This window comes from Tenrec ecaudatus, chromosome 16 (genome assembly GCF_050624435.1).
Source record: "Tenrec ecaudatus isolate mTenEca1 chromosome 16, mTenEca1.hap1, whole genome shotgun sequence".
Lineage (NCBI taxonomy): Eukaryota > Metazoa > Chordata > Mammalia > Afrosoricida > Tenrecidae > Tenrec > Tenrec ecaudatus.
In genome coordinates, this window is record NC_134545.1 from 59,611,145 (window position 1) to 59,683,233 (window position 72,089).

At 42.7% G+C, this 72,089-nt stretch overlaps 1 non-coding gene and 1 pseudogene across 1 annotated transcript; one reads left to right on the forward strand and one right to left on the reverse strand.

Moving 5' to 3' along the window:
• Positions 1 to 4,258: 4,258 nt before the first annotated feature.
• Positions 4,259 to 35,979, reverse strand: LOC142428611 (nuclear distribution protein nudE homolog 1 pseudogene; annotated as a pseudogene).
• On the forward strand, positions 35,914 to 36,077 carry LOC142430169 (U1 spliceosomal RNA). Its single transcript, XR_012780627.1, has one exon. It is a non-coding gene; the product is annotated as a U1 spliceosomal RNA (small nuclear RNA).
• Positions 36,078 to 72,089: the final 36,012 nt, after the last annotated feature.

Sequence of the window (72,089 nt, forward strand, 5' to 3'; positions counted from 1 at the left end):
TTTGTTTTATCCCTGGTGTATAGGTGTGGATCTCTTTTTACTTATCCTGCTGTGAACTCATTCTCAATACGGTCCCCTTCTCTTCACAGCTTCATCTGAAACACTTCACACAAGGCCGCCCTCCTTATGCCGCCCACACCACCTTTGTGCTCACAGTGGATTAAGTTCGCTCTCCTTCCCCCACTGAACTATGAGCCACTCACAGGAGGGACTAAATCTTACTTCACTTCGCATTCTTCACCACACCCATATAATCTCTGCAGCGGAATATAGGCTCAATATAAAAGGCTAGAGTTTTTGCTTGGGAAGGAGTTGTGGGTTAACAATTGAGCCACTAGCCATGGGGTTGGTGGTTCAAACCCAGCAGCCAGTTCGTGGGACAAAGGTAACAGTGTTGAAAATCTGAAGGAGCAGTTCTACTCTGTGCTATCAGGTTGCTATGAGGCAGAATCAACTCCTTACCAAGCGACCTAGTAACAAAGGAATGAAACCCAAAATCGGGAGTCAGTTGAACTTGAAGCGGCGACTACCTTCAGCTTTCAGTAATGTTGCCATAACTTCAAATACCGGCAAGGCAGTATGGGGACCATGAAGCAGTGCACGATGTTTCTGAAAATCCAGATAGCACTGATGATTTTTAGAAGACTGCTTCAATTACGGAAACAATCCCGTTTAAGCTCTTAGCAAAATCCCACGTTTAGTTTTGCTTCCTTACACATCCAAGAGCAGCATATCTTGCTTCCAGAATAGGACTCTGAGGAAACAATGGAACCTACATGACTTTTAGAAACATAATTGGGAAGCCACTGCAGAACTTTTGAATAGCTCTCGTTAAACCAAAACCAAACCTATTGCCAGTGAGTTGGAGTGATAGGGTTTTTATGGAAGCCAACAACCTCATTTTTCTTTCAAGGGATGCCTGGTTGGTTTGAACTTCAGACTTCCTGGTTAGCAGTCCAACACCTAACCCTCAGCACCACCACAGAGATGATTAAACCTGTTGCCTTTGGGATCATCCTGATTCATACTGACCATCGGGACAAAGAAGAGCTGCATCACAGAGTTTCCAAGTTTGGCAAGCAGACTGCCAAGCAGACTGTCGCATCTTTCTCCTAATTGACTCAAACCATCAGCTGCTCAATTAGAAGCCAAGGTCTCCTTTTTATAAATCATCTTCATTTAATTTAATTTTTAGCAGATTTATTAGCACTTCATCCACATTTCTCACAATTCAACCAGATCCAGTAGAGTTGTACAATTATCACCACATTCAATGCTAGACTAGTTTCTCCTTCCTTGTACTCATTGTTATTCACAACAAAATATACACAACCAAACATGCTCCAATTCCACAACTTCTACATGTATAATTAAGTGCATTGATTATGCTGTTCATGTTTTACAGCCATTATCAATATCCTTTTCAAAATTATCCTACTACCATTAACAGAAACTCAATGTCCCCTAAGCAACAAGTCTTTCTCCTCCACTCAGGGTAACCATTGGTCAAGTTTGGTTTCTTTTCATTTTTTAGTAGTTTTATTGATACAGTATTCACATATCATAGACTTCCATGGTTAAATCACTTTTAAGATGCGTTGTATATACTTCATCATAAGCATTTCTAATGCTCCCTCGCCCTCCCACACTCACTATTTGCTCCCCAAGTCCTCTCACCCTTTCACATCCCGATAGACCACTGCATCCATTATTGTCTGAATGCATCTCCCCATCTGTGCTCCACAAACTGGGAAACCCAACAGAAACAATGCAAACAAAACAAAATTGCCAGAGGAAAATAATAATGATAATATAAAAATACAAAGAGTAAGAAACAAAGGCAACCATAAATATTTTAAAAGTCAGAGGAGAAATTTCTGGCCTGGAATAAATGGGAAATACTTGAGGCTAGAGCAAATTCAGATCGAATCAACTGGCCAAGTATCCTATTAAACCATGATTCAATCCACCATATACAAGTTTACAGTAATCTCTGTCTGATCTGAAAGGTGTTCTATTCCCTCACCTTGATCAAAGCAGACCTGCCAGAGGCTTAATCTGACGAGATCCTCTGCAGATGGATTTGGGGTTCCCACTGTTCTCCATAACCTTCAACAAGTTGGGCTTTCACAATTTAAGCTCTGATACGTTTCCCTTCAACATAGTTGGATATTTTTATTGTCCACTATGTCACCAAGGTACCTTAGTGCCTGGAAATGTTGTTAGGTGCCATGAAGTCAGTTCAGGATTGTTAGCTCATGTACAGTGAAACGAAACACTGCCTGGTCCTGGACCAGCCTCACAGTGGTTATTATTTTTGAGCCCATTGTTGCAACTGCTGTGTCAATCCAACTCATTAAAAAAACTTCCTCTTTTACTCTGCCCTCTACCTTACTTTATATGCTGGCTTTTTCTGGGCCTGGTCTGTCCTGATTTAAGGAGTATTCTATTTTAAGGTGTATTCTGACTATACTTCTTCCAAGACATATTTGCTTATTCTCCTGGCAGTCCTTGTATTTTCTATATTCTTTACCAATGCCATACTTCAAATACATCAGATTTTCTACATTCTTCCTTATTCATCGTCCAGCTTTCGCATGTATGTGGGGCAATCGAAAATATTGTGGTGGGTTTCTGGCACTCGATGGAATGCATCATTTGATTTCTCTCTCTCTCTCTCTCGTTTCTCTTGATTTTATTGTTCTTTCAAAAAATAAAAGCCTATCTTTGATGGATGCAGGTTGTGGAAGCTTCTTAGGGTAACAAACCTGGCACTGAGGAGGAGTAACTTGTGTTGGCTTTCAGTCATGCTTAGCAGGTTCTATTTACAACATACAGACACTGTGGCTGGTCCTTAAAGAGCCAAAGGGAGGTCATTAAGTGATGAGCATGCTCCTGATCAGAGTAGGGTTTTTCTGACTTGAATCTGAAAGTTAGAGAGAGAACAGTCAAGTCCAGTGGCAGATGCTGAGAGTGGCCACACCCTTCAGGCGCCGGGAGGCCTGTGCATTCCTTCTTTGAAAAGGCAACTTCCAAAAACTTTCCTTGTCTTCATGCCTCTCTCGATAACTGATCATGGCTTTGAATGAAGCCCTGTCCTCGGACGGCAGTATAAACAGGCAGTCTTCCCTGTGGGTCCTCAGGGTCTAGAATGGGGGCAACTCAGGAGTCCCCCAGGCTGAGACTCGCCTCAAGAGGACACAGAGTCACTGACCCTGAGTTAACAAGACGTTGACTGTCAGGGGAGCCAGCCCCTAATAAATCATCACAGGCTTGGCAGGCGCAATTGTACAGCAATAATAAGTAAAGATTATAGTAAAGTCATAGAAAATAAGAGAGAGTGAAATAAAGGAGTCAGACACATTTCATAGCAGCATGCTCACCTCAGTCCCAGTTGGTGGTCCACGTGAGGATGCAGAAGGTGGAAATTGCAGGAGAAAGTGAGAGGGTGGGGAAGGAGGACAGGGGAAAGGGGGACAGGGGAGGGAGGTTGAGGGGGGGAGATTTTATAGGTAGACATTAGTCATGCATATTCAGGAATTACATACTTACATCACAAGATGGGTGAGAATCACAGTAAAGTTCCTGAGTTTACAGGTGAGGAAATCTAATACCTGCATTGGGGGAAGACATGAGAGGGGATGGGTGCCTCGGTGGGAGGAGGTAGTCAAAGAATGTCTGCCTCTGTCTACAGGGGGACAGAATCAACCATGTGCTCACTTTAAGGCAGCATAGCTGTTGGGGGAGAATCTGTGGGAATGACATCTGTTAGTTTCTCACAGTTGACGCTTATCCCTCACCCTCAACTCTACAATGCGAGGCAGGTGATAGGGTCTCCGATGAGCATGGCCACTGATTAAGAAGGGCGTGCCTTGTCCATTCTTCAGTCTGAGACCTGACTTAAGTCCATCAGTCCATGATGTGCTTTCATTCTGCCTGGGAGAGTTTGTTCTGGAAAACCCCAGCTGGTGTGTGGGTCAGGGGTGAGAGACAGCTACATTTAAGGAGTCCCCTCTCAAGACCACTCAGAAGTCGGGGTTAGTGTAAACCCTGGTCTCATCACCCCCATTTTAGACCTTTTCCCACAGGGGCTCCATCCTGTCCCACTGCATGGCAACCCTCAACAAGGTTGGGGTCAGACCACCTTTCACGGGAGCACTAGCGACAGCATCCGGTGCACAATGCAACTATGGTGACCGTGACCTTTTTTTTTTTCACACTTACATTAAAATACAGTTAACATTTAAAAAGAACGAGTTTAGAAAAGTGGAAGAGTGGTAACAACACCAGAGTGCCCGCCGAACAACATCTTGACTGTGCCCTGGGCTGACTGCAGTGATGGCGAGGGAGCTTATGAAGGTGACTCCCCAGATTCCAGGCGTTTCCCTACCCCTATGTCCCCTAAAGGCACACTGGTGCTGCCGGCCTGTTTGTCGCTGCCATCTCTGTTCTTGCTCCCCAGTGCTGAGGCTGGACCACCGGTTCCGTTTGGGGACTGATCATAGATGCAAATTTGGGTGCCAATGCCCCAACTTTCCGCAGGAGCTCTCCCACGATGTTGAGGGCTGATAAGGGCTGCAGGTGTGTGGGGTTTCCCGCCAGCTGAGACATCCAAACCCAGTCTGAAGGTCCCTGGTGTGTTCCGGCAGGAACTGGGTCCCCGATGAGCAGCGGGCATGGAGGGCAGGGAGCTGGTGGCCTGGACCGCAGTGCCCATCCTTTGAGCACCGAGTGCACCGGGCAGGGCGTCCAGGGCTTCTGCTTCTGCTGCTCAGCCAGCTCCAGCCGCAGATCTCTGGCTTCATCCTTCAGCCTCGGGACGGATTCCAGGAGGCTCTCCTTCTCGTCCTGCTCGCTCTCCAAAAGGGCATTTCTTCCGATGGCTTGATTTCATCGCTGCTCAAAGCCCACCCGTGACAAAAGAGTGGCTGGCTCGGCTCGCTCTAAGCCGTCCTTGGCTTCTGCCAGCTCCCTGGTGTATTTCTGCAATGGGACCTTAATGGCATTTGTCTGTGCGAGGTCATCCTCCAAGGCCAAGATCTGCCGGTAGCTCTCACAATGCTGCACTTCAATCTTCTCCTTGGTTTCTAGCTCCTTGCAGAGAGCTTGTTTCCTGACTGGAGGTCCCTGTGCCTGGTGTCAATCTGCTGCAGCTGTGTCTCCAATTCGGCTTCAGTCTCGGCTCTGCTTGGGTATCCTCTGTGCCCTCTGCTTGTAGGACATGGCCAGGTCTTCCCAGGAGTTCGCTGCTTCTTCCTCAGAGCTGAAAGTCTTCTTTCCCGAGACTTGCACTGCAAGCCAGGCAGAGGTCTACTCCCCTTGGGGCATGGGGTCCCCAAAGGGGAGGTAGAGAAAGGTGTCTTCAAACAGCAGCCCAGGCTCCAACAGCTTCCACACCATGCTGAAGGAAGGCCTTCCGTTTTTGCAGACGTGACATCTATGGGGCAAATTCAGGCAAGAGTCTGTTGCAAGTCTGGCTTCTGTCTCCGTGCTTTCCAAGGTTTCTACGATCTGCCTCCATGACGGCATCAATCACAGCCTGGGGGTCAGCGGCAGCTGCGACTTCCATTTGGTTTCTTAACCACCGCTTCCATGAGCCTGAATTGTGGCTTCTTGTGAATGAAGCCCTTGACAACTTTAGTCTTTGTCTCTGTTATTAGGATATTGCTAATAGTTCCAGTGGTGAGGATTTGGGTCTTTTCTCTGGCTTTTTTAAGTTGGTAATTTTTAATAGTTTTATTGTCATACAATTCACTTATCATACAACTCGACAATTCAGTTATATGAAGAAGAGTTGCGCAATCATAAGGACAATGTACTTTTGAACGTTTTTTTGTTTTAACGGCACTTTATTCATATATCATACAACTAAATAGTTTAATCTTATCAAAAAGAGCTGTAAAATCTTTATAACAATCAATTGTAAAACGCTTTCCTCCTCCTTGTACTCATTGTGTTTTGCTCACTTTTGCTTTTCAATTTTGGCAAAAATATACACAAAAAAACATTTTCCAATTCAACTTCTGCATATGTAACTCAGCACCACGGATTATGTCCTCTGTGTTATACAACCGTTTTTGACATCCTGTTCAAATTGGTCTACCACCATTAAAACAAACTCAATGCCCTCTACGCAAAATCTTCCTCCTTCATCCATGGTAACCATAGGTCAAGTTTGGTTCCCTGCCCTTTTTAAAAAATAGTTTTCTTGATATAATACTCACATAGCATACATGTCCATAGTTACATCGCTTTTTAAAAAAGTTGTATATCCATCATCACAATCAGTCTAATGCTCGCTCCCTCCCCCGGCATTCTTCGATTACTCCCTAATTCCCCTCCCCCCTCCCACCCCCACCCTCTTCCTGATAAACCATTGCATCAGTTATTGTCTCTATGCATCTCTTCTTTCTGCTCTGCTTAACCTGGGAGACCTAGCAGAGACCATCAAAAACAAAATCAAGAAAGAAGAAAAGGACAATAACAAGATAAAGATAAAAATAAATAGTGAGAAAGAAAAGACCACCAAAAATATTTTAAAAGGCAGGGAAGAAATTTCTGTCACAGAACAAGCAAGAAATAATTGAACATGAGCATTTCAAGCTGGGTCAAGAAAGAGGTCAACTGACCAAGTGTCGAATTATACCATGGTTCTATCCACCATAATCAAGTCTCCAATCACCTTTGTCTAATTATAAAACAATTGAGGCCCTCACCTATGACTAGAGGGGATCTGTCAGAGGCTTACTCTGGTTACTTGTTCTGTTGTGATTTGAAAGATTTTCTTTACACTGAGTTGCAATCCATTCTAAAGGCTGAAGGCTGATTTTGATCGACAAGTGCTTCAAGTTCTTCAGAGTTTTGGCAAGTAAAGTTGTTGCATTTGCGTGGTGGACGGAAGTTTTTTAGTATGGCTCTTCTATGTACATCTCCATGGATCAGAATCCACTTGCTTGCATTGAATTTGGTTTTAGTCTCTATGTCTCCACCACTTGTCTGTCAGTTTGCCATACCGTGGTGATGTGTGTGGCTGTGATGGTGGAAGCTATGTCGTTGGCATTTCAAGTGCGAGCAGAGTTACCAAGTGAATAGGTTTGGCCAAAGCTTGCAGACTAAGAACAGACCGGGAATAGGCTGTCCACTTCTGAGTAATGAGCCACTGAAAATCTAATAGGACATGATCAAAACATTGTCAGAGACTGAAAACCTCATGAAAAGAAGCGGAAGATTGTCAAAGATAGTGCCACAAGATGAGCCCCTCCGGCTGGAAGGCACTCAGATTCTGACTCAGGAAGAGCAGCTTTCTCAAAGCCGAATCTCCCAGAATGACAAGAATGGAGTCAAGCCTGTGGGGAGTAGGGCGTTCGTGACCTTCATTTGGTGATGGGGGCACAGCAGAAAATGAGAAGGGAGAGCGAGCTATTTGGCTTCTGTCTGAGGAGATGTGTTGCTGTGGACCCATACCCTTACTGTTTACCAGTCCTGGCTCTCAGTAACTTGCTAACTCCTCTAATAAAGCCCCGGAAGTGTGAGTATGGTTCTGCGAGTTCGGTGTGCCCATTGCAATGGATTATCAAACCAAGCATAGAAGTAGAGTGCTGGGGGAGGAACGGTTAGTGTTAGAACAGGGTAAGAAGGATGGAAGGTGGAGGTATGTCTAGGAAAGCCAGAAGAGTCCCACACATGCGCATTTTCCCATCTGCATATCACAGGTAGTTAATGAGCTTTCCTTCAATCTTGATATCACATCCTCCTTCATATAGTCCAGTTTCTCTGATTATTTGCTCAGCATATGGATCGAACAAATATTGTTAAAGGATACACCCTGATACACACTTCTGATTATAAATCATGCAATACACCCCTGTTCTCATCAAATGACTACCTCTTGTTTCATGTACGTTCTCCTGGATGCTATCCATAATTTGTTAGGATCCACATAGTTGAATACACTTGCATAGTCAATAAAATATGAGTAAACATCTTTCTGGTTTTCTCTGCTGTCAGCCAAGATGCATCTGAAATCAGCAATGATATCCCTCATACCACATCCTCTTCTGAATCTGGTTTGAATATCTGGCAACTCCCAATGGATGAACTGCTACAGCTGCTTTTTTATTTATCTGCAGCAAAAGTTAACTCACGTGTATTATTAACATTATTGCTTGATAATTCTGAATAAATAGCTACATAAAGATAACTAAAATGCACCGTTAGTCAATGACACTTCAAAGTTGAGAATTTGGAGTTCCCACCTCGAAAGAGGAGGCCTCACATTGGCTAGTGTCACTCCTTCAAGGAGGAAAAGGGAGAAGCCCATCCACCTGATGCTGTACAACACTGAGATAAGACTGAGAAAAGCCGACGGCCCTCCACAGGAAGAGAGGAGAACCATACTGGAAAATCAGGTTCAGACCAGGGGAAAGGAGCATCTACATTTCGGAGGAGGCACTGAGATCTATTTTGGTGGGTATGGCGAGAAAATGGGAAGGAGCAATCTCACAGCTAGAAGGGATGCAAAACAATGATTGTAGGGAACCTAAGGGTAGAATAAACCCGGTTCTATGATCCTCCGTCAACACTTCAAATACTAGGGAGTACCCCCCCCCAAAGGAATTTTTTCTAAACTATGTATTTAATTTTTTTTTTTTTTACAAAATAAGCTTATCACCTTCTAAGTACTCTCCATTACACTTAATACATTTGTCAAATCTGAAATTCCTTTCTTGGAAACATTTTTCAAACTCATCTGTTTGGATGGCTCAGAGCACCTCCCTCATTTTTTTTCTTCACCTCTTCTACTTTGTCAAATCACTGTCCTTTCATGTTCCTACGCATTTGTGGGAACAAAAGAAGTCGAATGGAGTGAGGTCAGGTGAGGAAGGTATGCGGGCAAGAGAGGCACGTGGATGTTTGCCCCAAACTGGTGCACTGAGATGACTGCGGAGGCAGGTGCTTTGTCCTGGTGGAAAATCCAGTCCCCCATCTGCCACAGGTCAGGCCTTTTTAGTCACACACTGCTATGCTATCTTCTCAGAACCTCTAAATAAATAGCTTGATGAACAATCTGGCCTTGTGGAACTGAACCCCAAATGTACTATGCGCCCACATTTTCCTCCGTTTGGAAAGTTGACAGACATCCAGAATGAGATTTGTCATCAATCAACATTTCACCTTTTTCACAATGAGAAAACCACTCATACACTTGAGTTTTCCCCATAACTCTGTCCTTATAAGCTGTGTTCAACATCAGAAGTTTCTCTGGCATTTTTCCCGAGCAGGAATCAAAATTTCACAGTTGCATGCTCTTCTCTTAAATTGGCTGTCATGAAAAATGAGGTTTGAGTGAAACTGCTTTGCCAAAAAAAATTCACTGTGACCAGAGAGAAGCTTCTCAGGTGATGCCACTGGGTGCACTAACTCAGAGCAAGTTGCTCAATGCTCGTCTAGTGGGAAATATGCGTACTATAAAACCTCTGCTCCACTCTGTGCCATTCCGAATTCTTAGGGTACCCCTCATGCTTCTAGCCAATCCTCAGTGAACTATGGACTAAGCACTATGATGACCTTAGACACTGGCCTTACAGGGAACATGGCATCCCCAAAGGACCACACCAGAAGGACTCAACGTGGAAGCTTGATGGAATGTTTACAGATGGGTTGGGGCCCCATTGTTTACAGATGTCCCATTGTTTACAGATGGGTTTGGGTCTCTGCTATGACCCCTTCATTCTCAACAGTATGTTTTTGAGGCCAGACCTCAAAAGTACCTGTGCTCTTAGCCTTCAGACTGAACTCATCTAATGGGAGAGGAAGCAAACGATGGCCACCCAACACTGTGGAAATAGCAGTCAACAGGCCTTGGGTGGTACCCTTGGCTTAATAAGTGTCAATGAAAGGAGACCCAGAACCACCATATAGTTAGTTCCTCAATGATCCCTTTGCATCAACGTGGCAAAGAAATCAATCTGTACAAAGCAATAACTCAAGGATTGACACTCACAGTTGAATTATACTTGCACAAACTCTTCATATTAACAGTACCTTAAGTTCCAGGCCATTGGATAAATTATTGATATTATAAATGCAATTGCCTTATACCCCAGGGGGATGGTTGACAATGTTTTTCCTGTTTCTTTTGATTTTTGTTTCTTGGGATGCTTGTTTATTTTTTTCTTGTGTTCATTACTTTATTTGTATGTTTTTTTATTGTTAAAAGATCATTTTGTGGCTCTTATAACAATCCATACATCAATGGTATCAAGCATATGTATATACATATTGCCATCATTATTTTCTAAACATTCACTTTCTATGTGAGCCCTTGGTATCAACTCCTCCTCTGTCCCTCCATCCCCCCAGCCTCGTGACCCCTTGATAAATTATAAATTATTATTTTCATATCTTATACCGACTGTAGTCTCCCTTCCCCATAGTATCTGATGTTCACCCCCCAGGGGGGAAGGGGTGGTATGTGTTGATCATTACAATTGGTTCCCTCTTTCTCCCCTCCTCTCCCAACCTTTCCCCTACCCTCCTGGTATCACTACTCCCATTCCTGTTCCTGGATTCCATGTGTCATGAGCTCTTATCTCTTATCTGTACCTGTGTACATGCTCCAGTCCAGCCTCCAGTGACAGACAGGACTGGGGTCAGGATAGTGGGGGATGAGGAAGCCTCAAGGAACTAGAGGAATATTGTGTGTGTGTGTGTGTGTGTGTGTGTGTGTTTCATCGGTGCTATTCTGCACCCTGGTAAACTCATCCATTCCTGTGACCCATCTGTGTCCCACTGTTTACAGATGGGTTTGGGTCTCTGCTCTGACCCCCTCATTCTCAACAATGTTTTTGTTTATTTGTTTGCTTGTCTTGGGTCTTCTGATGCCTGTTACCTGATCCTGTTGATACCTCATGATTGCACAGGCTGGTGTGCTTCTTCCATGTGGGCTTGTTGCTTCTCTGTTAGATGGCCACTGGTTTAACTTCAAGCGCTTAAGACTCCAGATGCTCTATATTTTGATAGCTGGGCACCATCCACTTTCTTCAACACATTTTCTTATGCACCCATTTTATCTTCAGTGATCGTGCTGGGAGGGTGAGCATCACAGAATGTCAGGTTGTTAGAACAACATGCTCTTGCATTGAGGCAGCGCTTGAGGGGAGCCCAAATTCTGTCCACTACCTCAGTGTATTGGCATATAAATATATGTACATAGGTCAATACCTCTATTTTTATTAATTAATGTATTTACATGTGTACCCGCCTATGTTTATATCTCTATCCATCGTTTTGCTTCCTAAATCTTTCCTCTGTTTCCTTTTACCTTCCTCCTGCCCCACTATCACAATTGCCCTTCCTTTTTTTTTCCTTTTTTAATGCTTTCCCCTCCCCCCGCCCTTCCTTTATTGCTATTGCTCTAACCCTAACCCAGGATCCTATGTCCTCCTCACTGTTGATTTTAATTACCTAGTTTCCCACATCTATGGTGTTGTTTGTTCACTGGTCCCTGGGAAAGGGGCCAGCATGCCATGCCCACATAGTAGACATCCAAGAAGGAAAAGAGAGAGTGAGGGTCTAGACCCCATATTAGCACACCAAGCCAGAGGATGATGTCCTTGGACAGAGCTCTGCAGACAGCACTGTAGGGCTCACAACAGCTCAACACACGATGTCCACTCACCCAAGCATACTGCCACAGAGGACGATATTGGGGACACACATGGGGAGTGAGGCCAGTCTGAACCCCCACAGAGGGACAAACTAAGAAGGAGACATAACAGATCAGCAACAAGAGCTAAACAAAGCCACAAAGCACCTGAGGAGCCCCTAAAAATAGACTTCTGGATAGTCAGGGCAGTTCCCAGAATTCCCCCAGGACCAGTGCGGAGGTCAGCATAAAGGACAGTGGACAAACTTGGAATTATGTATGCTTTTTTGTTTTTTGTCTTGTTATTTTTACTTCCGCTTATTATTAGGTTTATTTTCATTTTTGTTGTTGCTGTTGTTCTCGTTGGTTTTTATTTTTGTTTTTGTCATGATATGACAGCCAAAGTAACTGATAGTCCTTCATAACCCGTGACAATCAGATGGATTCTGGCCTCCCATGCAATTCTAGCCCCAATCGAACAATAGTTAGTTCTTACAACAAGACTCTGCTTGATTCTAGTTTTATGAAGAGGTCGCTTAAGATAAGGGTGGTACAGCAAAGTGTGATGAAGAAAGCAGAAGTTCCCAACCATCAATCGGATTACTGCCTGGGGTCTTAAAGACTTGTATTCAAACAAGCACCCATCTAAGTGACACATGGACTAAGTACACAGAGAAGAATTACACCATCCTGTGAGAGCCAAAGATGACAATAACAAAATCCATATAGGATGAAGTGAAAAGCGTCAGAGCTTAAATTGTAAACACCCAATTTGTAGAAAGCTATGGAGGACAGTGGGAACCCCAAATCCACTTACAGAGTAGTCAGATGAAGCCTCTGACAGATCTCCAGCCAGACAAGGGACTCAAACAGCTTTCCTATCAAAAGAAATCATTATAAACTTGATTATGATGGATCAAGCCATAGTGTAATATACTTGGTCATTGACCACCTTCTTGACCCAACCTATATTTGCTCGAGGCTCAAATATTTCTCACTTGTTCCACACAGAAATTTCTTCTCTGGCTTTTTAAATTACTTTTATCTTTATATTATTTTTAGTTTCTTGTTTCTGTTTTGTTTAAATTTTTTGATCGTTTCTGTTGGGTTTCCCAGTTTATGAACCACAGGACTGGCTAACTGGAGACAATAACTAATGTAATGGTTTATGGGGGACGGGCAGGAGGGTGAGGGGACTAGAGAGCAAGCCGTGAATTTAGGAGAGAGCATTAGGAGGGATTGTGATGATGTATACACATTTCTTTTTTAAAATGCTATAACTGTGGGAATGTATGATATGCGAATATTACATCAAGAAAACTAGTGGGGGAACAAAAAAAAAGAAACCAAACTTGTCCAATGGTTAGCATAGGAAAGAAGCAAGAGTTTTGTTATGTTAATGATAGTGGACTAATTCAGGAAAGAATATCAGTAATTATTACACAACACAAAGAGTATGATCAAGGGCACTGAATTATACATATAGACGTTGTTGAATTTGGAAGGTTTTGTTGTGTATGTTTTTGCCACAATTAAAAATAATAATTACATGAATAACATTGAGTACAAAAGAGAAAATATTCTAAAATTGGCTGTGGTAATGATTGTACAACTCTTCTTGATATGATTGAATATTGTGTTGTATGATACATGGATGAAGTGCAGAAGGTCAATGAGATAATTAAGGTTTCTTGTGACAACCTGGCTGATCAACACCTGTGGGATTAATTGAAGGAGGAAAACTAAATGGCTCAGTGATCCTCGTCTTTCTAGTTCTCAGGTCTCTTGCTCTCTGATGGTTGGACCAGGGTTCAGTTGCCTTAGCCAGTTCCCTGCTTCAGCTGGCAAGGCTCACTGCCAGCAAGACCTCCCTGAGGAGAAGCCACGTGGGCTTACCCTGATGCAGCCCTGGGTGGTGTGGAGACCCCTGTCAGTGCTGAGATACTTACACCCCACTAGATTCAAAGACTTTCTACCCACTGGCCTGTGATCCTCCTGCATTCTGCATCATTGTGTGTGTTTTGTGAGTTTGAGGAGGACTTTGTAGATCGGTGTTGGACACATGGGCTAATGTTGGACTTATGGGCTTGGACAGCACTGGGTTGGGATGTTTCCTTAATGTACACTTCCCCTTTATATTAAACTCTCTCTTATTCTCCCCAGACAAACACAGTTACTGTTCTGACTGGACTTCTTTGGGAAACTCAGAGAGCACTTGTCTACATTTAGCCACTCATCACAGAGACGTGCTTAAACAGTCTCAATGTTCAGTTGACTGGTTTTCTTTTTTTTTTTTAATTTATTAACTTTTTTTTGAGAACTCTTCCAGATATTATAACAATCTGTATTTCAATTAGATCAAGCATAATTTTACAAATGCTAACACCATCAGTTTCCATACATTTTCTTTCTCTCTCTTTGATATCAGCTCCCTTTTATCCCTTCCTTCTCCCACCATGCTCCCTGGGAACCCTTATTGTTATATTATATATTACTTTTATTAGCCGTGTCTTTTTTTTTCATGATTTCTTTTTTTTTAATTTATTTATTTATTTTTTTTTACATTTTATTAGGGGCTCATACAACTCTTGTCACAATCCATACATATACATATACATACATCAATTGTATAAAGCACATCCGTACATTCTTTGCCCTAATCATTTTCTTTCTTTTTTTTTAAATCTTTTTATTGGGGCTCATAAGGCTCTTATCACAATCTGTGCATACATCAAATGAGCAAAGCACCCTTATACATTCATTGCACTCGTCAGTCTCATAATTCACCTTCCACTTGGGTTCCTGGAATCAGCTCGGTTTCCCTTTTTTTTCCCCCATCCCCCTCCCTCCCTGATCCCACCCCTGGTCCCTTGATAGTTTATAAATAATTATTATATCTTATCTTACACTCCCCGGCGTCTCCCCTCACCCGCCTCCGCCTTGACAATCTCCCAGAGAGGAGGTTACACATAGATCTCCGAGATCGGTTCTCCCTTTCTACATGCCCTTCCCTCCTGGTGTCGCCTCTCCCACCGCTGGTGTTGAAGGGTTCGTCTGTCCTAGATTCCCTGTGCCTCCAGATCCCCACTGCACCGCTGTACATCCTCTGGTATAACCAGGTCCGCAAGGCAAGGTAGGATTGGGGTCATGATGATTGGGAGGGGAGGAAGCGTTCAGGAACTAGAGGAAGGTTTGGAGTTTCATTGTTGTTACACTGAACCCTGTGTGGCCCATCTCCTCCTCACTACCCCTCTGGAAGGGGTGTTCAGCTCTCTACAGGTGGGCATTGGGTCCCCATCATGCACTCCCCCTCTTTCACGGTGATGTGATTCTCACCACCACCCCACCTTTGATGTTGGAGACCTAGTCTCCTCTGTCCTTCATGGTCACCTATGTTGGTGTGCTGCTTCCGTATGGGCTCGGTTGCTTCTGGGCTAGATGGCCACTTGTTTGCTTTCAAGCCTTTAAGTCCCCAGACGCTATATCTCTCAGTAGCCGGGCACCATCCGCCTTCTTCACCACACTTGCTTATGCACACTTTCGTCTTCAGCCATTATGTGAGGAAGGTGATCACACAATGATTGTTTTTGTTCCTTTGTATCTGCTACATGGTCCATTCAACACCTTGTATTCGCTTAGGCCGTGTGCTTCTTCTCTGTGGGCTTTGTTGCTTCTGAGCTAGATGGCCGCTTATTTGCCTTCAAGCCTTTAAGACCCCAGACGCTATATCTTTTTTTGATAGCCGGGCACCATCAGCTTTCTTCACCACATTTGCTTACATACACGGCTGTCTTCAGTGATCATGTCGGGAAGATGGGTATCCTGCAATGGCTGCTTAGCAGGGCGAGGTGCTATTGTATTGGGGGATTATGCATGAGGAGGCCCAATGTCCATCTGCTACCCTACTACTGAACCTATAAATATATGCATATAAATCTATTGCCCCCATAAACATAAATATATTTACATATGTACATGTCTGTATTTAGGCTTCCCGGTATGCACTTTGCCTCCTACTCCTTTCCTCTATTTCCTTTCGCTTTCCTCCTGACCCATTACCATGTTTGGCCTTCATTCTGGATTCAGTAGTTCCTCTCAGTTACCTTGCTCTTGGTCACTCCCTTCCAGTCCTCCCCGCCCCTCCCTCCTCTGGTTTAGAACCATTCGCTGTTCCCTTGTTTCTGTGTTGGGCGACACCTCCTCCCTTACCCTACCTCCCACGCTCTCATGTCCCTCCAGGACCGTTGGTCCTGTTGTTTTCTTCTCTCATTATTTGTCCAGCCTATCTTGTCTAGGTGGACCTGCTGACATAGTAATATGTGCATACAAATGGATATGACTTTGACTGTACCCAAGTGGCCCATAAGAACATGGCTTTGACAGAAGCAACATCGACATGCTGATAAGCAGAACAGCCACTAACATACAAAATTTACAAGGTAAAAAACAAAACAAATTAAAAAAGACTAAGCAAAAAGATAGCAAATATTAAAAGAAAAATTGCTAGTAGTTCAAGGTCCTTTCGTTGGCCTGTAGACCATCCTTTATACTCCCTCGGGCTCCCTCTGCTCTGCTTCCTCCGCTGCTCCATTGCACGCCCCCAGTGTTTGCCTCAGTGTGGCGGGGTCAGCTCAGTCACCCATCCCCCATTGTGTCTCAGGTGCTGTCCCATGTAGGGCCATGTGTTGGTGCAGGATGTCGTATCTCGTAGTGTGGTCAGCTGAATGGTCCTCTCTGTATGACGGGCCCTTCTAGCTGGTCTATCGACTTTGGGCTTGGTGGACCCAGGTGTACTCCACTACGTCCTTTCTCCTTCTTTTGTTTCAGCTTCCTTCTGGATGTGGTGTGGTGGGTCAGTTCCTTTCCCACTCCAGACGATCTATTTTTGTTTTCTGTGGTATTCCCTTCGAGTGTGGGGGTCGGCCTAATTCTGGTTTGGGCCGGCTTGTCGTCCAGCCTCTTTGTGTAGACCTCTGTACTTTGCGTTGCCCTCCTTGTTTGGTGTGTCGTGTTGGGGTCCGTATGCATGTTCCAGATCTGTGGGGACACAACCGATACTCTCCCCCGGGTGGGTTAGTACCCTGCCCCCCCCATACCATCCATTCAGATTCTCCCCCTCCCGGTTCTCCCTCTCTCTACCCCACTACTCATTCTTTATGCTGGGCTCTCATGTACCTCCCTAGGTGTGGCCTGTCCTCCCTCCAACTATCTATGCTTCCTCCCGTTTATTTTGGGATGGATGTTTATTCTTCTATTTCTGTCATGCTGATTGTACTTACCTCAGGGGACTCATGTTGTACCTGTCCCTTTGGGTCTGGCTTACCTCACTTAACATAATTCCTTCCAGCTCTTCCCATGAAATAACGTGTTTCATGTGCTCATCGGTGCTTTTCAGTGCTACATAATACTCCATTGTGTGTATGTGCCAAAGTTTGCTAATCCACTCGTCTATCGATGGAAACTTAGGCTGTTTCCAAGTCTTTGCTATTGTGAATTGTGCCGCAATAAACATTGGAGCGCATATGACTGGTCGTGTTTTATTTGCTGCTTCAACCGGGTATATGCCCAGTAGAGGGATGGCTGGGTCGTAAGGTAGATCAATTTCCATTTTCTTTAGGTATCGCCAGATTGCTTTCCACAGTGTCTGTACAAATCTGCACGACCACCAGCAGTGGAGGAGGGTTCCTACTTCACCACAGCCCCTCCAACACTTGTTGCTCTCTGATTTACTGATCTGGGCTAGCCTCAGGGGTGTTAGGTGGTATCTCATGGTTGTTTTGATTTGCATTTCTCTTATGGCAAGGGACTTCGAGCACTTTCTCATATATTTATTGGCCATATTGATCTCCTCTCTAGTGAAAGTTCTTCTCATTTCTTTTGCCCACTTCCTTAGGGGGTTAACTGTTTTCCTCTTTTTGCAGGTCATGATGGTGTTGTAGATTTTAGTAATGAGCCCTTTGTCTGACATGTCATTACTAAAAATCTTCTCCCAGTCTGTGGGTTGCCTTGTCACCCTCTTGGCAAAGTCTTTCGAGGTGCACAGGTGTTTTATTCTTATTAGATCCCATTTGTCGATTTCCAGATCACCTGTGTGTGTCCCCTTCCCTGTTGCAGTGAGCCTATGTGCTCCCTGGGCCAGTGCTCTGAGATTAGTCCCGATTCCCTCCTTAATGGTCCTGATGGTTTGGGGTTTGACTTCTAGATCTGTGATCCACCTTGAGTGTATTCTTGTGCATGGGGTGAGGTAGACGTCTTGTTTCAACTTTCTACATGTGGATATCCATTGTTTCCAGCACCACTTATTAAAGAGGGCATCTGCTTCCCACTTGACGTTTTTGGGACCCTTGTTGAAGATCAGTTGTCTATATGCTGATGATTTTACTCCTGGGCTTTCTATTCTTTTCCACTGGTCTGAGTGTCTATCATTGTGCCAGTACCATGCTGTTTTGACCACTGTAGCTGTGCAGTAGGCATTAAAATCAGGTAGGGCGAGTCCTCCAATTGTGTCCTTCTTCTTGAGGAGTTCTCTGCTAATTCTGGGTTTCTTCCCTCCATATGAAGTTGGTGGTCAGTTTTTCCAATTCTTTGAAGAAGGTTGATGGTAATTGGATTGGTATAGCATTGAACTTGTAGAGTGCTTTAGGAAGAACTGTCATCTTTACTATGTTCAGCCTACCTAACCATGAGCAGGGGAGGGTCATCCATTTGTGAAGGTCACTTTTGGTTTCCTGTAATAGGGTTTTATAATTATGCTTATAAAGGTCTTTAGTATTTTTTGTTAAATATATTCCTAGGTATTTCAGTTTGTTCTTGGCTACTGTGAAGGGTACTTCCCTCTTAATCGCCTCTTCCCTGGCCCTGTCCGATGTGTATAGAAACCCTACCGACTTCTGTTTATTGATCTTGTATCCTGCTACTCTTCCGTATTCCTCTATTGCTGTAAGTATTCCAACTGTGGAGTTTTGGGGGTCTTCAATGTATAGGATCATGTCATCTGCAAATAACGATAGTTTCACCTCCTCCTCTTCCAACTGGATCCCTTTGATGTCCTTCTGCTGTCTTATGTTGTTAGCCAGAACCTCCAAAACGATATTGAATAGAAGAGGGGACAGGGGGCATCCTTGTCTTGTACCCTTTTTCAGTGGTATTGTTCTTGTCTTTTCTCCATTGACTATGATGTTGGCTGTTGGTCTTTCATAGATAGCTTGTATGAGGTTGAGGAACTTACCTTCCAATCCTATCTTCATGAGTGTTTTGATTAGGAATGGGTGCTGGATGTTGTCAAATGCTTTTTCTGCATCTATGGATATTATCATATGGTTTTTATCCTTTTTCTTCTTGATGTGGTGTATGATATTGATGGATTTTCGGATGTTAAACCATCCCTGCATCGCTGGGATGAATCCTACTTGGTCGTGGTGAATGATATGTTTGATGTTCCTTTGTATTCTATTGGCCAATATTTTATTAAGGATTTTTGCATCTATGTTCATTAGAGATATTGGTCTATAATTCTCTACACCTGTGGGGTCTTTTCCCTGTTTGGGTATCAAAGTAATGCTGGCTTCGTAAAATGAGTTTGGGAGCTTGCCGTTCTTTTCTATGTTATGGAATACTTTGTGGAGGATCGGTGTCAGCTCTTCCCTGAATGTTTGGTAAAATTCTGCTGTGTAGCCATCTGGCCCTGGGGCCTTTTTCCTTGGTAGGTTTTTGATGACACTCTCTATTTCTTCCTTCGCTATGGGTTTGTTGAGGTTCTTGATCTCTGTCTCAGGTAATCTAGGGATAGATTGTTTTTCTAAATATTTATCCATGTCTTCCAGGTTTCTGAATTCATTAGAATACAAACCTTCATAGTACTTTGTGATTATCCTTTTTATCTCATTGGGGTCTGTTGTTATTGCCCCCGATTCATCCCTCATCCTGGCTATTGATGATTGCTCCTTTCTATCTTTGGTAAGCTTTGCCAGGGGAGTGTCAATTTTATTAATTCATTCATAAAACCAGCTTCTAGTTGCGTTAATCCTTTGCATTGTTCTTTTGTCTTCCCACTGGTTTAACTCCGCCCTGATTTTTATTATTTCTTTTCTCTTGCTATTGGAGGGGTAGTTCTGTTGACTCTGTTCTAGTTGTTGGAGGTTTTGTGTTAACATATCTGTCATACGCCTTTCTTCTTTTTTCATATATGCATTCAGTGATAGCAAGCTACCTCTGATAACTGCCTTTGCAGTGTCCCATAAGTTTTGATATGTTGTATGCTCGTTCTCATTAGTTTCTAGAAACTTCCTGATATCCTCTCTGATCTGGACCTTAACCCATTCATGTCGCAGGAGATCGTTGTTTATTCTCCAATTGGTGGCCCTTGCTTTTCTGGGTGCCCTCCTATTAATCTCCAGCTTTATGGCATGGTGGTCTGAGAAAGACATCTGGATAATATCTATGTGTTTGAATTTATTCAGGCTGGCCTTGTGTCCCAGCATGTGATCTATTCTTGAGAAAGATCCGTGGGGATTGGAGAAGAATGTGAAACCTTTTGCTTTTGGATGAAAGGCTCTATAGATGTCTATCAGGCCCTGTTGCCTAATTACATTGTTTAGCTCTCTGGCCTCTTTGCTGAGCTTCTTTCCCTGTCACCTGTCTTTCTCTGATAGTGGAGTGTTGAAGTCCCCCACTATTATTGTTGTTTCCGTGATTTCTTCTGTCATTTTTTAATAGTTTGTTTGACGAAATTTGCCGCGCCATTATTAGGTGCATAAATATTCAGTATGCTAAGTGCTTCCTGGTTTACTGAGCCTTTGAGCATTATGTAATGTCCCTCTTTGTCTCTTTTTATGTTTTGGATCTTGAGATCCATTTTGTCGGAGATTAAGATAGCCACTCCTGCCTTCTTGGAGTTACCATTTGCTTGGTAAACTTTCTGCCAGCCCTTTATTCTCAGCATATGCTTGTCTGCTCGCTTAAGGTGTGTCTGTTGCAGGCAGCAGATTGATGGGTTATGTTTTCTAATCCAATCCTCCAGACTCTTTCTTTTAACATATGAATTGAGCACATTTGTATTCAGAGTGATTATTACAATCTCTGGCTTCATGGTTGCCATATTCTGTTTTGTGTTTTGGGTCTTTGCCTATCTTCCTTCATATCAGTGTACTGCGTTTGAGTGGAGGGTTTCTATCCTGTCCTCTTCTCCATCTGAGACCGTGTTGTCCTGGTACGTGTTGCTGGCATGTTGGCTTCTAGATGGAGATGGGCTATATGGTGGTCTCCTGGTGGTTCTAGTTGGAGCTTGATCTTCTGGCCATAGTGAGTCAGCCAGTATGTTCTGCAGGGTCGGGTGACTTGCAGTATATTTTTTGAGTTCTTCCTTGTCCTGGAAGACCCTTATCTTACCCTCTATCTTAATGGATAACTTGGCAGGGTATAGGATTCTGGGGGAGGCAGCTTTATCTTTCAGTTTTTGGAAGATGTTGCTCCATTCTCTCCTCCTCTTCATGGTTTCTGCTGATAAGTCTGAGCATATTCTTATCTGCGCTCCTTTGTATGTGACTGTCTTCCTTTCTCTTGATGCTCGTAAAATTTTCTCTTTTTCCTCTAAGTTGGATAATTTTACAATTATATGTCTTGGCGTGTTCTTCTTGGTGTTTAGCTTAGCCGGCGTCCTCTCTGCTTCCTGTATGAGAGTCGGATTCTCCTTTGTTAGGTTGGGGAAATTTTCTTCCAGAAATTCCTTTGCTATCTTGGCAGTCGATTTGTGTGTTATGTTGTGTTCCGGTAGACCGATTATTCGAATATTATTCCTCTTCATAGCATCTGTCATTGATCTCAGGCTGTCTTCTGTTTCTTTAATTTTCCTATCTGATTGTTTTTCTCGCTTGCTTCGTTTGGTTTGAGCGTCCTCGAGTTCACTGATATGGTTCTCAGCCTCCTCAAGCCTAGATATAGCTTCTGTGACCTTTTGTGTGGCCTCTGCTACCTCCTCTGTTAGTTTCTGCAGTTCCTTTTGGTGGATAGTATTCATCCCCTCTATTGTGGACTTCATCCCCTCTATTGTGCATTTCATCCCCTCTATCGTTGCATCCTTATTTTGGTTTGCTTCTCTAAGCTCCTGTATTACTGCAAGCAGAGTTCTGAAGATTTCCTTTTGTGGCTGATCTATATCTGTTTCTTCTATGAGTGACGTTAGGTCTGTTAAAGTGCCTCGTTTCTCTGGTTTTTTTGTTGGGAGTGATGTGGTCTGTTGATTTTTCCTTGATCCTTTCATAGGCCCCATGCTTCTGGGAGACAGGAGTAACCTTATTGTGTGGAGGCTCAGGCCACTGTGCCGTCTCCTGGGGTGGCTGGAGCGGGCTGCGGCAGGCTTAGGGCTGGCACTGGGGACCCCACAGGGCCCCCAGGTGGTGAGAGCTGGCTGGAGCTCACTGACGGCTTCTCAGGGACTGCAAAGCCGAGTCCCAGGCTCCACTGCAGGTGGAATGTTTGATCTGCCCGGGCTGTGAGCGTCGCGGGGAGGCCCCTCGGACAGCTGCGCAGACAGCGGCGCGACACTGCAGGGAACAATGGTGTTCGCTCTCCGCCCTGCTCTGAGCTCAGAACCCCGCGGACCGTAGTGCCTTGGGGCGAAACCGCAGTGGGTAATGGCGCCCTTCCTCTGCTCAGGCTCAGAGTCGCGGCCGCCGGGGTCCCCGCAGCACCCTGCGGAGGGCACCTACTCTTGTGCCTTGCGCAGGGAGGGGCCCTTGGCGGGCAGACTCAGCAGTGCGGGCCGCGGTGCTCCACGGAAGCTCAGGGTCCGGGACAGGCGCCGGTTGGGCTATGGCTCCCGTCGGCGGGAAGTGCTCAGCGCAGGGTCCCGGCCAGGAGTGGAGCTGGCGCTAGGCTGCCAGGGGCGGGCGGGGGCGGGTGGGGGTGGGAGGCCGGCGCACGGAGGGCAGGTGGAGAGGTCCGCGGCAGCGGTGCGGGTGGATGGTCCCCCGTGGGGGCCGCCAGACAACCCGCGGGTCCGCTCCCCTGAGCTTGGATGAATGGAGGGAGGGATGCGGGCCCGAGGGCAGATTGCTGCCCTGCGGGGAGAGGGGAACCGCGGGAGAGGAAAGCTTCTCTCCCAGTGGGGATCCGCGAGTGGGCCACTGGTGTAGGGGAGCGTGACCTGCTGCGCCTGTCTAGGCAGGGCAGGCAAGCGGCTCTGGGCTGGGGTCCGGTTTGGGGATGGAGCCTAGGCCGGTCGCCAGTGAGCTCACGGCAGCTTAGTGACCAGAGATGTCCCACGAGTCCTGTCCTCTTTCACCTAGACCCCTGCTCAGGCCAAATACGTGGGGTGGGACTGGGGTGCTGTGCCTGGGGGATATTTCACTCACCAGACTCTTACTATTCAGCTACCTGGTCGCCAATCCCGCTTTGTTTGGAGGAGCTCTCAGAGTATGCGGGTGTCCCTGTCGGCCATCTTCCCGGACTCTGGTTTTCTTTTGTTTAGTTTTCCCAAACCCATGCATGTATGAACTGGAGCCTCGGTCGCAATACTTTTTGACTTCTCCTAGCATACTGCCAAAGTATTCCACCACTATTAACTTCAATTCACTCCATCCTAAGATACCTCCCCCTCCACTCCCTCCTAACCCTGGAACCATTAATAAGCTTTGATGATGGCCACATTTTTATAGACATAATTGGTCTGCTAGGAGTTATGCTGCTTAACAAAAAAATGGGAAACAGGGAGACTAGACCTTGTGAGCCCAGATATTCAGGTTGGCCGCATTGCTTGTTCTATCTATGGAGAACAGCACAGCCCTGGGTTATATAAATCTCAACTCTGGACTACATTAAAACCATCGCTGAATTATACACGGAAAAAAATTATTGAATTGGAAAATATTTTGTGAAATACACTTTTACTACAATTTGGAAATGTGCTCCTGTAATAAAGTCTAATTTATATTTTAAAAGAGGAAGAAGAAGGAAGAAAGAACGAATGAAAAGAAAAGAAGAGAAAAGGAGATTAGACTTCCTAGAGAGCAGCAGAAGGTTAATGTTCACTTGTTTAAAAAATTATTGGATGTTTGTGTTCTCCAAAAGACTCTTCAGAATAAAAGTCGTCATTGATAATCGTGTAGAGGACTTTTCTACTGTGATACACATGGAGGCAGAATAGAGTCTGACAACTCTTTTGGGTTTCGATAAGAGAAGATTTTTTTTCTTTGGAGCGAAGGTCTACGCATAGAGGCAATGGTCTTTGCAACCAAAAGGACTACCCCTCACCCTCCAGGGAAACAGGAAATAGGCGTTGTAGAGGGAAACCAGAGTCTTACATGTGCCTCTACAAACCGGCTCCGAGGGCACACCTGGACTCAGCCTGTTCCTGCAGTCTCCTGACAGCCTCAATCAGATCCATCTGAGCTAGAAGAGGGCTTCCATAAATACAAATTGAATTGGCATCTGAGGCAGGCAAGGGTCTGCTAGCTTCCTAGAAAATTCCAGTCCAGCCCCCACAATAGCCAGCTGCTTGCACCTGATTTGGCCTTTTGGATAATTGGTTGCAGCTTGTGGCTTAATTGGGCCTGTCACAAGAGCACCAGCTCCTCCTGGACACAAGGTTGCATCCTGCCACAGTGCCCTTGGGGCCAGTGAACTCCCTGGGAGGAGGAAGGAAGACTCCTACTTCTTTAGTTGAGGAATTGGGGTGTTTTCTAGGTGGGGTTCAATGCCAGGATCTTGTCTCAGCTTGGTCGACTTGAGAGTGGAGTGCAAGATCCTGGCCTTTTCCCTTGAGCGGGTTTTCTTGTCGTTCCAAGTTTTGCATGGTTTGCTCTTCAAGACCTCCAGGAGTGGGTCGGGGTGGGGAAGAGACATTTTCTTTCATTCTCGCCATGAAAGTTCAGTCTGAATTCACAAAAAGTCAAAATTAATAGTATCTTAAAATGTATTCTTTTATCGGATTAGAGCCATCTTGATAGCCCCAACAGTCAATTCTCTAGCCCTTATGTCCCTTGGCTGACATAGTAAGAGATGGTTCTGGTCCTTCAGAACTGAGATGGAGCAAAGAAACTGGTTAAATCCTAGAACAAGTCAGGTCTTGTTAGAGTGGCCATGTACACTCACTCACATGGGGCTGAGGGCCAGCAATGTTGTGGTACATTCTAATCCGAACTTAGTTGGAGAGGCAATTTCCAAAGGGAAACCGCTTACTTGAGGAACAGAAAGCAGAGAAGAAGGGTTGAAAAGGGAACAGTTAATGGAGAAGTTAGTGAAGTTGGCAGGGACCCAGAAAGATTAAGCAAACCAGGATCACAAGGTCAAAGGCAATGTGTGGTAAACTGTGCACCACATTGGCATGAGTCCTCTTCTTTCTGGATGGGTAGGTCAGTTGCTTGTTGCTGTCCGGCTCATGGCAACACCAGGCACCCAGAGAACTGGGCTCCATGTGGTTTCCAAGGCTGTGGCCTCTTGGGACTCAGATTTCTAGGTCTGTCTTCCAAGGAATCTTCGAGTGAATCTGAGCCAACAACCGTTTTGTTAGCAAGCCAATGCTTAACCATTTGCACCAACCAGGAACTCGTTAGGTCAGTTTAAGGGGAAGTATATCCAGTTTCGCCATGAGTCAGAATCAACTCAACGGGAAAGATTTCATTTCATTTGTTTTGTTGATTCTGTTTTGGATTTGTTTGAAATTCCTTTAGGATACTCAAGGAAAACTGGTCTCACGAGTTAAGCACTCAGCTGTTAACTGATGATGGATATGTGAGCCAACCCAATGGCTCCATTGTGCTCCATCCCATGACTGGGAGTTGATCAAGACTCAACGGCACCACCACCACCAACAACAAATCCAAAAAAGAAGTTGAATATGTACATTTGACACTCAGAAAGAGAGCTAATGGAATGATAAAAATGGAGAATGATCAAAAGTCGTAGAGACAGTGAACACTGATGTGATCACCTAGGAAGAATAAATCCCAAGGAAAAGAAGGTTGGGTGGTGGACCCACTGCAGTGATTAGAAGAAAAAATCAGCTCTAATACAAATGTGTACATGGAACAAAAAATACAAGTTTTGTCCTTTCCCATGGTAGCTGAACTGAGGCTGTAGAAACCAGTATAAATGAAAGAAAACATCAGTAACTGAGTCCAGAAATCTAAAAGTAAAAACAAAAACATGGTGGACACATTTGTTGCGTTATGCACTGCCATTTTTCTAGGCTAATAGATTTCACATCCTCGTCCGAATGACTCTCCCACGGGCATATCAAGCGGGGAAGGTGAACTCCAGACCAAGACCATGGTGCTTCTGTTTACTAGCCCATGATTGGCCACATATGGACACGTGAGCTTATTCTGGCCAACTAGGCTTGGGAAAACTGCTTGCAATTTTCAGGAAAGCTTTATGCTTGTTCTGTTAAAGCAGGGGTTCTCAACCTTCCTCATGCCGTGACCCTTTCATACAGTTCCTCATGTTGTGGTGACGCCCAACCATAAAATTATTGTCATTGCTGTTTCATAAATGGAACTTTGCTACTGTTATGAATCATCATGGAAATATCTGATACGCAAGATGTATTTTCATTGTTACAGATTGAGCATAATTAAAGTATTGTGATTCATCATAAGAACAATATGTAATTCTATATTGTGAAATATTTCTAATGACAAATCAATGAAATTTTGTCTTGAAGCATGGTGTTGCATGGGTAAGAAGCTTCACTCGGGTACTCATATGTGGGCCTATCTGTATGTGGGCGGACCCACCTGGAGACAGCTAGAGGAGCGATGTCTCGGTTCCTAAGACCATCTGAAATATGTTTTCGGATGGTCTTACGTGACCCCTGTGAAAGGGTCATTTGACCCCCCAAGTTTATTGACATCTGGGATTATCCAGTAGGCAGCCCTCGTCCCTTACCAAGAAGTATACCCACAATGAGAAGAAACAGGACTGTAGACGAAGGATGGCCATGAAGTGTGATGGAAGGTACAAGGAGCCATGGTTCCTCTGAGAAGAGTCATTGGAAGGTGGATGGGCTGCTGTAGGTTTCAAAATGAGGAAGAATCCGTGTCCCATAAATCTCTTTCATGTGCTGTGATCCCCCGTATGCTTTTACGAGCCCTTCCAAAGTTTGAAACATTTAAATGTTATAATCCCACTGCGTGTAGTGCTTTGAGAGTACAAAGGAGAACAAAGAAGGGAGGAGAAGGTACAGGAATCACCTTTTCTGGAAAGAGTCTATTTCGTCCATTGATACTGGAAGAAAACCATTTTGAGGCTTAATTTTTTAGAAGGAAAGGTTTCTCAGGCCCTGGTGATGAACAAGCGTTTGCTGTGTTTTAACTGCTAACAGAAAGGCTGGGGGTTCTGTCCAGCCAGAAGTGCCTCAGAATAAAGCTATGTTAATCACCTAATTTGGTGTCAATTTAAGGATTAAGAGTGTAGGGGTGGAGTCTAGACTGTCAATCTGGAGACAACCAATGAGACTTCTGTGTGGGCATGGCCTTCTACTGAGAATTCTGGGAAATCTGGTACTTCCTCCTTAGAGGTAGAAGACACCTCTCTCTCTCTGCTACTCCCTGGGAGACATTGCAGAAGACAAGCCACATGGACGCAATCAGACCTCGGAAGCCGGAAAAGCCACAGAGAGACCCCTGCCAGCACTGAGATGCTTATAACGCCACTGGATCCAAAGACTTTCTACCCACTGGCTTGTGATCGTCCTGCATTTGGCTTCATTGTATGTGTTTTGTGAATCTGAAGAGGACTTTATAGATTGGTATCAGCTACATGGGCTAATAGACTTAAGGCCTTGGACTGGACTGGGTTGGGATGTTTTCTCAACGTTCAATTGCTCTTGTATATAAACCTCTCACTTAGGTGCATATGTGTGTCCATGGATCTGTTTCTTTAGTGAACCCAGACTAACACAAAAGCCTGGTGACCTCTTTCTGAACTGTCAGCCATTGACAACCTTAGAGAGCTGACACACACGGGGTTGCTGTGAGTCCAAATCAGCTGAGCAGCTGGTGTTTGCTTATCAGCAGCCCCTTGACATTTTAATAGAGTGGGATGCGGCCACCTGGACTCAGCTTTAAGAAGCACAAGTAGGAAATGGGTGACCATCATACATGACAGACAGGTATTGGAACAAGGAGAATCCGGCTGGTGTGTAAGTGCCTGGTCATTCAGAAAGCTGTACATCTTCAAACCCCAGCTCGCTTCTCCTTGAAACAACAGACTCAGCAAAGGCATCTTGTGGAAAAGAGCTTTTGGAGGCAATTTTTATTCTTATGCTACTGATACTAAATTTGTGGAAACATAAAGAGCCCCTGGTGGCTGATTGAACATGTACCAATTTCTAGAATTTTACTTTATAACTAAGTAATGTATCACACGCAAGAGAGTGTTGCTTCATACAGAGACAAGGGAATGCAGAGACTCATGTGCAAGTCATGTTTGCAAATTTAAAAAATCGTGATAAAGTAATGTTTTCTTTCCAGATGACGTTAAGAGGGCAACTTGGAGGCTGGGATCCTGAAGAAAGAAGAAAGTTGAAGAATAGTCAAGAGGATAGTTGCATTATCACACCAAAAATACAAAAACTGGTGGGTATACAGTGTGAGTAGCCAAGATATTTTAAGAATGGAACATATAATCAGAAATTAATATGAATATATTGCCTATATGGCAACTAGAAGTTTAAAATAAATAACCGTTAAAATCGCGTAACTGTTAAAATCGAAATTTTAAATCAAGTACAATCTTTTGTGCTACCAAACATTGAGTTCAGTGAAAATAAGAAAATATAAAGTAGCCAATCAAGAATTTGCCAATCTTTGATTTCAACAAGTTTCTCCTTTACATAAGAGTTTAGTAAATAGTGGCATCTGAAATCATTATGGGAAATGCAAATCGTCCAGTTGACAGCAACCTCGAGCTGTAGACTAAATAAACATCAATGTTTATGTTTTAAAAGTTTGGGAAGTAGAAGAACATAAGCATGAAAACTATTATAGCACTATCAAGGGGGCAGGCATTTCAAAAGATGCTTCTGAAACAGGCATGCAAAGCCTGAGTCCATAGAGTAAAATGGCTCTACAGATAAAAATGTGTTTTAAAAACTGCATACCTTTACAAATTGTGAAAATTATAAAAATTGCCAGGCAAAGAATTGGAAATAAACATCTGCAGCATATAAGGAAAGAGTAGGCTTAAAAATGTGAGAAACCCAACAGAAAAATAGTCACAATAAATGAAGGGCATCTCACACACACCCAAAAAAAGCACAAAAAAAACCCAAACACCTAATTATATTAATAATTATATATTGAAAAGAGTTGAATGACAACACTGATCAAAATATGTAACTGAGATACTGCATCTACGAGGATCAGTTAAACAGTATCACTACAAAACACCATGCAAACCTATTTAAGTACAAAGATCAAACCGGGAAGATTTTGTGTCTGGAAATATTCTCCAGCTAGGACTATTAAACCTCCAGAAGTTGTGTTTCCATCTCTTCAATCTTTCCCCTAAGAATCCTGCACTAAGACCCTCTCTTGGTCCACTTACACAGTGGTTGTGCCACCCGCAGGGGACTCGGTTGCCGTCCACTGAAATGTTCTTTGAAATGGTGGAGCTGAACAAAATCTCAAGTGGCAAGGTCAGGCCTGTAAGTAGGCTGGGCTAAGGTTTTCCAACAAAATCCTTGCAGGCCAACACTTGCCACCCTCTTCTGAAATGGCCTGAAGCTCCGACCGCTCTCTGTCAATGGACTGCTTCAACTTTTGTTGGATAATCTTTAACAACATTTAACTTTCTGTTCCTGGAGTCTTGTTTTTGGCTAATGCTCAAGGTCAGCTTGCACTTCTTGCTTCAGTAGCATTGCTTCTTGCTCATATGCTACCTCTTGAAATGAGTGAATGTCAACGCGTTCTTTCTGGTACAGTGACTCTGTGTAGTCTTTCTATCTTCTGTGGATGCTTCCTGCATCATTCAATATTTTACTCTTAGTCTTTCAATATTACATCTCTAGGCTTGAATTTTTCTTGATTTCTTTCAAGTTAAGATATGCTAAACGTGTTCTTCCTTTTCTATTTTCTAACTCTATGTCTTTATATGTTTCATTATAACATTTGACTTTGTCTTCTCAAGCTGCCCTTTGATATGTCTGTTTAGCTCTTTGACTCTATCATTTCTGGCATTTGCCTTAGCTAATCTAGGATCAAGAGCAAGTTTCCGCGTCTCTGCCTATACCGCCTTGACCTTTTCTTTCCCTCCTGTATATAGCCATTAAAATACGGTAGAAGAACATTAATATTTTGAGAAAGAAAGTTGTATAATGTAATAGTTAGGATCCAAGGTTCTAGAATGATACATTATTTCAATTTCTAAGGCAACCAATTAAATGCTGCAGAGTCAATGGATTATTTAAGTGGCTCTTTCAGCCAGTCTCTAACTCCCACCAAGAGAGCTTTCCCTGCCTGGATCTGTTAAGAAAGTGGAGAGAGATACTAATAGGATTCACCTGTGAGTAACTGCAAACAGTTTTCCTGGAATAACATACTGCTGTGTATAAAATGAGCCCTCTGAGAATCAGGAGCAGAGAATCTCATTACCAGCAAGAGCTAGTAGAGCATAGCCTCTGGACCTGAGATCCCTGCACAGTGAACCTCCTGATCCAAACGACAGCGACACCATCAGAGGAGCAGCAGCAGCACCACAAGCCAGAGTATGCAGAATAATGGATTTAGCAACCCACCAAGCGTGTTAAGATGAGTGCTTTGTACAGGAGTCTGGCTTGCAGAGCAGGGTGCCTCCGGGCACTAAATTGGAGACACTGGAGCTGAGTGCTTGGGGCTGAAGCTTACTGGAGGGGGAGCCTCTGAGCACTTGATTCAGGAAGCTGGGTTTGCTGACCCACAGAGCTTGAGCTGCATGCTTACGGGTTACGTTTACAGCAGAGTGCTATGTCCTTTGGGGCATTTGTTAGCAGACCTGAAACTTTGTAACATGTCCCGGTCAACAAATACCCTGAGCATTTCTTACTGGGCATCACACTTGTTAGCTTCCTTAAGAAACCCATTAATCATGATTCTGTCTGGGAGTTTCTGTGTAGCCCTCTCAATGTATATTAGAACCTAGAAATATGAAGTAGAGAAAGAAGTAGATCATATTAATTTAGGCAATGCACTCCAGCCAAGTTCCTTAACCTCGTTAAGTGTCAGTTTTCTCACTATAAAATGATTAAAATATCTCACACAGTGATTGTGGATTTTAAGTATAATAGACCCTATAAAAGGCTTAGTCCAGCGCTCAGTACACATTTATCATCATTGTCATCTACATTACAATATATTGTAAAGTTTTAAAGGCAAGTTTATAAAACAGGATGGTCCATGGTAGCACTCACATGTACACACACGCACACACATATATGTTCTCAGACACATAGATTTATAAAAGCATAGGAAAACAGAAAATCTTAACAGTGCATGTCAGTCACCAGGCAACCCATTGCTGTCAACTTGATTCTGATCTTGTAAGACAGCAGAACTGGCCCATCGGATTTCCAAAGCTGTAATCTTAGCAGAAGTACACTGACCCACAGAGTGGCTGTTGGGTTGAACCATCTGAGTTAGCAGCCAAGTTCACAATGATTATACTACCGGGACAATGTGCTAATAGAGTAAATATTTTTGTTCTTTGCAATATTCTCTTAATTTTTATATGATAATTACTTTTAGTTAATTTTGTCTATTTCAAAATATCCCAAGAAAATACTTTGGCCAAATTTACTCAAAATTATATAGTCTTTGACCTAAGCCTAGTCAATCCACAATCTGGAAGCAGGCAGAATACACTATTTAGTCCACTAAATCTTCTTAAGAACTGCGGAGCCAATTCTGATGCTATGTTTACAAGCTTGATGGTGGGTTTCCGGGCCAATTGAGTGGACTATAGTATTACAGCACCATGCAAACACAAACATTGCCAAGAGATTGAACACAGTTCTTTTAGAAACTGAGTTACAACAGTATGACTGGCGCTTGATAATTCAGAAAGCTTCTGTGATTTAAGTATCACAAGCAAATAAAGAAACTTAAAACATTAATGATAGAATCAAAAAGAACGAAATGCTTCTGAAATGGTGACTTCATTTTCACAGATAGACCTGCATTTTTTCAGAATTCATGATTCCACTAAGTTCAGATCAGGTCACAATGAAAAATGATTCCAATTTATTTTCCTTTCTTTTTTTTAATGACTACAGTTTCTAATGCTATCCCTCAACCAACATGTCCAAGTTGAATATTAGATACTTGAATTTTTTAACAGACCAGTAATGCTCTTGTTCCCTATGTTTGGATTATTATACATCTGCCAACAATATAATCCTGTCACATCTGAGGGGTTTGGCCATTTGAGTCTCTCAGCATACTCAGTAACTTTGAAACGTTGTTGACATGACCTTGCTAAATACCTTTAACAAAGTTCTACTGTGCAGGTATTTGAGTACAGTCACTGAGTCTGTATCCTCTAAATACATAAGCTGGCAATGATAGAGGGTACCCAAACAAAGAAAACCCACAATTCAGATCAATTTAGCATTTAATCGTGCAATGAACTGATTCCGATTCTGATGAATCATATTATGCAAGAAAACATAAGGCTTCTCTTTGAATTTCAAAATACAGTTGTTTACCATTTTTCTTCACAGGTAACAGATCGACAACGCAGAACCACCACCACCACCCCTTTATTTCTTCAGATTTAAAACAAATTCTTAAATTATTTACCACAGATTGTGCATGTGTGCTCAGCTCATTAAGAAAATGTGTGTTCCTTGTTAACAGTCTAGACTAGGCCAACCTCCTGCCAGATTAACTTCATTTAGTCCTCTAGTAACCTGATGAATAGTGAGCAAATGTTGAAAGTTAAGGAAAAATACAAAAGCAAACAAAGGATGTGTCATAAAGAGATCAGAATTATAGGTCAAAAGCAGACAATAGAGACCCTGGTTCTGGGTGTGGCACCAAATCAATAATGTGACCTGAGGGGGTTAGTTGATTGTACCAACCTGGCCGATAAACACATGTGGGGTTCATTGAAGGGGGGAGAGATAAATGGCTCGGTGAGCCTCGACTTTCTAGTTCTCAGGTCTCTTGCTCTCTGATGGTCAGAACATCAGAGATGCCTTAGACAGATGCCTTAGCCAGTTCCCTGCTTCAGCTGGCAAGGCTCACTTCCAGCAAGATATCCCTGAGGAGAAGCCACACGGACCTGCCCCAATGCAGCCCTGGGTGCTGGAGCAGCCGCGTGGAGACCCCTGCCAGCACTGAGGTGCTTACACGTTCACTGATTCGACTTTCCTCCTGCAGTCTGCGTCATAGTGCGTGTTTTGTGAGATGGAGGAGGACTTTGTGGTTCGGTGTCAGACATAGGGGTTAATGTTGGACTTGTGGGCTTGGGCAGCACTGGGTTGGCATGTTTTCTTGATGTGCACTTACCCTTTAGATAAAACTCTGTCTTAAGCATCTGAGTTTCTGTGTATTTGTTTCTCTAATGTACCCAGACTAACACAGAACCCTAAAAACAAATGACCTCTTTCTTTTATTCAGCTTTTATCCCAATAGTGGTGATTCCTCTCCCCTCTACCCTCCCATGCTCCAAGTTCTGAAATTAAGATTACTTGCCTGGACGTAAACAATCTGGCGCCTGTAGAAGAAAACAGGAAAGTGAATATGTCTGTCAAACACCAATGAACTCGAGAAGGAGGAATAAAGTTAAAACAGATTGATTTCACTGTTTTTCATTGTAGTCACGAGAAAAGGCATTACCTCATAATCCTTCCAGCACCGTCAAGAGACAGATCACCATTCATTCACTCAACAACTACGTATGGAACATCTGCTATGAGGAAGGCTAGATGGACAAGCTTGTTGGGATACCACAGTAAACAAGATAAACAATCCTGAATCCACAAAACTTCCATTCCAGCAAGGGAGAGAGATTACACACACATTGTTTAATTGCAATGTGTGACATGCTGTGAAGTAGGGCAGAGTGCTTTGAGAGAGTGTGTATTGAAATTTTTACACTATATGTAGAATTGTGTGAATAGAATTTTCCCCTTTGAAAAGGTACAATAATTAGGCATGAATGAGAATTAAGTATACAAGCAGAGGAAATAACATGTATAAGCACCTGAAACTAAAGTCGACATGTTAAGTCCCCAAAGCAATAAAATCCTTACCCTACAAGTAAAATTTAGTATAATGGTCTCTACAATTGTAATTAGTCTTCTAAGGTCTCATTATCAGTGGCTGGGGAGTGATGCTCGATATTAAATCTATCTGAGTTCCAAGAATTTTCGTTTTTGTGATAGTGTGTGGCTGGTTCCTTTTTAATGACTTCATCTGCTTCCTGTTGATCTCAGAGTTTTGTGTTTAAAAAAAATGCTGTTGTCTTATCAATTCTGACTCATTGCAATCTATGTGTGTCACAGAACTAAGCTTCAGAGGATTTTTTTCCAGTGGCTGTCATTTTTTTTTTCAGGGAGTCCTGGTGGTGCAGTGGTTTAGTGCGTGATTGGAAGTTGAAGGTCAGTAACTTGAACCCACCAGCTGACACATCAGAGAAAGATCTACAAGTCTGCTTTCTATAGATTTACAGCCTTGGAAACTCAACGGAGCAATTCTACTCTATCCAACAGGGTCCCTGTGGTCAGATTCAGTTAGGTAGGCTTGCTCAATGTTTTGGAAGTTAACTGCCAGGCTTTTCTTTCAAGGTATAGCTTATTGGATTCGAACCCATCAACCTTTTGGTAAATCGCTGAGCACATAACCATTTGCACCATGCCATGGTTTGTGGGTGACCTCAGGATGCATACACTTTGAGCCTCCCATCTTTTGCCATCGCCCTTCATCTGTCCCCATATTGGAGGCTTTGCCACTGACATTTCAAATACCATCAGGGGCAGCAGTGGTGCAACGTTTACTGGAGCTTCTAGGCTAAGATAGACTAGAAAGAAGGGCCAGTACCTACTACTTTTTCTCAATGGCTTCTGAAAACATTATAAATAGCAGAGGAACGTTACCTGATGTGTCAGAAGATGAGTCCCTCAGGTTTGATGGCACCTCAATATATGACTAGGGACAAACTCTCTTCTCAAAAGAGAGTTGACTAGTGGGCAGTCGCCCCTGCCTCCAGAAGAATTTGCTTCAGAGGATAGCGCTGACGCTACCGCTCAGGGAGAGGGAGACGTGGATAGACTAACGCTGTCAGGACCTTCACGTGATGTTGTGAACTGAAAAGAAACAGCTGCAAATGTCCAGTAGCAATCAACATGTAGACTGTATGCCTGAAAGAACACACTTGGCCTTTCTCACACTGAGAAGAAAACCTGAAGAAAAATGCACACTTCAAGGTGAAATATTGAAACATTCTAGGGCAAAGTCCTATGGCCAGAACTCATCCCTTCCTGCGTCGAGTACACCTGCTGCACACAAGCTCTGTACGACTTTAAAGTGTTGAAGAGCGAGGACGTCACTCTGAAGACTGCAGTGCACCTGACCCGAGCCATGGGATTTTCAATCACCTCATATGCTTGTGGACGTTCACTAAGACCGACCAAAGAGGCATGAATGCATTTGAATCATGGTGCTGACAAAAATATTGCAAGTACTGTGAACTACCAAAAGAACGAATATATCAGACTTGAAAAAAGGACAGCCAGCATGCTCCTTAGGGGCAAGGAGGGTGGTATTTTGTCTTACATAATTTGGACGTGTTGCTAGGAGATACAGGGCTCTGGGAAAGGACATCATTCTTGGTAAACTATAAGAGTAACAACCAAAAAGGAAAGCTTAACCTGGTGGCTTCACCAATAGGCGGAATTATGATGCTTACCAGGCTGATGCAGGCCTAGGTGGAGTCTCGTTGCGCTGTGCACTGAGTCACGATCAATCAGAACCTACTCAAGGGCACCTACCAACAACAACAACATAGACCAAATATTGAACAATTGAGAAAGCATCAAAAGAAATGGGAGGGATAGACGGTGTGTCTCTCTCCCAAACAAACAAACAAAAGTGGTCAACATCCAACCGTTTCAGGAAGTAGCAGATGATTACGCATAGGCGGTACTTGAGGAAGACAAATCCGCTGTACTCAAGGCAGAGGAGCAAACCTTGCTTGCTGAAAATAAAAAGCACTTGAAGTGAAAGCTAATGGAGATCAAAGATTACAGCCTTCAGCTTGGATTTCGCTTCAACATAGAAAGCAAAAATCTCACACTCACCTGGCAGGGGAGAGTCCATGATCACGAAGGCGTTTTTCCCAGGACAAGATTTATCCATGGCACTGTGGATGTGCTGAGCCCTGGGATTTCCCAGAATGTGGAGAACACGACTGTGTAATCCGTGGTAGTGGGGGACTATATTTGTGCTTTTCCCCGATTAAGGGGAGGGGGAGCAAGAAAACAAAATCCTGCACAACTGGACTAATTAGCAACATGACAAAGGGAGTTGCCAAAGATGTCCTTTCCACTATCAATACCCATGGAAGCCACAGTGAAAAAAATCAAATGATGCAGTGCTTTGGGAAAACTTGTTGCAAAAAAACCATCTCTTAAAAGTGTTAAAAAACAAGTGTCATTGGGGCACTTGACCCAAGCCATGATATTCTTAACCACCTCAACCATTCCAAAGATGTACAATGAGAAAGGCAGTCCAACGAAGAAGGGGTGCCTTTGAAGTATGGTGCTGGAGAAGAATTTTAAGTATACTCTAACCTGCCAGACAAAGAGAGACATTTGTATCGGAAGAAAGATAGCCAGAATGCTCCTTAGAATTTAGGATAGCCGTGTTTAATCTCATGTACTTTAGACATCTTATCAGGAGCAACTGATCCCGGGAGAAGAATGTCACGCTTGGTAAATTAGAGTCATTTAAAAAATCAAAAGCAGTAAGAAATTTTACAAGATGCATGGCACAGTGGCTACAATAGGCTCAAAGAGAGCATGGATGGTGACGATGGGGCGGGGCCCGTTGAGCTTTCTCCTGTTGCACACGAGGTTGCTATGAATCAGAAGTGCCTTGAAGGCCTCTAACAGTAACAACCTGGTGGAAAGAGACCTATTGGTAGCAGACAAGCATGATATAACCTTGAAAGATTCATATAGGCCCGCATGAATTCATCTGCCGCGCATTTCACACAGAGAGGATTGAGGAAGGAAAAGACGATGAGCATTTTTTGGTCCTAGAACGAGACATTGACACTGAATTTCATGCATCTTTCAGAGGATCATGAGACATCATGAGGCCTATGTCTACACAGTGCAAAAGATCACCGTTATGCGCCATTTGCCACCGTTAGTTTCTAGTTACTGCCTAACAACACGTCTAAACAGCCCTCAAAGCACTGAGTTGATTACAGTTATTATGAAGCTGAAAGTTAAGAAATCGCACACAAGAAATCTGCATCCTGTCATGTACCAAAGCCGCACATATTTGTCCCAGTTCTTTCTCTTAGAGTGCAGATAAACATTTCACCATGTCAGGGGGCTTTTCAACATTTCAATGGCCTAGTGGGATTCTCTTTTGAGCATAGAGGGCAATTACTAAAACTTTAGGTAAGTAGGGAAGGGAACAGAAAACGTGATTGCCAGCCCAAACAAGTGAGGTCCAGGGGACGGCTTAAGTTGTGCATTAAGTATAATCTTTGGGCTTTGACAAGATGGAGAGGTGACCAGTAATTAGCCATTCAAGCAGAGCCCTGAGCAGCTTGACTCGGACGGGAAGTGGGCGGCCGCCCTGCCCACAGTTGCTAGCAATTGAGAGCTTTGTAGGCAGGGACTCATCTTGAGCCTAATAAAATGATTTGCTAAAGTGAAGCTGTTTGTTGGTGCTTTGTTTTGTTTTTTAATATGTGCATTTTATTTCCTTCCTTTCTTTTTTTTCCACAGAGGTATTGGCAGGGCACTAGCTGAGTTTTCCAGATCAGGGCCTGAGAAACACAGGGAAATTGAGCGCGTCCATGAATTCACAGCCTCTCCTCCGTCTTCACTCATCCTCAAGGATCTTGTCATGTCCGCCCCAAACTGGCAGAGCTGGCTCCTGGTGTCTGTCCGGGATTCCTTCCCATCAGCAAGGTACTCAGCCAATATTAAAAAATGTTACAAACCTCATTTCATCAACTTGTGTGTTCAAACATACTCATTTCTCTAAATTTCTTGAAATTTCCATTAAAATTAAGTTGGATTCCCGGGAGATGGCCTATCAAGCTGTCAGGAAATTGATTACAGTACCTCCTGGGTCACCCCACTCCCACCCCTTCCACCATCGATCAGATTTCTGGAAAGTATGGGTTTTAGAGAATGAAGAGTTATGTGCAGTTCTGAGGCATTGGGAAGGCCTTTCCAACAGTAGAGCTCTCTCTAAGCTAGTTAGCACTGAGTCCCCAGCTCCCACAGTCTTTTCAGGCCTTCTTTTGCTGCTTCCAGGCCACACTTGGGCAGGAATCTCTAGGAGATGGGAATTTACCTGCTGAGGTCCAGCCTACCTCGAGTCACATAGAACTTCCCCCGCTAAGGAGTATTGTTGCTAGAGTAATACCCCCCTGAGGAGTACTGTTACCAGAGTAATACCCACAGATCCACTGTTCACAGGAGCCGTCAGCCAATCACTGCTTCCCAGTCTAGTGGAGCCTCTTTTTTCCTCTCTTCAGTCTTAAAAAAAATTTTAATTCTTCTCTTCTCTGGCCTTGTTTGTTTACCTATTAATGTGCCTTCAACAAACGTCAGTGAGGAATAACAGGCCTGACTATCTGTTGGAAACAAAGAAAAAGGGTCAAATATAGAAAGCAAATGCAAGAGAGCCCCTTGTAGCTGGTTTTGTGCGTGTAGTTTCGTGTATTTAAAAGGAGGAGAAGTGGAGGGTGTCACGTCTAACTAATCAGAAGGTAAAAGTCTTGTATAGTTAAAATTTTTCTCATATATCTATAATTTGGGTGCGTCGGGGTGGTCCAGCCCCATACAAGTGATTCCTGTGTCCACTAAAACTTGAGCCTCGCTAAATTAAACTAAAGGAAGGAACACAGAGTCTACTTGCAAATGTAGGAAATCCCTAGTGGTTAAAGAAGGCAGATAATTTTTAAAATTCTTCTGCTTACTTGCAGAATATACATCATTCTGACTTAGTATAATAAAGCATCTATAACCTTAACCTATGTTGTTGGATTTGTTTGTCTTTAAAAGGATTATAGAAAAGACCCTAGATTTTTGTTGTTGTTGTTTTCTATGTACAAATTTATTATTTTCTGGTTAATCCTATGTGGTACTTAAAGAGCATATTCAATCCCTAGGTTGACTTCCTTCCAGTTCCAGACCATTTAATAGTCAGCTACTAATCAGGATGAACATGACTTTAAGAAACCCTGGTGGCCGAAGAGCATCTCTTGATGCTAATGGAAACGCTGGTAGTTTGAACCACTCCGTAGCTCTATGGGAGAAAAGAACGGATGATTTGCTTCTTTAAATATTGTTTTGCTGCGTACTTTGAGCCAATTCCAACTCATAGTATCCACATAGGACAGGGTAGGCCTGTCCCTTAAGTTTTCCTCCATTGTGAGAATTTTTGTGAGAGTAGATTGCCTGATCTTTTCTATAGGGGAACTGTTACAGGGGCTAGGCCTTACCCATAATGCCACAGAAGTACTCTTCTTGTAAACAGCACGGCCTTAGAAATACTATGGGGCAGTCTGCTCTGTCCTGTAACATGGCTATGAGTCACCTAGACTCAGAAGGCACCTGACTGATATGCTTGTATTTCAATAAATTCTTGACATTATTATGCTTACTGGAATGGGGCAAGGGTGGCAGTGGCTATGGTAGACATGTTTTGCTGTATGCCAGTGGAGAAAATCTCTGAGAGGAATATTTTAAAGAAAGCTGAGACAGGACATGGCCTCCAAATCCTTTCCAGAAGAGATGGGATGGAGGTGTCTTATGTGTGGCTTATCTTCAAAGAAAGGCCTTCAAGGAGCTTATTCATGTTCTCAATGTGTGACGGGGGCCTGTTCTGACTGAACAGGTGCTCCCTCTCCCACTACATTTCCAACCGTGGCCTTAGGTGCAGCCCTAGAATTCAGGTATACTCCTGCAAGATTCTAAGGCTCAATCGACTCTACTGCTCTCCCCCTGGTGGGTTTCATGGGTCACGTCTAAGAGAATGCCTCAGGGGAGCTGGTTAAACGCTCCCTTAAATAACCCTGCCTTCCACAGCAGACATGCATGTTAATCTTTGAGGCCAGTTCTATCACACTTTTGAGAAGGCAGGCTGGAGCAGATTCTGTTTGTTATGCAGCCATGACTGTGTTTGATGGGTGGGGTGGAGACGAATCCTCTCTAGGATGGAGGAGTCAGTTGGACCTGAATTTAGTAGCAAAGTGTATGCACAGAAGGCCTGCAAACAAAGATTTGAATTATTGGCTCAACAACAAAAATAATAATATGAAATAGGGTTGGGTGGGGGGGAACAGGGGAGGAAAGTGTGCCCCTCAGTTTATCACAGATTCTATCACTTCTGATAGCTTTGCACCTAGACAGCTTCACACACTGATGATCTGAATTTGTAGTTTCCTGCTGTGGGTTACATGCTGAGCTTCAAGCCAGACCGTCAGCAGTTCTAACTCAGCAGTTGCTCGAGGGGAGAAAGATGAGACTTGCTGGTCCCAGCAAGATTCCCAGCCTCAGAAATGGTAGGGAACAATTCTACACTGCCTTATAGAGTTTCAAGAAGTTGGAACCAATCCTCCAGCAGGGAGTGGATTTGGGTTCTGTGTTTACAGCCAATGCTGCCTCTGGCTTTATTTACATCAGTGAAGTAGCTGATCCTCCCCACCTACATTTATATTCCCCTGGGGACAGTCAAGTCTATTCCAAGGTGCAGTTTTTTTCCCCATCGCACCATCAGAATGACCGTCTCTTATGATGGGTATCTTTATTTTTATACCTCTCTTTGGATATAATGCAGGCTACCTCAAATTACCATTGTATATATGCATCAATTACTAATTAAAATATATCTCCACCGTGACTTGGACAGTGCCATGTCTTCAAAGGTATCTGAATCTTTGAGTTTTCCTCAGCTTGCATCAGCTTGACCTACCATCGTATACAAAAGTGTATACCTTTTATCGCAGTCTCCAAAGCCATTACTACCCACCTCTACTGATATGACCTTGGTCATGAGCCCTTTGAGCATTTGAAGTACTAGAAATCCAAGGGCAAATTAGTCCTATCAGGTGATATTTGGTTGAAATGTCCATGAAGTGTCAAAAGGAAGGTACACAATAAAACCTACTCCGAATTTTTTAAAGTACTTCCTACTTGTGACGAATATGGAGTTGGGAATATAAAAATGACTATTTGCAAACAAAAACTAATTATTTGCTTCACCCTTTCCAATCTTATGAGCTCTGATTGGCTGCTGGTTATGGTAAAGACAAGACACAATTCAGCTACCCAGGCAATGCCCTCCCTCCACTCCAAACTATTGCGGGTGGTCAGACAAGGGTCACCAATGTGTCTCCAAACAGGAAATGAGATGAAGCTCTATCACCATCATGAGTGGATTTAGTGTATAGAATGAATAAGTCCTAGCACAACCACAAGAGGTGCCATACTACATTCATTTAAAGAGAGTTGGCATATATCCCCAGACTCAACACTCTTCTTTTCACATTTTTACTCTGTTAAAACAATTTTTAATCCCATATTGAATATCATATACCTCTACTGGTGCACTAGTGTCTGGATGTGTGTACATTATGTTACCTCCCATCTGGGTGTAATTTTCATAGTCTTCCTGATGATCTGCATTTTCTTCTTCAAGTCCCTCCTCCAAACCCACTTCTGTGGATCTCAACTTCACATTATGCCATTAAAATCTCCAGCTGGAAGGAAGTGCCTCTGAATGGAGTCCAAGAGAAGAAACAAAGAAGATGGAAACCAGATGCTATTGAAGTCATCCTGCGGTGAGTCATCATTTTCTCCTGAAAGTGTCTATCTCCATCCTGTGCATCGTTCCCATTTGAAGCCCACTGAACAGGGCCCTTTCCTCAGTCTGCGGATAGCTGAGCTATCTTTGGTCGATAGAAATGTATTGGGAAAGCTATTGGCGAATAGGAAAGGACACGCAGAACTGACACTAGTAGATCAATATTTATTAGTATGTTTTAGGCCCAACAGGCGATAGTCATTTACTTCGTGGCTCACTTACCCACGCTTATTTCAGGCCCCTTTCTATGATTCTTCACCAACTACCACAAAAGTTTGTTATGAAGGGTCTGGTGTGATTAGAGGCTATGGTTTAGATATTTTCAGGATTGAGGAAGAAAAAATTGAATAAACAGAAACAGACAAAAACCTCTGCCCTGCAGAGTTTGGAATCCGTTGATTTTCATGTGTCCCCATTCCTGCTCCGTGAATGGCAAATTTGAACGGATTTCTGTGTAGTACATTGTATTGTTCTGAAGTTCAAAATAGAATCATTATGCATTCAGGACATAGGAGAATCAATAGGCAAATAAGCAAGCAAACAAACCCAAAGTCCAGCTAATGGTATAAACTAGAGAGCTAGAGAAAGACCCTCTGTACCTCGAAGTTACTTTCAGAAAAAACTTTCCAAACTCGTCTAGAATGCCGCTTAATTATACCAGTGGCAAATACAACCCTCCCCATGGAAATAAAAATATATCATTTGATGAAAAATAATATATATGTGTATGCGATTATATAGGCATGCATTGATATAATAAGCAAACATAATGGACTGAACACATGAGTTTATTGATATTCCCTTTAAAATGTCACTGCAAGGCCAGTAAAGAAGATAAATTCATAACTGTTTAAGACCAACAAAGAGGCCATCCCATCAGTGCACCAGAGATTTTGGTCATTTTCTGGAAGAAAGACAGGAAGAAAATGGCGTTGATGGATGAAGCAGAGCAGATATATGTAGAAGCCTGTAAAAAGAGTGGGGGGACCCGCCTTGGGCATTAATAGCTTCCGAGGTCAGAATGGAGGTGTCCACATCAAAGGGCACCATTAATGGTTTTCTAGATGACTGAACCTTTGACCTTTTGCTCCCCAGGCATACAGATCAGCTGGCAAGAGAGGGTTCATAAGCCCTCATCCCCTCGGCAAGTTCTCTATAAAATTTTTAATAATAATAAGATCGCTACCTGAAGGTAACTAAAGATATTAGTGTGGGTTTTAGCATCCCACCGTCAACCGTTTGGGACATATCTAGGGGGAAAGAAACTCATTTTTCTAATTCCTTATGTTTTAAAAACTACCGCTAAGCCCATCCTAACTGAGCGTGACCCCTATGAGATACAACAGAGCTCCTCCAGAGGGGTTCCACGCTGTAAATCTTGATGAAATGAGAGAGCCTCATGCTTCCCAGGCACAGGGGCCGACAAGTCAAACTGCTGACCTTTCAGTTAGTAGCCTAAGTAACCCACTACACCACCGGGGCTCCTAGGAGTCCCTATACTTGAACCTCAAAGAGGAACTGATTAGCTGACATGCCTCACCCAGTGCTCCTCCCTTCTAAGGACTAAGCCTATGGAGCAAGCACACCTAACCAGTAGCAGAGAATTGCTCCTCCCTCCCACAGCCAGCCACTTATATTAATTAGTGCCGTTCTGTATTCATAAACATCAATGGACAACTTGACAATCAAGCTTCTTTAAGTGGGAAATGACAGATGAAAGAGAAGAGGGGATTAAGCGCAACTCTTAAGCCTACAATTTAAACCAAAGGCTCAAGAAATAGAAGCTTCTGTTGATGTGGTGAAGTGCAATCACTAGGTAGCAGTGCTCCTCTGGCAACAGTCTTTGTGACGTCTCCTGACCCAAGGATTGGTCGGTTTTGCCATTGGGTATAAAGACAGAGCCATCCCAGAAGCAGGAAGGAGGAATCCCACCACCATCAGGAAAGAAGAGTAGCTTGCGGAGCCCATGCAAGAGGCTTGCCGAAAGCGGTGGAGGAAGTGGAGGCACCTGGGACAGCAGCACTGAGCCCACAGACAGAGCACAGGGGGCTGGGCCAAGACCATGAGACAGAGCTTTAGACTTTGCAGTTCACAGAACAAGTAAAGCTAAATACCTCCAGGCAGGAGTTTGCCTTGCCTAGCGTTGGACATTTATCAGCACTAAAAGGGTTTTATAACCCTTGCCTGAACAAGGAAGAGGCCAAGGGACCACATGGATGAGATAGTGAGAGCATGCTTGCCAGTATGACTGAGAAGAGACACTGGGCGAAGTAATTGTATCCTTCATTATTTCTGATCATGACTTGTGGCCATCTGTTAGCTTCTCTATTAAACGTCCAAAATCGTGATCATTTATCAGAGTTTTGCGTGGCTGTTACAACACATTGGACCCCAGTACCTTGGAAGGGACTGGTGGTGTCAGCATCGTGTAAGGAAGTTAGAGGATACAGGCATGTCTGAGCTCAGCCTGGTCGGAACTGGCGTTGGGCTGGTATGAAGTGGGAGTCTCCCTTCCCCTTCTGTGGCTGAAAGGAGCCGTGGTGGCATAGTTGTTACCTGTTTGGCTGCAATCCTCAAGATCAGCAGTTCAAGATCCCCAGCCAGCCCTGTGGGGGGAAGATAGGACTTCCTAATTCCATAGACTCTATAGGGTCTCTGGAAGCCTGACGCAACCGAATAGCACTGAGCTTGGGCTCGTTTCTTCGTGTAGCTGTAGGGGGTCAGCCAGTTCCTCAGTCTGCTATTTATCGTCCTCACTGTGGTTTTACCATTTTGCATCTATTTCTCCTTCATTTAATTAGCAGGGCACTAATCTTGGTTTCTTCCTATCAGTAGGGTGGAGACTGAACAAGCACATTGCCATCAAGTCAAGACTGACCCCAAGTGACCCCACATACAGTGCAGGGCGCAACCACCCCTGTGAGTTTCCAAGGCTGGAACAAGTTACAGGAGTAGAAAGCCCAGTCTTTCTCCCTCAGAGAAGCTGGTGGTCTCGAACTACTGACGTTATGGTTAACAGCCCAAGCGTAACCACTGTGCTACCAGAATTGTGGTGCTGGCAAAGAGTACTGAAAGTGCCGTGGACTGCTAAAAGGATGAGTCTGTCTGTCTTGGAAGAAGTATAGCCAGAGTGCTCCCTAGAGGTAAGGAGGACAAGATTTCATCTTACATACTTTGGACATGATGTCAGGAGAGACCAGTTCCTGGGAAAGGACATCATGCTTGGGAAGTGGAAGGGGCAGGGAAAGGAAGGCCCTCAGCAACATGGATTGAGACAGTGGCTGTAACAATGGGCTCCAACATAGCAACAGCTGGGAGGACAGTGCAGGACCTGATCATGCTTCATTCTGTTGCATTTAGGGTCACCATGAGTCGGAAACGACTCGGTGGCACGTAGCAACACCGACCATCTTGGTTTGCAGTAACCATAATTTCTCTTTCATTTTAGCTAACATATTTTGGATGAATTTAACAACGTACATTTTTTTTCTCTTTCAGGGTTGGATTTGAAATTTAGGCTTAGGTCAAAAAGTGCTTTTAATGCCTTTGGCTACAATCACTGGTTTTGAAATCAGTGGTCCAAATCCACCTTGCATAGATGAAATTATTGTTCAGACAGATTCTCCTAATTGCTTCCATAAAAAAGTAAACATCCCCATTCCATTGATTTGGCTGTCAGTCATGAGACTTCCTCCGTCAGCGGCATATTAGCAGATATGACCACATAAATTGATTCATGTTTCTGTAATTGGCCCTGTATTCTTATCCCTTTGTTTTCAGCATGAACATATGCTTGGGGTAAATCACCAGTTTCAGGAATATATGGAGCATCGATGAGCAAACTAGAATCATCAATTTCTCCTGTAGATGAGTTAACTTGGCCAAGATCAACAGAACCATCCAATCAAGCCCAGCCTGAATCACCTGTGACCAGCCAACCCATAGACACACAAGTGAAATAAGTGTTTGTTGTAGGTCATTAGGTAGCTTAGCCTGTTACTCAGCATTGCTGTGGCTATAGTTAACCCAACAACAAAACACACACACACAGACACTTTATTTTCTACTGGTCTGGAACCTAAGAGGGTATCAAGATACTGCAGCTATGTAGTCATTACACAGAACTTGAGGATGAAGTTTACAAACTGAGGATAACCAAAAAACCCAACAAACTCATAGCCACGAAACCAATACTGACTCATTGAACATGAGTAACCCTTGATATAAGAGAGCTGAAATTTAGTCCTTTTCACAGTGTTTCACTTCCATTTTAATTGTTCAAGTCAGATAGATAGATATGGCTACAATTTCTATGGCTCTACCACCCCCCTCCATTTACAATCAGAAGAATTTTAAATGATGCTAAAATGAATAGGTGACCAATGGAAGAAATACCGAACACAATTTTGAAGGGGAGAGATATCATGGATTACATAAGATCGAATTACTAATCTTCCATGACACTGCTACCTTATTGTCTAAACTTGGTAAATAAATTTTTTTTAAAAACCAATAGGCACATTTACTGCCTGAAGTCACTCGCACCACAGAAGTTTAAATACACCATTCAAAAATTGTGCTGGAGGAGTTTGCAAGCCCTTGAGCCAAACTAGACGAGTTCAATCAAATTCTCCTCTCACACTTAGCCATTGGAGAACTTTGGGCTGGTCATTGAGCTTTCTAAACTTGAATTGTCCAACAGAACACTGCAGGTTTGTCTCAACTGGTTGTGAAAACGCAATACATTTAAATAATTAACGAGTTATTGTGTATTCTGTGCCTCTAAGAGTGTCTATCGTTCAGAGTAGACCTGTCCTTTGGGATTTTCAAGGTTTTATCTTTACAGGAGTAGATTACATCTTTTCTCCACAAAGTAGCTGTGAGTCCAAACTGCCACCCTTTCAGTTACCAGCTGAGCACGCAACCAGTTTAGGTTGTGTGGTTTACCAGGAGCCCTCCAGTACTTATTACTTACTAACATTCAAATTTTATACCTTTTGTAAGTTAAATTCACTATGATGAATAAGGATCAACCCTATGGTAGCGAATTGAGTGAATTTATAGGCACATAAGTACATTCTGTATATTTACATGGATGATGTGCTTATATCTGCATTATATCTAATATTTAGATCCTGGTGGCACTGCTGGATGAGTATTACTGCTAGCCACAAGTTCAATAGTCCAAATTCTCCGGCTGCTTCTCAAGAGAAAGATGAGGCTATCTGTCCTGTGAAGATTTTTAGTCTCAGAAACCATATACAGAGGGTGCTATGGGCTGGAATCGACTCCATGGCAGTTGCTTAATTTTTAGTTTCCACCCATTGTGAGCTAAATTTCATTTCACTACATGCACATATTTAAAATAAGTTACTTGTATTTACATATGTGAGATGTATATGTCACTGTTGTGTGTGATATCTAGTATTTAACATATATCTGCACACATATCTTTGCTCAAGTTGATGAGATTAGAAGTGTTTTCATCTTCTTTATACATTTCTATATTTTATCAATTTTTCTACTGTTCATGTAGTGCCTTTATCATCAGGGGGGAAAAGTGGGGGGTTTTGCTTGTTTGGTTTTTATTTTACGGTCAGCAATATATTTTCAGATGAATAATGTGCTACATCCGTATCATTTGCTTTTGCTGATTTGGTCCACAGGGGCCCATTATACATTCTCCATTATGAAGCATTGGGGCTTCATGACCTCTGTGTTGGACTATTACAACATTCTCCTGCTGACACCCTTCTCCTGCCCAGCCTCCCAATCTAGGCTCCGCAGTGTTGTCAGGTCAAGCCTACCGGAATGCAACCCGTAGAACCCTCCCTTGCTTGAACTTTGCCAATATTTGTTCGATCCCTTAGAGGATAAATGACCAATTGACAGCACAATCCAGCAGAACTTTCCCATTCTAACCTGGCCTGCCTTTTCATTTCACCTCCCCAAATGCATCCAAGTCTTCGACCCAGTTGCAAAGAAGAAGCGTCTCCTATGTCTTCTCTAGCTAGGGAATTCCCATTTATCTTTCAGGACCCCCCTTAATACCTTGCCCTCTGTGAAGACTCTCTTAGTCTCCTAAAGCAGACTGTAGAATTCCCACAAGTCTCAGAGTCTATTCTACTAAACAGGAATTACGTGTTCACATTCCTGTCTCCCCTCAGTTAGTGCTCCTTGAGTACCTTCCTGTGCCTAGAGACTAACCCTATTGTTGTCAGCTTTTGTCAAGTTGGCTCCCAATTCTTGGCGACCCCGAAGACAACAGGGTAGAACCATAATGGTCCAAATGGTTTCCATGGGCTCATTTTTGAGAAATTTATCACCAGGCCTGTCTGTGAACCCAAGAAGCACTATTTATAATTCCTACTCTTTTAACTATTTTACTCTAATAATTTTCATTATTAAATTATGTACTAACTAGGCATTTTAATTTGTAATTAATAATTTTAATCATTAAAGATCTTTTAGCATTTACAGTATCATTTCAATGAGGCCTCATAATACAGTGGTAATCTATTGTAACAGTGATTTTTAAATTCATTTTACCAGATTTAAACATGAATTATTTCCAATCTTTCAGTATTTTCAACAACTACGTATGAGATGATCACTGTGGGCGCTAAATCCCTATGTGCCTTCATATTTATTTCTGTGGGAAAATTAATTTCCAGAGTCAAATTGTTTGTCATAGGGTTGTTGCTGTTGGGGGCCGTCAGCCAATTCTGACTCACTCAGAGGGAAATGGAATGACAGGGTAGAACTGCCCCCTGGGGTTCTCTTGGCGCTTCTTTTTAAGCTCTCATTGTGATTTGTGTGACAATTTACAGAGCAGATCATTAGTTTTACATTCAAGGGTTCACACACATTCCATTTTATCTCATTTATTCCCGCCTTTTACCGGTCCCTGTTCCTCCTTCTTTCCTAAGCCTTCTGAACTTGGTCTTGCGTAAATTCTGCCCTCTTGGTCCCAAACGGTCAATTATGCTAAGGTGTGCACGTATCACTAGTGTTACTCTTCTTACTAAAAACCTGTATTTTCAGACTGAAAATTCAGCCACAGGGGTGAGTTCATTCCCAGACTGTCTCCATGCAACCAGCAAGCCTGTTTCTTTCATGATTTTTCGTTTTCCTCCCATTCGATGCAACATCTTTAAAACTGATCCCTTCCAGAGCAGTTGGTAGTAGTAGCTGGGCACTGTCTAGTTAGTCTGATCTCAGCACCTTGGAGACTGTAGTTCATATGGTCCATTCGTTTATGGGTCTAGTTGCTGTCATGTGTCCTTAATTTTCACTCCCCTTCATTCCTGCAGACAAGGAGAGGCCAACAGTTACATTTTAGATGATCCTATATAAGGTTTTAAGACCCCAGGTACTATTCATCAAAGCAGGATGTAGGCTGTGGGCTAGGTTTTTGCCAACAGATGGTGGTGTCCCCTGAGACTATGCTACTGCCCATAGGCCCAGCAACTGAGTCCCCCAAAGCGCCTACTTATATCTAAGAAGGTTTCATAACATTTCTTGGATCTAATCTCTATGGAACTCAATCTCCAGGATTTTTCCTGCAGGGAAGTTAGATGGGTCCAAACAGTGAGCCTTTTGACTAGTCACCAAGCATTTAACGAGGGCTCTAGTGCAAGACATAAAACTATCCAAGGCTTTTGTTAAGTACCGTATATACTCGTGTAAACACCGAGTTTTTCAGCACATCTTTAGTGCAGTTTTGTGGTACAATTAGGTGCCTCGCCTGATATTTGGGTTGGCTTATACTCTAGTATATATAGTATTTGTCAAGTTATTCCAGCAGAAGGGTTGGATAATGTTTAATTTATTCCATGCTTTGTTTTTTCCCCATCCTCACTGAATTTTTTCAATATTTTTCGGTGTTAATAATTAAACAAGGAAAAATGTGTGACTTACTGTTATGTTAATTTTCAGTGAAGGGTGTTTTCTGAGGTTGGATATTTTTAACCTCAATAACTAACATTTGTTTTCCTACTCTAATGGCAGAGGCAGTGTTAGGAAAGCCCCTTGTTGGACCTGTCCACGTTCCATTCACATCCAACTCAAGTTACTCCACAACTCATGCCCCATGTTGTCCTTGGCATAAGAATTGATGCTTATTATAATATGCAGTCCACAAATTATCCAAGAAGACATTATTTCATTATGCTAGATTTCCCAAGACAGGAAAAAGTATTCTAATTTTGTAAATAATTAGACAAAAAGGAAGAGATTTATGGGTTCGTGGAAAGAAAAGCAGACACAGAAATTAATGGCCTAAATTTATGAGGTACCACTTGGCTGTGATGTGTGACTACTGCCATGAAGAACAGGGTCTAGAGCACAATTCTAGCTTGTAACGTGGGTAATAACACCACCATTTTACTTTGTCTACAAAAATGAACAGTGCAGCTCAGACTCTTCGCCGTTGTCTTCAGTCTGGAGGTGTAAGAGAATGAAACATACATACTCATTCCTTAGGTTAGAAAACTGAGATGTATGGACTTAAAAACATCTATGGAAGAGGCAGAACTTTTTTCTGTTTACATTTCAGGCACAAGGGAAAAAATAAAAGCCTACTTCTCCATATGATGTCAGTGTTCTTAATCAGTAAGCTGTTTTTTTGTTTTGTTTTTTAGGCTTTTCACATACCATTGGTGCTCCACGGATATGTGCCATATTTTAATATATAGCTTCAAGGACCTATGTAGGCACTGCCACATACTATTTAAAGAAACAAAGAATCATCTTCAAATTCCTCAAACATTGGACGGTATACAGTTCTAAACAATAATACTGGCTTTTCAGTTAATCATAAAATGTGAGGTTCTTATTCTGAGGGCTGACTAATTTTATGAGACGGGTCAGTCACATTTTCTTCACTTCAATTCTTTGGTCCATACAGAGCTGATCCCTCCAGTTTGCCCCACATTACTGAATGAGTAAGCAATTTAGGTCCACATGCTATGTAGAATATTTAATATGAATAATTCTTTCTCCCCTCTGAACACAACACCTCCGATTTCTTTGGTAAGGTTCTTCCTTCTACTCTGAATTTGTTCCATTGAGTGTGATACAGCGGTGGAGAAATACTTTGTTCTTGGCATGGGAAATTCTACACTGAGAGCCTGAATTCAGTCTTCCACAGGACCTTGGGCAATTCACAAGTACCCGGAAACTCAATTTCTACATCAGTGAAACCGAAATTACAATGGCACTTCTTCTACCTGCCTGCGTGGTGTGTGAGAAGGGGTCATATCATCAAACTTTGGGTAAGTATTGTTTTTAATATTCATATCTATCATTAATCCACAATAAAGAAAAATGATTTATCATGACAATCCTTCAGTTTAAAATGTTGGCTGTTGGGAACTGCCTTCCAGCTCTGTGGAGGCCTGACGCCTGAGCTGGATGGGTTGTGTACCTGCCTGCACAAGTTCACCACATACACAGATGGAAGCCCATTTGGAAACAATGATGGGTATTGTTGGGCTGGGTGGGGCACAAAGGGAGTCGGTAACACTTCGTAAATTTTAGCCAAGCCCCCGCATGGCAAGAAAAGCTGTCTCTCCAGTGATTGGATTTTCTGATTAAGACGTAGCAATAAAACTAAAAAGTAAATTATTTAAACTCACGAGGCATCTAAAGCTCCACGCTTTCCGGAGATTGGTGGCGAATACTTCAGCAGGTCGGAAGAAATGGTAGGCTGGAGCCTCAGCAGTATGTTCCATTTTTGCTGGCACCAGTCCTCGGCATCATGCACTGAAAACGTGTCCCAGGGAAGAGGAATTGCCAACCTTCATCTAACTGACAAGCAAGGGCACTTGAGGCTAAAATCGACAAGCTATTCACTAGCAGATCGAATTGAGCAACTTGAGTAAAGAAACAAGCACAGGCGGAGGCCACAAGCAAAACAAGGACAAAAATTGGAAGAAGATGGAAAATGAAGCCGCCAAAGCAATCATAGGAACAAGGAGACACAGGATCCAAATTAAAAAATGTGGGAAATGAAGAATTCACAGGCAAAAGAGGTAGTCAAACGCCATCCTATAACTCACCAGTAAAGGGTTTTTCACAATTAAGCTCTTTTGTGCCAAGGTAATTTCTGTACTGTAACCTCACCTGGACTAAGGGGTGGAAGGAGCAGGGGGAAGAAGGAGATGAGGTTATAGGGCTAAAAGCTGGGCAATGAAATACTACCCCCAGGTGGGAAAAATAATGAAATAGCTCCAGATTATAGAAAGGACTTCCAGGAAAATGGCAGACTAAGCCATCCAATTATCTAGACCCTCTAAAAAGGTGGTTCTCACAGGGGTCGCCTGATTCATAACAATAGCAAAACTATAGTTATGAAGAAGCAACAAAACTAATTTTATGGTTGGAGGGGTCACCACAATATGAGAAACTGTATTAAAGGGTCGTGGCATTAAAAAGTTTGAGAACCACTGCTTGACAACAAACATAGACTGAGAAACCAAAGGAAACACATAATAATCCAGGAACCCTTAACTTCAAAAGAAAGGACAAAGAAGTAGATGCAATACCAACTAGAAGAAGAAATGGAACCAAAATAGCAAACCAGTAGACAAGTGTAGCAGGGAAATGTCTGTCAATTATAGCCACTTTGAATTTTTGCAGTGTCCCAATTAGGGCAGTAAGCTGATAAGTGGCTCCACTAGTCCAGGACTACATCAGCACCCACACCAGTATCTAGAAGTCAAAAAGGTATGATTATTCCCTTAGTACCCACATTATTCCAATGAATAGAAGTGTGACTAGCCCCACACTCACTCACCCAGTGAGCAGTGACATTTCTCACTCCCACCCTCAGCCCCATGCAGTCCTTGCTTCACTTGAGGTCAGAGACACACCCTTGTACGCCAGGGAACAAGCACACACCACCCCTGACTTTGGAGGCATATGCTTGCTACCTCCTCTGCCAACAGAACACAGAGTGCCAGTCAGGCACAATGCCCCTAGTCACTCTCTGGGCTGGCAGAAACTCCTTCCAGAATCGAGCAATCAGCACCCTTTCCCCCAACCACCTCTTCCCTTGTGGACTCCTCAGCTGGCAACAACATCACAATGTGTCCTACTCTCAGTTTCCCCCTCCCTTTTCTGTCTTTTTTCTTCTTTTTCCTTTCCTTTTCCTTTTATTATTTCCCCCTCTTGTTTTTCTTCTCTTTCTTTTTATTTTTGAATAGACAAGGCATTGGAAGGGCAACGGAGTAGAATTGAATCAATGAAAAAGAGAATTAGTGAAATTGAAAGCAAACCTCTAAAGACTAATCTTTGCTTTTTTAATAAATCATTTTATTGGGGTCTCTTGCAGCTCTTATGACAATCCACCTCAGGAAACACACACCACACCCATCCTGCCCAGCCACACTCACAGATCCTACAATCTCAACCATTGGAAAAGGAACTCTACCCATTAATGGAGCGCATGAGAAAGGATAGGCTGTGGCCAACACCAAACCAACTAATTCTTAACCAACTAATTCTTCACACAAACAGTAAAGAGGCGATGATGCACATACTCCAACCCTCTATTACACTCACCAAGAGACAAATGGTGGCTGCCTGCGTGCTGATGAGGGAGGGAGTAGAGTAGCATGCACACCCGACTTGAATACATCAAAACAAAGCCAGCAAAAACCTGGACAAAACACACCAACATCAAATCACCAATTACATATACACATAACAAAACCACAATGGGTCATGGACAGCAACCTTTAATTCACATGAAGAAGTAAGACAGAGTTACTGAAACAAGTTAGCAAAGTGCACAGCCAGAACACATTCCAGTGAAAGAAATCACATTTCAGTGATCCGATAAGTAATTCAAAAAGTGATATTTAAGTAGCTTCAATGAAGTGAAATGCAAAGGAGACTGCAGACAAAATCAAAGTAAACACAGACTAAACTCAATAATATCTCAGGAAAGTTCTCCAAGAACAAACTGACCAAATAAATGTTAAAATAGAACCCACATAAAAAACAGCAAATAGAAATCCAAAAGGTTAAAACTTACTTCAGGAATAGACAAGGCATTGGAAAGGCAAAGGAGTAGAATTGAATCAATGGAAAAGAGAATCAGTAAGATTGAAAGCAAATCTCTAAAGACTAATCTTTGTTTTGTTAATAATTCATTTTATTGAGGTCTCCTACAGCTCTTATAATCATCCATGCATCACTTGTATCAAGCACATTTGTACATCTGTTGCCATCATCATTTCCAAAACATTTACTGTTTTCTTGAGCCCTTGGTATCAGCTCCTCCTTTTTCCCTTCCCACCCCCATGAACCCTTGATAATTTATAAATTATTTTAATTTTCTTATTTACACTGTCTACTCTCTCCCTTCACCCATGTTTCTGTTGTTCTTCTGCGCCCCCCAGGGGGTGTATATGCTGATGATTGCAATCGGTTTTCCCTTTCTCCCCATTCCTCCTCCACCTTCCCCCTACCCTCATGTCATTGATACTCTCATTATTGATCCTGAGGATTCTATCTGTCTTGGATTCTGTCAGAGCCCAAACTGTGCATACCCAATTTGTAGAAGGCCATGGAGGAGAGTGGGAGCCCCAAGCCCAACTGCAAAGTATCTAGAGTCAGAACAATCCTCTGCAGATCATCTAGCCACGGGTCCGGAACAGATTTGCCATCAGGTAGGGATCGCTGTAATCATGACTATACTGGATCAAACTGGGTACTGGCTCATTTGACCTCCCTCTTGACCCAACCTGAAATTGTTCTAGGTGCAGGTATTTCAAGCCTGCTCCATGACAAAAATTTTCTCCCTGGCCTTTTAAATATTCATGGTGGTCTTTCTTTATTACTCCTTATTTGTATTTTTATCTCTGTATTATTATTATATCCTTACCACTTTATTTTATATATATGTAGATATATAGATATAGTTTCTGTTGGGTTTTCCAGTTTGTGAAGCACAGAGAAGTAGATGCATAGAAATAAGAACTGGTTTTATAGGGGAGGTCAGGAGGGGTGGGGAAGTGAGGGGGTTGAGGAAGCAAACAATGTATGTGGGAGGGGGGAGGGAACACTAGAACAGAGGGTGACTACTCAACTCATTCTAAAAGTGATTTAAACATGAGGGGAGATATTCTAAAATTGATTGTGGTGGTGATTGTACAACTCTTCTTGATATGATTGAAATATTAGATCGTGTGATATGTGGATGAAATGCCAATCAAACTGTTTAAAAAGAAGAAGAGTGTATGAATGAATCTTTAATACACACCTTTTATATACCTCATAACTTGGGTGGACTTGAATGACACATTTGTTCGGTGTTGTCGAGTCAATTCTGACTAATGTGAACCCAACGTACAACTGAACGGAACTGCACCCAGTCCGCGTCAGCCTCACCATTGTTCTTCTGGTTGGTCCCACTGTCGTAGCCACTGTGTCCATCCGCCCCGTCCAGGGTCTCCCTCTTCCTCACTGCTCCTCTACTTCTCCAGGTACTAATTTCTCCTGATAACATGTGCAAAGCACAGTCTCACCACCCTTGCCTCCAAGGAGCCTCCTGGCTGGACTTCTGATGAGACAGATCTGTTTGTTCTTACGGCAGTCCAAGATATTTTAATATTCTTGGCCAGCACTATTGTTCAAACGCAAACATTCTTCTTAGGTCTTTGTTATTCAGTGTTAAACTTTCGCATGTATATGAAGCAACTAAAAATTTCATGGCTTGTGTCAGGTGCACCTTAATCCTCACAGTAACATATTTGCTTTTCAACACTAGTAAATCTGCTATTGTGTGGTGCAACAGATTTACCCAATGCAATGTGTCCTTTGATCTCCTGACTGCAACTTCCATTAAAATTGATTGTGGATGCGAGCAAGATGAAATCCTTAATAACTTCAATCTTTTCTCCATTCACCATCTAACCTATTAGTCCAATTGTGAAATTTCGGAGGTTTTAGCAATGAGTTGTTAGAAACATGGTTAAGAGCTGACATCCTTGATGCTCATCAACATGGGCTTCAAGTGCCCTGCACTTTCAACAAGCAAAGTTGTGTCAGCTGCATATTGTAGCTTGTTAATAAGCCTTCTTCCAATCCTGAAGGCACATTCTTCTTCATATAATCCAGCTTCTCTTATTTTTTTCAGTATACAGATTAAATAAGCATGGTGAGAGAATACCACTCTGATGTACACCTTTCCTGATTTTAAATCAAATAGCATTCCTTGTTCTATTCACACAACTGCCTCTCGATCCATGAACACATGTCACATAAGCACAATGAAGTGTTCGCATAGCAGCGTGGTAGTGCAGTGGCTATTCATTGGGCTGCTAACTGCAGTCAGCAGCTTGAAATCACCAGACACTTCTCAGGAGAAAGATGAGGCCTTCTGCTTCTGTAAATTGCTACAGTCTCAGAAACCCACAGGGGCTTAGGGTTTTCTAGGAATCAAAATCCATTCAATGACAGTGTTTGGCTTTTGGATTGGCAACTATAATGTATTGATCTACCACTAATCATGCATTTATAACAATTTTCCTTGCAACACCCTCATGCCTATGAATGGCATTATGTTGAGTGGAATAAGTCAATCACGAAAGAACAAATGCTGTATGATACTACTATTATTAAACATGAAGCAAAGGTTTTCACTCAAAAAGGAATGTTATTTGATAGTAAAAAGGAAGGATGGAAAAGGGAGACACATTCATTTCGGTGAAGAAGAAGAAGAAGAAGAAGAAGAAGAAGAAGAAGAAGAAGAAGAAGAAGAAGAAGAAGAAGAAAGAAAGAAAGAAAGAATTAAGTAAACGATTCATTAGATAATCGGGTTGGTTGCAAAAGAGCTTGAATGGTAGGCATTGCACTGCTAACTGAACAGTGGTGGTTCAATGACCCCAGCCATTCTGCTGAGGCTGTTTAAAGACGGATCAACTCAGAAGCCCTGCAGACTCAGATGACTAGGGATCATGATAGTGGGTTTAGCTTTGGGAGAACACTTTAAAATGAATAGTTTTGGCTATCGAATATCTAATATTACAGGAACATGGAGAAAAATTAAAGAGATCTTGAATAATGTGCTAGATTTGCTTCAGATTTGAAAAGACTTTTATTGTAAAGTAAAACACAAAAGCAGAAATCCCACAACACAAACATGTCATATAAGGAGGACACAGTCACAGAATATAACTGAATGTCTTCTATGGACCCTTTCCCAGTCACAAGCCGTCACCTTCTCCCATTGCTGAACTCTATAGTAATCACCAAGGAGAAGCCTTTTTATTTGGGTTGAACAAAGAAAGAAATTAATTCTGGCCATATCATACTGAAATAACACAAGTGATAAGCAGTATCATGTGCAAGTAGAAATTTCTCTTGGGCAATAAAACATTTACTTCACTCCCCCTTGAAAGACTGTGAGGTGTCTTCCTCTCTTTTCTCTTCTCTTGCACATGGACTCGACATTTCCAGATTGAACCCAGGTTGAAATTTCTGCAGCCTGTCCTGGCTCTAACAGTGAAATCAAACCACCTCTATTTCTACAACTGTTTAGGTCAAGTCTCACAAATTAACTAATATTCAAAATTGGAAAGTATAATTAGCAAACCAATGAGAGTTCCATATCTACTATCAATACCTATACTTTGAGTATCAAGGTTATTCTATGTCATATTTTTACTTTCCTTCTAACTAAACCAAAGGTTCTTCTCTGAATAAAGACATTAGTATGCAGACTTGTTTCTTATTCTGTGTGTTGCATGGATCCACAGGCAGGACTCAGAAAACGCCAATGCTGTCATGGTACTCAATCCATAGTTTCTTTGATTTGATAAAGAAATCTTAGGGTTTCCTCACCTCTCCCTAATTAATCCTGACTATTGTAATACACACATAATATCATATTTAAAATTCAAGAAGGCAGTTTATATACTAAATAGGTCTCTGCTTGCAAGTAACTGACTCAAATACTTTAGACCAGTATGGGAAATCATGTGCTCATGCAATGAAACTGAAAAAAAAAGTAAAAAAAGAAAAAGGCAGAAATGACTACAATCCTTTAAAAATTATTTTTATCTCTAATCTCTGCCTCTGCATTAGTGCGTCGGCTTTCTTATCCCCAGCTGGCTTTCCGAATCAGAAGGCTGGACTCCTGGCTGCCCTCCGACTCTGGGTGCACATCTTCTAGCCTCACCTCTTAAATGGGAGAGGGTCTTTCGCTTGACCTCTGATGAAAATAAATCTGGATGTGCACATTAGATAAAACCGCAAGTATATAATTATATGCATTTCACTGTATGTAATTTTTGCATCAAAATGACCACAAATGTATGCTGAAAGACTTACTCCTTTGAAATGCATCAACAATGACTTGCATTAAATCTAGGGAATCTAGGACAGATGAACCCTTCAGGACCAATGATGAGAGTGGCAATACCGGGAGGGAAGGGGGGGGGTTAGAAAAGGGGAACCGATCTTGGGGATGTACATATAACCTCCTCTCTGGAGGATGGGCAACAGGAAAGTGGGTGAAAGGAGACGCCTGGCAGTGTAAGATAAGATAAAATAATAATTTATAAATTATTAAGGGTTCAAGAGGGAGGAGGAGTGGGAAGGGGAGGAAGGAAAATGAGGAGCTGATTCCAGGAACCCAAGTGGAAGGCGAATTTTGAGAACGATGAGGGCAATGAATGTATAAGTGTGTTTTAAACAATTGATGTATCTATGGATTGTGATAAGAGTTGTATGATCCCCTAATAAAATGATTAAAAATATAAAAATAAAATGATTTAAAAAACAAAACAACAAAAAAGTTGTATAGATTGATATGTAATAAAGCAAATGTAGTAAAACATGGGTAATCGCAAAGGTTAAGTGGTGGGATTCATTATAAAACATTCATCATAAAGTGTGGAGGGGATAAAACTGGGGGAAGAGCGCTGGTTAGCGTACCGTATTTTTCTGAAAAGAAATGCATACATTACATGTTGCTTTTGCAAATCCTTGGAGCTCTTTTCCTGTGTGTGTTACGGTCCTTCTTTACTCGGACGCATTCTTGCTAAAACCATCGTAACTTTCCTCCCCGCCCCAGGCCTAACTCAACGTGAGGAGTGAGACGAGGGCGTCCAGTGTAAGTCAATGGTCTGCCGTAAACCAACCAGGTTCCAGGAAGCCATGGTTCCAGCTGCTGCCCTGGCCGTCTATGAAAGCAGGGAATGGAGAAGAGACAGCCTGTAGTGAATTGTTTCTCCACAGAAAGAGGTGTAGAACAGCGAGGGCGCCCAGAGGACGTGGGCACCCAGCAGGCAGCACATGAACTGGACTCCTCACGGGCTTTAGAACAGGAGGCCCGGTGGGGCAGTGAGTAAGCACCCCGCTGCTGACTGAGAGGTGGGCCGATTGAAGCCAAGCAGCAGCTCCTCAGAAGAAACACTGGTGCTCTGCTTTCATAAGTAGGATAGCCAAGGAAACCCTGCGGGGCAGTGGGGCGCTACGAGTGGGAATCCACTCCACCGCACCCAACAGCAGCACCTGGGCGCAACCACGCGGAGACGAAGTTAGATTGCCGCCGTGGTATCGGGGCCGTTGGCCAATCACGCAGTACAACTAGCTAGTGACTGTGAAATAGATGCCACAAGGAGTGTGAAAACAGGCAGAATAAGAGCGTGTGTGACCAAGATTTCAGCATGAAGACATACTTATCTTTGGATGGACTAGCTTTCAGAAAGTTGCCAGATACTGCGAATGAGTGTATCTGTTTGTGTTGTCCAGCATTTGGCAGTATTTGGCGCCTGTAAAACCCAGACCGTATGTTTTAAAACAGAAACATTGACCTTAGGATTTTAAATGGGGACCTGCAAGTGTGGGCTACAATTGGTTAGAGTGGGTTAGACTAGGGGAGGTAAAGTTTTGTGGGTAAAAACTAGGGGTTAACCTTTTCTCTCAAGTCAAAGGAACACCTCCTAGATTGCACTCCACAGTATTATGTATTATGTATGTTTTGTATGACATTATCACGAAGTCTGTTTTTCTTTCTGATTCTCTTTTTGTCTTACTGTTCAACTTTTAGAGACTGGATTTTGTCAGGAATTTTAATACTCAGCATACACCCTTTCCTAGAAAATTCAAAACACATTTACATATTTTTTAATTTACAGGAACATGAGGTCAGGTTTGTAAAAGGAAGCCGTATGTCCTCAAGTTGGCTGAAAATTGATGCACTTAAGCCAAGGCCATTTTGGCATTTTTGGCTTTTTAAAATTTGATTTAGTAGCATCCTCGGTGTTTTCCTATGCTTTCATTCACCACCGCTTCCCACGCATCAAACCAGTAACTTCAGCTGCCCAGATGCCCTAGAACTTCTGTTCCAGGTCATCACAGCAAAGAGTAGCTCCAGATATGCCCAGTCTTTGCACCCATGTTGGTTCCCAAACCCAGAGTCAACAACAAACCAGCAACAGGGGTGTCACCCTGAGCAAACTCTTTGAGTAGGTCTTCCTGCTCCCAGATTTTCCATTCGACTTCTGATCTAAAGTTTGGCGGTTCAAACCCATTCCACAGAACTGCAGAAGAAAAGATCTAGTGGTCTGCATCTGTTAAGATGATAACAAGGAAACCCTGAGGACCAGTTCTTTTCTGTAACACATGGGGTCGCCATGAGTCAGAACCAACTCAATGGCAAGCAATGGTTTGGGCATCAAGTTATCAATTAAGTCTGATAACTTAATTGTGATTTTTTTTAATCCAAGAAGCTCTATATCAGAGATTGTTTCTCTATTTTCCTCTACCGCCAAAGTTCTAAATACGGTTGTAAGTAACAGTAATAAAAAGAACATCAGCTACTGCTTATATAGAACCTAGTACGTGTTAGGCGCATTCTACTCCCTTGGCATGTATTAGCTCATTTAACCTTTCCAAAAACCCAGTGATGGGCGCTCTATCAACATCTTCATTCTACAAATGAAAACTTGGGGGAGGAGCAGAGCAAGCATGTGCAAATCAGGATGTTGTAGAAAAATGGTCGGAGAATAATAAGCAAAGTAAACAAGTCTGTTCTTCCAAATTCTGAAGCAAGAGAACCTAGTTAACTCTTCTCAGAGACAGTGTGTTGCTCCCAGCTCTGGAAGAAGCCAACTGTAACAATAAAGGGAAGGCCTAAGCTTTGATCATGTCAGTCCTGAGCCTTTGTCACAGGTGCCTCTGAGTACACTCTGCTGTAACCGTCCTGGCCACCAGGTTCAGGTGTCCTTTCCCTCAAAGTAAGCTGGACGCTGAGGGGATACAAGTTCAAGGATTGTACTCCAACCACTTCAAGTGTCACAGGAGAGGGGCCGGGCTAAAAGTCTCTGCCCCCTCCCTCTCGCTCTTTCTATGGAACATTACTTATTGGTCAGTAATACCTTAGTTCTCAGTGTAATGCAGTTATGAGCAATTACTTTCTTGGTGCCTTTTATTCTCCATTTACCAATTTGAAGGACAATCAGGAGTGGAGATCACAGGAGTTTTGTGGAGTCCATCTTACCCTTGAAATCTTGGGGATCGCAAATAAACTCTACTATTTTCAAGATGTTTCAAAGCTAATATTTCCTTTTCAAAGCTACAGTCTGATTTATTTTCTCATTAGAAAGCAGGAGAAGAAATAAAACTCCCAGGGTGAAATAAGGATTTTTAACTCCTTCTCTCCAAGGGGCATTTAACTGTGGAAGTTTGCACCCCTAGGCTTTGGAAACATAGGGAACAATGTAATTCTGTAAATTTAGGCAACTCTGAGAAGACCTGGCAGTCTGGATAATACAAAGGTTAAATGTGCTCATTTAACGCGTCCCTTAAGTGGCTAACTGAAAGGTTAATGATTTCAGTTCACCTAGACATGTCTTCAATGAAAGGGCTAGCAGCCTACATCAGAAAATCAGCCATTAAAAACCATAAGAGCGCAGTTACTCTATCTAGCACATACCTAGTTTACATGAATCAAAGCCAGCTCCATGGTAACTGGTTCTATTAAGACCTGAGTACCAGAATACACAGAAAAAGAACCATTCAGAATCCAACCATACCCAAACTCACTGCTTTTGAGACAACACTGACTCACTGTGACCCAACAGAGCCGGGTGGAACGGTTTCTAAGTTGTAGCTCCTTATTGAAATAGTTTCAAACTTCTGGCCTTGTGGTTAGTGGCCCAACACGTAACCACTACACCACCAGAATGTGCGGATGTGCTTTATACAATCGATGTGTGTATATGTATGGATGGTGATAACAGTTGTATGAGTCCTTAATAAAGTGTTTTTTAAAAGGGATCATTGTATACATATCCAAAGACAAGGATGATCCGAATGATAATGGACTTCATAGCCAGCTGATTGCTGCTTTCATAATGGCGAGTTGTATGCTCCCAAAGGATTTTCTGTAATGATTTTCACACCAGAAGAGAACAGTTGATAAGTGCCTGATTCATTTACTCTTTCAGTGCCTTGCTCAGTGTTTGGCACATGACAGTACTCAATAATAATTACTGGATGGTTGGTAATCACTGGCCTCTCTCAGTGCTGACACTTCAAAGCTACCTCTCACTGAAAGAAACTGATCATCCAGAATTTAAGGACTGGATAATCATTGTAGACAACACTATAGAGAGAGCCTCTATATTCAACAGAAAATGGAATCTCCATTATTTTGGAGATTCATCCATTCAAAGCAAGCACCACTCAGCTGGACAAGAACTTGGTGAGGGTGGAAGGTAAGCAAAATATCAAGGCAAGCCTATCCTCATTCCTAGGGACAATTTGGAGTAATTGGTAAATCTCATAAATCCCTCTAATATGAGGAATAAATAGTGCCTCCAAAAACGGGGAAATAAAAGCCTGAGGTGGAGAATGGCTAGGAAGGCATTTGAATATTTTCAATTCGCAGAAAAGATGGGACCTAGGAGTTGAGTCCCTAACAGCCTGTTGCTGGGCGCATATCCATGAAAGCTTTTCACTATAGAAGGCTGGGATTCACGAGACATGACACAAGCTGTTTCTACATGGTGCAGGCCCTGCAAGGCCAAGGAAATCAATTATTAGTTGAGCTTTAAGCACTCAGAACAAAAAACAATCCCTCCAAACGTCTAAGGGTAACACCTAAGAAAAGTAAACATCCTTTCAGCTCCAGCTTCTCAGTGTCAGCCTGCGAGTGTGTCCCCACACCATGTCCTCCACCAAGAGGCTATCTTTAAATATCCTCTTGATTTTGCTCACAGATCCCTAAAAAGTGTGCTCTGATTGCTCATCTCATCTGTGCCATAGCGGTGAGTCAAGGCAGGAACTTTATAATTTACACTCTGGCGATGTTCAACTTCACAGGGAAATTTTCCTTTTCTGTTTCTACTTGGGGTCCTAGCTCTTTAAATTCTATCCTTATTGGCAGGCCGTTGTCATGGAGAAAAATAGCTTTAAGTAGCTCTTTTAAAAGCTGTTCCCTGCTATTTAAAGAGTCCCCCGGTACATGGAAAAGTACTCTATGCTTCCATATAAGGCACTGCCGCTCCTAGATGAGAGTGGCACTGGGGCTTGGGTTCCGTGTACCTGCAGCAGCGCAAGACACGTCCCGCACACTGGGGATCAGACTTACCAAGCAAGACTACCCAGGTCGGGAAGGTAAGAGAAAATTAGAAATCAAGAGATTTCTGTCTAAAACCTTTGACTGAACTTGGCTGTTTTAGGTACCGAAGCAAATGAACCCAATCAACTCTTACTCACTGCCTATCTTGCCTTCACCCGGAGCACTCGCTCTCATGTGGCCCTGGATCCAATTGTCGCAATCCATTTCTCCAAGCACCACTTATTCAAGCACTCAGGATGTGAAACATCTTTTTCCATTCAATTCACAAGCATTTACCAAGCACCTGACATGTGAAAAACTCTTGGCAGCCCTTGAAATATATATATATATATTTGTGGGGGGGTGGGGTGCTGGACACGATAGGTGATACTAGAGTCCAGCACAAGTAAAATTTGATAACTAAACAACACAGAGGAAAAAGAACCACTGGTATATAATATTAGTTATTACCAACTTTGACTGGTATTTGGACTCAATCACAAAGCATTTTTAAGTCACATTTCTACATTTTCGCTCTTTGCTCACTGATCTAGAAACTCTAGGAATGAGCCCCAAACATCCACAAGGTTATGGAAACACTACTCTATGTCCATGTTTTAGTTCCTAGGACCTGTGACAAGAACTATTTGTCAAATAAGGGAGCTATATAGCTGGCCTCTGACGTCTTCTTGCTTGAACCAACTATGGTTTTTTTTAACATAAAGTACCAATATGTGTGGTTTAAATAATAACGAATATACAAAGATCAAAGAGGACTTCGTGGACACTGTGAAACTTGGAAAAGCACAAAGAATTCAGAGGGATAGAATTTGAGAGACAACCTTGGATCTGAGCCTCAGTTCTGTAGCATACTGACTGGATGCCCTCAGCCAAGTAACTTAGCTTCTCTGATTATTCCATGCATACCCATAAAAATGGGGATACAACCACTATCTACCGCTTGATGATGCTATGATAACACAAAGAGACAATATTTAGAAAAATGACAGGAATTGATCATTTGTCATTGTGAGTATTATTCTTATTGCTGGTGAAAAGAAAAGTTGAAAGAATTTCAGTTAGGGCAAAAAAATCTTTAAAATTGTACAATGCCTGGAAAGAACATGGCATGTTAGACTGAGAAGAAGAAGCTGAGGAGTCTGGTGGGTGGTGCGGGTGATGTTTGTATAACCCAGGGTGGAGTTAGATCATCCAGCTGATTGTGCAAGATGCTTGGCTACAGAAAGCCTCCTCGTTCCCTCCAAGAAGACTCTTTGTCACTTCCTACAAAACTGAATCCCAAACCTGGGCTATTCAAGAAAGTTTTTCCTCCTCCTCAGAACAAGTCCCAATGGTGCCTCATTATATCAATCCAGTTATGCCAAAGTGGATCCTCTCCAGCATCACCCCACAGCACAGGAGAAACATAAATCTTTGAAGCCACAGCTGTAAAGGATGTGGAGTTGTACCGGAAGTTGAGATGATCCAGCATTCCACTGGGTCAAAGCTGGTTCCAGCCAGAGGAGAAATTCAAAGAGCAACCTGTGTTCACCATTTTGTTCACTGTAGATGGGTCTGGAAAGAGAATTCATTCTTCAGTGAACTTGTTACACCTACTTATGCTTGGGATGGGCAAGAGCCTCTGTCATGGAGAACTATCAAGACATAGGCAAGGGATCAGGACCTAGAATGCTTTTCTTCTTAATGTCTCAGTGCCCAAATATCTTAAAGAAATCTTAGCCTCAATTTATTTGCATTTGAGACAAAGTTAATCACTTAGTTTGTCTTGCTGTTACATCTTAGTATTGTTACTAGTGCCATTGGGTCAATTCAGACTGATCAAGACTTCTTGCTCCTCTTTAACTACAGAAGGAAACACTTCTTGGTCCTGGGCCATCCTCACAAGTGTTCTTTTGTTTGAGCCCACCTTGGCAGCCACTGTGTCCATCCATCTTGTCAAGGGTCTTCCCCTTTTTTGCTGCCCCTCTACTTTACCTAGCCTGAGGTCCTCTTGAAGGCACTTGGCTCTCCTAACATGTCCAAAACACAGAAGACAAAGTCTCGCCCTCTTCATGTCTAAGGAACATTCTGGCTACCCTTCTTCCAAGACAGGTTTGCTTGTTCTTTTGGCAGTCCATCATACTTGCAATATTCTTGGCCAGCACCATAATTCAAATATATCGATTATTCTTAGGGCTTCCTTAGTCAATGTCCAACTTTCACATGCATATGAGGTGATTGAAAACACCATGGCGTGGGTCAAATGTACCTTAGTCTTCAAAGTAACATCTAACATCTTTGTTTTCAACATTTGAAAGAGGTCTTGCACAACAGATTTGCCCAATGCAAAGTGGGCATTTGATCTCTTCTTGGTTATTAAAAATATATTTGCCTACTTCAGAAAGAAGACTTTTTTTTTACTTTAAATGAAATATTTGCCTCGTTGCATAAGCAAAGTTTAAAGGAATGACTTGGAGTCTGAGAGATTGTACCATCTTTGCATAACCCATTTATTCACTCTATTATTTGCTAAATAGCTAACACATACAAATAACTTTGTAAGTTCGCCAGACAATGCTTCTCAAGTGAGTAAGCTCATGGATAGCTGGGCCTGCTTGCAGAGGTTTTGTTGCTGTAGGTCTGGGTTGAGCCCAGGATTCTGCCATTAGCAAATCGGCAGTTGGTTCTTAATGAGCAGACTTTACTTTCAGAAACACTACTATAGAAGACACAAAGATGAATATGCCACATTTTCTGCTTTAATGAATTTACAGCTCTCTGTCTCATGTCCATAAAGTAACAGAAACGTTGTCTGGCTTCTGAAGTTCTTTCTTCTTCTCTCCCCTGATTCACCTACTTCCCGTAGCCTCTGTATGTGGCATGTGATTGACATTGGTAGATATAAAGATGAAAGGGAACGACCTCTGTCTGTCTTAAAGGAAGTGGTTCTGAAGCTCATCAACATTAAAGTAACCATAGCAAAGTGAGTATAGGCTACCCTCTGGCTTCCACTATCCTGTCTATCAGACCCATGTAAGGAAAGTTTCTTATCCCCATAGAGTAGTGTCTTAAAGAAGCACACAAGATGAATTTTGTGTTAGTCTCGGTACATTAGAGAAACAAATCCATAGAAACTCATGTATAAGAGAGAGATTTATATAAAGGGTAAGTGCACATCAAGAAAACCTCCCAACCCAGTGCTGCCCAAGCCCACAACATTAGCCCATATGTCCAACACCAATCCACAAAGTCCTCCTCTAGCTCACAAAACACACGCAATGATGCCAACTGCAGGAGGAACGCCAAATCAGTGAGCATGTAAGCATCTCAGCACTGGCAGGGGTCTCCACACAGCTGCTCCAGCACTCGGGGCTGCATCGGGGTAAGTCCATGTGACTTCTCCTTAGGGATGTCAGGAAGTGAGCCTTGCCAGCTGAAGCAGGGAACTGGCTAAGGCAGCTGCACCCTGGTCAGACCATCAGAGAGCAAGAGACCGCGAGGCTTACTGAGCCATTTATCTCTCCGCCTTTCAATTAACTCACATGCATTTATCAGTCAGGTTGGCACAATAAACTTTAACCATCTCAAATTTCAAGAAATTTATTTTGTGGGAAAGGCATGGGGAGTCAGGGAGCAGCTACAAAGCAAAAGCATGTATATTGAACAAAGCTATTAAGCAACTATTCTGTATCAAACAATGTGCCAAATTCTAAAAAGTATCAGAAAGTGATAGCATATTCTTGATAGATTTTAATGGGTGTTGATTAGGAAGCATTTGGATGCCAGGAACAGTATACAAAATTAATGGTAGCATAAATAATAAATACATTAAATTACATGGTTTAATAATTAGCTGGAAATTGGTCACTTCAGAGTTAGTTCATCAGCTCCAAATTGTCAAGGGCATTGTGTTGGCATCTGTCTAGTTATCTAGTTATCTAAATACCACAAATTAGAGGCTTTGCCAAACAGAAATTTCTGTTCTCACAGGTTAGGAGGCTTAAAGTCCAAAGTCAGGGTGCTCATACCAGGGGAAGGCTTTTTGTCTGTGTTGGATCTGGAGCAAGGACTCTTCAGCTCCCGTTTCCTAGTTCTGTTGAGGTCTCCATGTGATTTGGCATCAATCTTCCTCCATGTCTTCTCCTTGTTAATCTGTCTTACATCATGTTTGCCTTCACTGATATCTCAAAAGAGACTGACTCGAGATACCACCTACATTGATCCTGTCTTACTAGCATAACAAGGACAAAATCCCATTCCTGTCAGTTATCCTGCATCAAAGAACAAAAAACATATTATTGTGTGCCCACCTCCCTGATAAAATTGCTGAAGACAAATGGGTGCATAAGAAAATGTGGTGAGGAAAGTTGATGGTGCCTGGCTATCAAAAGATATAGCGGCTGGGGTCTTAAAAACTTGAAGATAAACAAGCGGCCATCTAGCTCAGAAGCAACAAAGCCCACATGGAAGAAGCACACCAGCCTGTGTGATCATAAGTTGTCCAAGGGATCAGTTATTAGTCACCAAAGAACAAAAAAATCAAATCATTGTGAATGAGGGGAAGTACAGATTGGGGACCCAAGACGCATCTGTAGGCAACTGGACATCCTCTTACATAAGGGTCATGGGGAGGAGACGAGCCAGTCAGGGTTGCAGTGTAACAACGATGAAACATACAATATTCCTCTAGTTCCTAAATGTTCCCCACCCCAACACCTCCTGCTATCATGATCCCAATTCTACCTTACAAATCTGACTAGACCAGAAGGTGGCAATACCGAGAGGGTGCAGGGAGGGTGTGGTTAGAAAGGGGGGACCCATTACAAGGATCTACATAGAACCTCCTTCCTTGGGGATGGACAACAGGGGAGTGGGTGAGGGCAGATGTTGGACAGTGTCAGATAACATGAAATAATAATGTCTAAATTATCAAGGATTTATGAGGGAGGGGAGAATGGGAAGGAAGGGGGAATCAATGAGAAGCTGATGTCAAGGACTTAAGTGGAGAGTAAATGTTTTGAGAATGGTAAGGGCAATGAAGGTACAAATGTGCTTTACACAATGGATGTATGTATGTATGGATTGTGGTAAGAGTGTATGAGCCCCCCCATAAAATGATTTTTTTCTAAGTTTAAAATTTTTTTTAAAAAATCTCATTCTTTGAGAGGATTATGTCCACAAGCATAAAGGATTTATAGCACATAGTTTGTTGGTCACAATCCAGTCTAAAACATTCCACCCTTTACTCCCCCAAAATTCATGTCATTGCCACATGTCAGTCTTTATGGGACTGGACAGCCTCATAGTTCTTCAAGGGAGCTGCTGGGAGGTTGAACCGCTGAGATAACAGCTCAACTCCTACCCTAAAGCACCAAAAGACCTACTTGGCAATCACCTTAGGCACCATAAAGCTCCCTCAACCTTCACCCATTAGCCAAGTAGAAAACAACTTCTACACTTTAGGTATGTTGGAACAGCACACCTCTCTCTCTCCCAGTACCAAAATCTGTCCTAATACCAGAAGTATCACAACCGGTGCCTTCAACAAATAAAACTGTATTTATTCACAGTCTCAATTCAATCCGAATTCAGGATGTTGACTTCATGAGACCGGCTCACTCTCTGCCGGCTCTGGAGGAAGGCCCTTGTCTTCAGCTTCCGTTTCCTGGTTCCACAGAGATCTCTTTGTGCCTTGGCATCCATCTTAGCCCACCTCTGCTTCTCTCCCTTGCTTGTTTAATCTCTCAAAAAGGACTGACTCAAAAGAACAAAACAGAAGAAGCCTTGACTCAAGATAGACCCTATACAAATTCTGGTTCCATATAACAAATGCAACCTCATTCCCAAATGCGATCATAACCAGGAGCATAAAGGCTAGGATTTAAAACACATATTTTTATTCAATCCTTAGCAGTATCCCCAAATTATTTTTTTGTTCAAAGATAGTTCCCAAGATGCCATGCAAGGGCATGGCAAAGAGAAGAACCTCCGTATCACCCTCTTCCTTTTGTCCTGGAGCAGACTCCTTTTTCAAGAGATGCACGGCCCGCTCCTTCTTACTTCTCATTGGCTAGAACTGCTCATATGCCCCATTCCTAACTGCAAGGGGTGCTGGGAGAGTAGAAATGATTTGATTTTTTTATCTACAAAGGTGAAATAACAGTAATATCCGAGAAAGCACTATTTAATCACTTGCTTGCTTCTATGGAAGCTTCCTGAATAAAGAAGAGGTATGACATTCGGGGAAAGTTGCACAGAGGAAGCGATCACTGAGGTGGAAATATGGTGAGGACTTAAACTAAGAGAGGATGAAGAAAGGGGGTCCCGGCGAGGAAGACAGTTAAGAAAGCAGGAGATGGAATTACATTGTCTGCAGTGACTAGAAAGCATATGTGCAATATCAACAGAACCAAAGCTTTGGTCTTGCCAATTTTTATATTCCCATTGGGATAATTTTCTTAATTTTCATGCCAAATTATTTGAAGTAAATAAAATATCTTAGTTGAAATGGTGTCTGTTTGGGTGTGTGTGAGAGATGGTGTATGCATGGTTTTCTAAGAAGTGCTCCAGCTAAGACAGAAGCCAGCCAGGCTGTGGTGCAGAACGTCAAGAGACCGAGCCCAGTCTCTGCTTAATGTTTCTCTTCAGAAAGCTTTCCTTGTAGTCGTGATGTTTCAAGCTGAGAATTTTGCCAGACTCCGTGGAAGTGAAAGGCAACCAAAACAGGTCTCTTTAGTAAGTCGGTCAGGATAGATAACAATAATAATAGCAAAAGCTTTAGCTTAAGTAATTATCTTGACCTAATTTGGCATCTCTTCCCTGACTCGAGTTCACCTATATCTCACTATTGTTTGTTTCCTTTATATGTCTTGTTAAAACACACAATTATTTTATTTTCACTTGTTTACCTGGTCTTTGTCATCTTCTCCCTTACCATAAAAACACCACGAGGACAGGTGCTATAATCCCATTCACCACAGGGCACTCTCAGCATTTATGAGACGCATGAATAAGTGTGCGCAGGCTCCCGTTAATTAATTTTTCAGACATAGTGACTGAAGTGTGCAAAGCTGTCCAACCCTCGCTGTCCCTCCGTTGGGCCCACGCTGCGCATCCAACAGCAAGAGGTCTGGGTGCGGAGCATGCTCATCAAATAAGATGCATCACCAGGCCGTCAAAAAGGGAGCATTTCCTGGACTACCGGTAACTTGGCGCACTTTAAGGAAAGCTGATTCGTTATCAGTTGTCACCCCCTAGTGGCCAATCATGTATTCTTCAGCGCTTCCCACACTTGATTTTCAAAAGGAAGTCATTCATTTAGGCTTTTGTTGAGGGGTGCTTATTAGCAATCTCAACTTTGATTGCATAAGTGTATGGGTGTATGCACACACAAGAGGTGTGTGTGTGTGTGTGTGTGTGTGTGTGTGTGTGCGCGCGCGTGTGTGTGTGTGTGCGCGTGCGCGCTATAGTTTGGGAGTTGCACCTTAACTTAGTGATCTGGCTGTCTGCCACCTTACTGGAAAACTTACTTAGAAGTGAAAAGAAATCCCTTTAATACTTTCCTGCTTACATCATGAAATTTGGTGATGGAGCAATTTCCTAAGAGATATTTAACATAGCTATTTTTTGAGGAGGATATTCATTTTCTCTTTAAAATTTGACATTGATTCTATGACGTGCATAGTCCCTTCTATAAAGCAAGAAACGTATGGCCAAATGTTCCTAAAGCTTGAGATAGATTAATTTTTGTTTTAATAATTTTATTGGGGGCTCGTACAATTCTTATTACAATCTATACATACATCCATTGTGTCAAGATTATATGTACATCTGTTGCCATCATCATTCTCAAAACATTTGCTTCTACTTGAGCCCTTAATAGCCACTGCTCATTTTCCCCCTTCCTCCCCACTCCCCCTACCTCATGAAACCTTCATCATTCATAAATTATTATTATTTTGTCATATATTACACTGTCCAAAGTCTCCCCCCGCCTTCTTCTCTGCTGTCCATCCCCCCAGGGAGGAGACTGTAAGTAGATTCTTGTAATCAGGTCCCCCTTTCTAGCCCACATTCTCTCCACCCTCCAGGCATTGCCACTCTCACCATTGGTCCTGAAGGAATCATCTGTCCCTGTGTTTCCAGTTGCTATCTGCATCTATGTACATCCTCTGGTCTAGCCAGGCTTGTAAGGCAGAATTGGGATCATGATAGTGGGGGGGAGGAAGTATTTAAGAACTGGAGGAAAGTTATATGTTTCATCGTTGCTACCCTGCACCCTAACTGGCTCATCTCCTCCCCACAACCCTTCACTAAGGGTGTCCGTTTGGCTACCAATAGGCTTTGAGTCTCCACTCTGCACTCACCCACATTTACAATGATATGATTTTTTGATCCTTGTTGCTTGATACCTGATCCCTTTGACAGCTCGTGCTCACACAGGCTGGCGTGTTTCTTCCATGAGGGCTTTGTTGCTTCTGAACTAGATGGCCACCTGTTTATCTTCAAGCCTTTAAGACCCCAGACACTATATCTTTTGATAGCCGGGCACCATTAGCTTTCTTCACCACATTTGCTTATGCACACATTTTTCTAAATCGAGTCGGGAAGGTGTGCATCCTGGAATGCCAATTTAATAGAAAAAGTGTTCTTGCATTGAGTAAGTGCTTGAGTGGAGGCCCAATGTCCATCTGCTGCCTTAGTACTAAACCTATAAATATATGCACCTAGATCTGTTTCCCCACACTCTTATATAAATATATTTACATATGTACATTCCAGTCTTTAGACCTCTATAAATATGCTTTGTCACCTAGTTCTTTCCTCTATT